Source organism: Ursus maritimus, unplaced genomic scaffold (genome assembly GCF_017311325.1).
Source record: "Ursus maritimus isolate PB19 unplaced genomic scaffold, ASM1731132v1 scaffold_8, whole genome shotgun sequence".
Taxonomy (NCBI): domain Eukaryota; kingdom Metazoa; phylum Chordata; class Mammalia; order Carnivora; family Ursidae; genus Ursus; species Ursus maritimus.
Window position 1 is genome coordinate 67,730,191 of NW_024426996.1, and position 72,089 is coordinate 67,802,279.

Genomic DNA, 72,089 nt, shown 5'->3' on the forward strand with positions numbered 1-72,089 from the left:
TGGCCAAACATTATTCTGGATGTTTCTGTGAGGATGTTTTGGGATGAGATGTACATTTTAATGAATGGATGTTGAATAAAGCCAATTGCCCTCCATATGGTGGGTGGGCCTCATCCAAACAGTTAAAGGCCTGACTAGAACAAAAGTCTGACCTTTCCTGAGAAAGAAGGAATTCTGCCAACAGATTGATATCAGACTTTTTCCGTGACACCAATTCTTCCTGGCTTACCAGCAAATTTGGACTCAAAAAGCAACTCTTTCATGAATGTCCAGCCTGCCCCTCCCACCATCAGATTTTAGATTCACCAAGTCTCTACAATCATGTGAGCCAATTGCTTAAAATAAATCTGTTTCTGTATCTCTTACTGGTTCTGTTTCTCTGGAGAACTCGCTAATATAAGTAAGTTGTATAATTAAGTAAGTCTGTAACTCTACACTCATTTCAGACACTATATGTAATCACACATCATTAATTTTGAGATTCAATGAGGAAAAATAAATAAAAAAGACACATGTTCTAGCTATCTATCATTGTTTAACAACTCATGAGTGGCTTAAAACAAAGCCATCAGTATGTGATCTTTGCTGCAGTCTTGGATTCTATGGATTGAGGAAATAGGGTGTTCTAGTTTGGGCTTTCTTATGGAGTTACAGTGAGACTGGAGCTGGAGCTGGGACATCCAGTGACTGGATGTATGTGGTGGGAGGGGGGTGTTTGTGTGGTCTCAAGGCCTTTATATGTAGTCTCTCTCTATAAAATTCGGGTTACTTTCAGTTTCTTCACAGCTTGACAGCCCCCAAGCTGTTAACGGTGTTTGCATGGCATCTGAAGTCTTTAAGTATGAGTATTCCCGTAATCAAGGCTGAAGCTACATTGTATTTTATGATAAAGCTTCATGTCACATAATATCATTTTCTGTTGAATTTTATTGATTGAAACAGTCACAAAAGTACATGCTGTTTCAAGGGCAGGGAACTTACACAGATCCCTATCTTAATAAGAGGAGGGTCAGGAAAGTTTGCAGACATATTTTAAAACTTCCATGCTGTTCCTTTTATTCCTTCCTTCACTCCTCTCCTAAGAAATGTAGCCAAGTTCTGTCTCTAAAACCAGTAAAGAAACCACAACCCCTTATCCAATCAGTACTGGTTACCCAATTAGTACATACTAGTTATCATATGTACTAGTCAAGAAGCTATTCTGTTCTTAACACCTTGTAGGTAATGTCAATGTAGACAATAGAAAACAGTACAAAACTGGTTCCCTGAGCTTAAAAGCTTAGCATTATTTGTAAAGTATATAGTTTCCCTTTTCTTTCTGAATCCATCTATTTTTGATAGCTGTGGGTGGCCTACAGTTATTTGGTTACTATGTTCATGACTCAACACTAAATCTATTCTCCCCAAACAGAATTCCAAATACTTCCCATGTCTACAGTTTTATTAATTTTTTTCTTCACTGTGAAAGAATGAGGTGGCATTAACTTCAAGATATCAAGCAATTACTTGGCTTCCCACTCAATGGCACATTCTAGAAAGGTAACTTGAGCAATTTTAAAATACCACAGCTTAATGGCAAAACAGATTCTGATGACTTTTTTCTCGTTACAGAAATTTCAGCCTGAAAAAACTACATTTTCGATGATATGAAAAAATTTAGTTATGCAAAGCCTGAAAAGTTATCAGTGCCTTGTCCTCTGTTAATAAAGGAAGTAGTCTGTTCTACTGGTCAACTCCTGGAAATCAATGTGTTAGTACATTTTCCTTCTTCTGCTTTCCATAAACCAGAGATCAGCAAATGCTTACGACATCAATGTCACTTTGTGTTAAAGAATGCATACAAGGTTTTAAGGAATAGGGTGGAGGGGAAAAAAATAACAAACAACTAAAAAAAATAAGTAAATAGATAAACAGTTAAATGGAGTTAACTCGAGAAGACAGAACATAAAGGATAAAGAATCAAAATTATAAAAGGAAGGATCAGGGAAATGAAAGAAGGGAGGCAAGGATTAAGGAGAAAAAAGGAAAAGGACAATGGATGAGTGGATGAGGGCATGAGATAGAGTGAGTAGGACAGGAAGGCCTCTATTCTTTCTCTTTAAGTCTTGAGTTCTTTAAGAGTTATGAGAAATATAAATGGACAAAAAATGTGACACACACACACACACACACACTGGAATATTACACAGTTATAAAAAAAGGATGAGATCTTGCCATTTGCACAACATGGATGGACCCAGAGTGCATTGTACTAAGTGAAATAAGTCAGATGAGGAAGACAAATGTCATGATTTCAGTCATATATGAAATCTAAAAACAAACAAAAAAATGAATAAACAAACAAACCAAAAGCAGAATCAGACCTGTAAATACAGAGAACAAACTAACGGTTGCCAGAGAGAAGGGGATATGGGCAAAATGGGTAAACGGGAATGGGAGATATAAGCTTCCAGTTATGGAATGAATAAGTCATGGGAATACAAGGCATCACATAAGAAACATAGTCAATTATATTACTAAAATGTTGTAATGGTGACAAATGGTGGTGAGTAAAGCATAACATATAGAGATGTTAAATCACTATGTTTTACACCTGAAACTACTGTAATATTGTGTGTCTCAAATTAAAAACAATTTAAGTTGTGCCTGGGTGGCTCAGTCAGTTAAGTGTCCAACTCTTGGTTTTGGCTCAGTTCACTATCTTGAGGTCATGAGATTGAGCCCCGCATCAGGCTCTGTGCTTGAAATTATTCCCTCTCCCTCTGCTCCTCCCTCTTTCACTCTTACTCTCTCTAAAATAAATAAATAAATCTTTAAAAAATACTAAATAAAACCAATTTAAGTTATGAAAGTGTCATAGATTCTGACTTCTTGGTATTTTGTAGTCATTAATCTTTGAAGTAATAAGCATATAAGTAGTATTTTTATAAAAAGAGTTATGAGAAAGACATGATAACATTGCAGGCATGTGTATAAGGCCATAATATGATGCTACTTTCTGGGATTTTTTAGAATTACATTGTTGTGGGTTGTTTTTTTTTTTGTTTTTTTTTTTCAGACCCAATCATTGGATTTGTTCAAAATAAACAAAGGCAAAACTTGTTAAATATTATCTAGCATACCACTAGATGAATGGAACTGAAAATCACATCCAAATAAGGTAAGGTTATTTGGTAAGGCTAAAAGGTAAGGCTCCTCCAAAGGAGTAGACAATAGCTAAACAAGGCACTTCTAGGAAATGCAGTTGAACTCCTTGAAGGGATAATTCATCTACTGTAAGATGTGAGTGTGTTTCACAGAGGTATTTCAGGGAAGAATTTCCCCCTCCCCAAAATGAGAATACAGCATATTTGTGTTTTAGACCGAGGATTCCTAAGACATGAGGATAGGAAGAGTCCCAAGAAGATACTTATCTCAAAGGCCAATCAAAATATTTCTTTACAGTTCTGAAAGGTAAAGAGCTTGAAAGTCATCACTCCCGTCTTTACAACAAGAAAAAACTGAACAAATCTGAAGAGATAGCAGAATCCAGAGAGTCACAACCAAAATTAGCTTCCCTAGAGCAGAATCTGCAAAAGTCACAAACTTAAGAGGAGAGTTCAATGGTAACAGAGCACGGGAGGCTGAGTGTGCACTAGCATGAGAGTGAGAGACTCCTGGGAGCTAGAGTCTTAGAGCTACCCCCACTCTTCAGTGGATTTGGCCTCTACATATCCCACTAAACTGTCAGTGTAAAGAGTTAAGAAATATCCCCTTATGTCTATGGTGGGAGTGAGGGGAAAGTAATACTGTGTAACACCTTCAGTATATTCTCAAAACTGAAGGGGAAAAGAGTTTACCACAACCTTATTACATCTGGGGAAAAAGCATTTCTTCCACTCTAGACCACTCAGGACTTCCTCTATCACCAAAGTGGAGGAAAGATGTGTCAATAGGAAAATGCCTGTGAAAGTCACAGTCCCTTGACACAGGCCCACTAATACCACGTGATTTAATACTAAGATTTTAGAACAATGCTCCTCCCCCACAGTGTACCCTCCACATCAATAGGGTTCTAGTATAATAACAGTGGATTACAAATGAACAAGCCTCAAGACACAGATTCTATTTAAGCAGTAATACTTCAGGGAACTTGAAAACAACAATGGGGAAAAAAAGAAAAAAATAATTATTTTTTAGGACACTAAAAGAAATGGAGCCTCTGTACACAGGTACAGCAAACCTTAAACACAGCCCAGCTGCTACCCAAAGTAACATATATCCACTCACTGAAGACCTATTTACCTCATTTCCTACAATCTTTACATTATGTCCAGCTTTCAACAACAACAACAGCAATAAATCACAAGGCATAACCAGTTTCCCCCTCCCCCAAAAAAGAATACAGAGACAAAGCAAGCATCTCACATATGACAGAGATATTGAAATTATTAGATAAAGAATATAAAGAAGCTATAGTTATTACGTTAAGGACTCTAATAAGAAGTAGATAATCTGTAAGAATAGATGAGTAATATAAGCAGAGAGATGGAAATTAAAAGAAGTGAAAGGAAATAGTAGAAGTCAAGAGCACTAACATAAATGAACAATGTCTTTGGACTTACCAGACAACTGGGTATAGTTGAAGAAAGAATCAGTGGGTTTGAAGTTAGGTCAGTTGAAACTTCATGAACTGAAACGGGGGAGAAAGAAAACAATGAAAAGCGCCCGTGAGCCATAGGACTATTTTGAAAGTTGCAACACACTCATCATTGGAATACTAGAAAGGCAGAACAGAGCAAAAGAAATATTTGAAGCAATAATGGCCAAGAATGATCTAAAAACACTAATAAGGAGCAAAGCAAAATCCAGGGATCTGAGAGAACAGCAGGCAGGATAAGTACCAAAACCATAAAAACACACAAAACAAAACAAAAGCCCCAAAGAAACTTAAACCTAACTACATCATATTCAACTTGCAGAAAACCAAAGGCAAGGAGAAAATAATGAAAGAAATCAGAGGATGGGGAGAAAGCACTTATCTATAGACAAGGTAAAGAATTATGGCAGACTTTTTGTCAGAAATCACACAACAAAGAAAAGAGTGGGGTGAAGTCTGTAAAGTGAGGAAAGAAAAAAATAGCTTTGAAGGACTTATATAAAAATATACGGAGGGCACCGGGATGCCTCAGTTAAGCGTCAGACTCATGATTTCTGCTCAGCTTGTGATCTCGGGATCCTCAGATTGAGCCCCGCCTCAAGATCCATGTTCACTGGGGAGTCTGGCCAAGGATTCTCTCTCTATCCCTCCCCCAACTCGGGCACTCCCTCCCTCTCTTTCTCTCTAAAATAAATAAATCTTTAAAAAAATATGATAGGTTTGGATAAAATTTCATAGTTCGTATTCAAATTACATTATTGCCCTAATACTGTAAAAATGATTATTTATTCCGGAATTCAATGTAGATTCTTTCACAAATTTAGTTGTAATTTTTCTTTAGTCCCCTCTTATATTTTTCTTAATCTTGACAGCTCCTAAGAACACAGACCAGGCATTTTGTAGAATTCCATTGAGTTGGGTGCATATTTACTTAAGCATTTGGGGAGGGATATCAGATGTGATATGTCCTTTTCAGAGCATCACGTCACACGACATTGGTTTTTCCCAATATTGGAGATTTTAACTGTTTTCTACCATAAAAGTTTTTTTTCCTTTGTATCTATTAGGTAATTTGTGGGGAGATATCATGATGTTACATGATATCTTCTAACTCAACAAAAATTTATCCACTATTTTTAGTATCAAGTAATCTTATTACTCCATCAATCTATGTTCTTTTTTATTGATATGCTACTGTAAGGAAGAGATTTTATAGTTGATAGATGATAGATAGGTGATAGATCGGTTGGTCTATAGACTCAAGGATTTTTATTTTATTTAATGTGCTATAATACATTATTGTCATCATTTATCTTGATTCTCAAATTTTCAGTTTTATTTTTTTTAATTTTTTTTTATGTTATGTTAGTCACCATACAGTACATCCTTAGTTTTTGATGTAGTGCTCCATGATTCATTGTTTGCATATAACACCCAGTGTTCCATGCAATATGTGTCCTCCTTAATACCCATCACCGGCCTATCCCAATCCCCCACCCCCCTTCCCTCTGAAACCCTCAATTTGTTTCCCAGAGTTTTAGATAGTAGGAACACCCTCAAGTTGGCTTCTGTGTCCTTTTAATAGGTTTCTGTGTCCTTTTAATAATTCTTAAAATACTTTCTTAATTTCTTATCTATTAATGCTTCAGATACACTGCTCCAATCCTGGATTTATTTTTTCCCTCTAAGTATCCATAGTCCCTGTTAGTAAAGAAGAGGATTTGGAAGCTAAGATGTAAGCACTAAGTTTGCACGTTGTTAATGAATTGCCAATGGTTCTAGCTAGGAAATGCACGTACACACACACACAATTATATGTATATATGCACATATATAAACATATTTGCCTATTTCTATCTCTAGTTCTCTGTGTATGTTTGTGTCTATATGCAGAAATATAAGTATTTTGCCTAATTATATATACATATATATATATTTGTATATGTATATATGTGTGTGTGCTTGTGTATATATACACACACACATATATGTATGTGTGTATATGTGTGTATTCATAAAATATGAATTCATTCTGAGATTTCCAATTCTAATCCAACATTGCAGGGTATAATTAGTCTTACCCTTTTTTATATCAAGAATTTTTTTAGCCAATAGTGAGAAACTTGTCTTCTGTTATCTTTAATATATCTATTCACATCTCAAGCCAAAAATACATAAAAAGTAGTTTCTGAATTTCTCAGCCATATCACTGTAAAAAGAAAACCTACTAACTAGAGTTTAATTTAATTATAGTCTTTTTGTGTGTGTGGGAGGGAATAACATTTACATATAATGATATGCACAAATCTCAAGTATGCAATTAGATGGGTTTTGACAATTGAACACTCCAGTGTAACCTACATTACGGTCAAGGTATAGAATCTTTTCATCCAAGATCCATTCTGCTCCTTAGCAGTCAGCAGGTCACCTGAAGCAAACATTTTCTGATATTTTTTATCCTAGATTATTTTGCCTATTTTAGAATTTATATAAATGGATACAAACAGTATATATTTTTCTGTGTTTTGTTTCTTTTGCTAATCATGATCTTCAAGATTCATCCCTATTGTAGCATATGTCAGTAGTTCACTCCTTTTTATTATTGCTCAATATTATTCTACCGTATGTGTATACTACAACTCATCTGTTCTCCTTGGAATGAAACTTTCGAAGTCCTCTATCTGCAGAGTCAAAGAGAAGACTCTCACAGTCCAATTTATGCCACTACTTGTCTTGTTTTCTCTTGCAGAATTCAAGAATATATGAGGGAGAGGCAAAGAAAGCAGATTTATAGCGTACTCCATATTTCATTCTTATTTGGCAACACCTGTCACTTGGCTTGCCCTCATTCTAGTCCAAAACCCAATACCAGTTAAGTGACAAAATTGTTACCACATACACACACAAAATGGATGTTTCCAGAAAAAGCAATTTACTGTTCAGAAAAATCACAGGAACTCAGTTAGTTCAGTACACGCTTAAACCTTTGAACGTTCTCTTCTAGGCATGCCCTGTCAACATTGCTATTTTCCAACTTCTATCACACTTTCATGGGAGAATAAACTATGTCCCTTGAGAGGGGTTTAACACTGTTAAATAAAAGGAAACAGGATAAAAGTATTTACTCTTTTTTTAAGAGAGAGAGAGCACATGAGCGAGCATGAATGAGTGGGGGCGGGGAGAAGGAAAGGGAGAGAGAGAATCCAAGCAGGCTCCACGCTCAGCACAGAACCCAGCTCGGGTCTCAATCCCACAACCCTGAGATCATTCCCTGAGCCAAAATCAACAGTCTGATGCTTAACTGACTGAGCCACCCTGGTACCCCAAGTATTCACTTTTCCAATGCACAGAGTGTCTGGAATTTTAGTGTGCTAATATGGGTTATGAATCTCCATGGAGGGGTGTGGCGGAGTCGTAAGCACTTTCCTAGTTTATTTGAATACAGAAAATACTTTTCTCCTAATTGGGAGAAGAGCAGATATTCTCATGTGCAAGTGTTCTCACAGAATCCTCTTGTGCAAAGTCTTCCTTAATCCAGGCATGTGATGGCATTTAATTTTTCCCATACCCTCAGGAGTAAGAGGAGTTTTTGACTGTGCCCTGATAAATCCTTTCTTGGCCCCCATTTGTTTTCACTCTTCAGAAATCAAAACGCTTCATTAACTCAACCAAGTGTCAGCATTCTAAACTCTTTGTAGAAAATCATTTGCTCATGTATGTCATAGCCACAGATAATTGTCCCTTTCTTTACCTGGATCTTTCTGTTTTGAGCTTTTACCATTCTCTACCCTCTATCTGGGTTCTCATATATATCTACCTGGCTTCTTCTTTTGTCTCTCAAAGCTTTATTGACTGAGTATCCCCTTCACCTCATGACTTGGTAATCCAGATATCCACTGAAATCATTTTACATTTAGAGATTTAAAAAAAATTAGGTTGCAACATCATCTTAGGAAATGAAAATCTCATTCGCTTCCCCAATATTTCTTTGAATATCTCATGACTCTGAATTTCCTGTTTCTGCTAAGCTCCAGATCTCATTTCTACCTTGTTTTCTAAAATTCTTCTCTCTGTTCTGAAAGACAGATATATGTGATTGATGCTTCTCCTCTGTTTCACCAATCCACTGTTCAAATCAAGTTTGAGTTCTATTCTCCAATATAATGCTTTTTCTAGACTTTATTCTTTTAAGTTCACCATGTATCTTCTGTATTTTCTGAAATTTGGCAATTTTTTAAGACCTATATAATGCAACAAAATGAAACAATTTAGATTAATGGGAAGTTGTCTCCTACAATTCAAGCACATTGGGGCTAGAGTCCATGGTTTTTCATACATTATTAGTATGTTTCTATGATAATTGCTTCTCCTAAAATTGTAATATCCAAAACTTCTTTCAATTTGATTTATGAAATGTAGAGTAACTCTATTTAATCTGTTTTCATTATGAATAAATATTATATAATTTATTAATACATAATTTTAAGGATTATTAAAATTAGAATGATAAACACCATTAAAATAGTTATTTTTATCAATTATATTAACAAGAAGAAAAGTAACAAACCAATTGGTAAATTTTCTTTTTCTCTGCACCTATTTGCTTCATGCATTTTCTTTGTGGTCTCACATTGAAGCATGAAACAGTCATTTGATAGTGTATCATGGTTAAATTATGATTCAGGAAAGCTCTTACTCATGCAGTGGATTTTTATGAGTATCTTAATTGTGGAGCTAATGCAAGCTATAGATTTATGCTGATTAAATCCAGATGGCTTGCTCTCTTGATCCTTAAAAGTTTAAATTGTCAGTTACCGATTCTCCTGTTCCTACTGTGTATTCTTAGTAACAATATCTCTTCCTTATTTTGAAAAGATATTCCACTCTTTGTATTACATTTGGTCTAAATTTCCTTCATAGTGCTGTTTCAGTTAATGGTTTTTAAAACTCATAGAAAAAGGACAGGGAAATATATCTTAAATATTCCATTCTCCCTGAATACCAAAACCTCTCATATTTACAAAAAGTAAGAATGTCTTTCCTTTCTGGTACAAAATCATCATTTAATTTGAAGAATAAGAAAATCAACTTACTGAACAATCCAAATGTATCTGTGTGTGTGTTGACAACATCTAAAAGTTTGTTTGAAAATAAAGTCTCACTGCTTTCACCAAGTTTGATTTTGAAAAGTGCGTATGTTAAAATGGATCCCTGGTCCCCAGTCATGCAATAAAAGGAAAATAAAAAGTTAGAAAATCAGCAGTCTGAAGTGGATTCTCTAAGTAGCTAAGTGGTTGCTGAGTAATGCCGTGATGATATGGTTAACTCTGAGAAGAGCGTGATGATTAGAACAGATTCACCACAGCTGGCTCCAAGACTAGTCACTGGTGTCTTAATTCTCACTCATACGTGAAAGAAATAAAATGTGGGGTTCTCTTGGCAGTTTAAACTAGATACAAAATGGGGGAAAACATCAAAAAAAAATAGAGGTGAATAAGAAATTAGGTAAAAACAAAATGTCATTGCCTTTCTTCAGCTCAGGCCAATGGGGAACCATGATTTTGATGACGTGTCATATGAAGAGCTGTATCCACACAGAGTTTGGTTTTCTTTTACCTGGCTCTGCTTTAATCAGCCAATCTCATCTCCCAAAAATGCTTTCTTTGAGTCAGACTGGCCCAGTCACCTGCTTATTCTGACTTCTGCCTTGGAGCCTTTGGAAGAACTTCGGATTTTCTTTCAAGAGGAATGGGAAATGATTACAGAGATTTCAGCTGGTGAGCAATATAAAAATAGAGATCCCTGTTCTGTCCTTCCTACTTTGAAAAAAAAAAAAAAGTAAATTCAGAAACTATGCTACAATGACAAAAATCAAATGCTGATTACAAATATCCTACAACAATAATATATTCTAATTATGATTTGCTTAGAAAATAGAGAAAAATATGGGAAAAAAGCAAAATTGAAAGCACATAAAAATGCATCAGCTCGGGAAAATGTATCAACATTGTGATGAATTTTCTTTCTTCTACTTTTTTTTCTATGTAATCAGATATAAGATCACACCATATATTGTTTTATATGTTGTATTTTTCACTTAATATTATACTTGGTTATACTTAGGTCTTATGATTAATGCTTGAAAATAGTTTTTGATGCCTACAAATGCTATTTCATAAAATGGATACATTAATTCCATGAATTTAAAATATTTAGAGTTTTACCTTTTACATTTTTAAAACTGTTTAATAGATACTCTATTAAATACTTTTAAAAATTGTATGTATGAATATTTTCTTAGTAATTATATCATCATGGTTAAGTGTGTGGGTTTGTAGTCAAGTCTCTAGGTTCAAATTCTAGCTTCATGACATATGAGTCCTATCACCTTAGTCAAGTTGGTAAGCCATCTATATTGGGAGTTCCTTATTTATAAAATGGGCATAATAGTAATAATACCTCTTTCATAAGGCCATTCATTGGTTTAAAAGAGATAATACATATAAAGAGTTTGGCACACTCCTTGACACAGTGTTGCTGAAATCATCATTGTCATTACCATCAGTCTTTAGATGTCATCATTTATAATATAACTCTCTTGAGAATCACAAAGCAAGCCAATAAAATGAAGGCTCTGAAAGGTGTCGAAACCAAGTAATTTATCATCTACTCAACACATTTCACAGGAGAGTCCTTCTACATATAACAATTCTCGATTAGCATTTAACAGAACAGACATTGAGAAATTTTACCCCAAATAAAAATTTCAAAGCATTTTTTTCCTGGACCTTTGTGTCTGCCATCCAACCAGATGCCAGTTTTAATTTTTGCCACTCCATTGGTATGGTCATATAAGTTCCAAGACAGTACTCTCGTAGCTGGTACACTTCAGTGCGTTTCTAACCAGCAAAATCTATCTTAATAACTATTGACAGATTAATACTCTGAATGTCCAGTTCTAATCACATCAAAGACCTTTGGTAGTCTCCTTCAAAGAAGCTTTCACTCAACGCTTTTAATTCTTTACATGCATCTAAGAATTTCTATGATCCAGTGTAGGAATTCTCCAACCCTACTGCCATGGGTGAGGATGTTTTCTACGACTCTAGAAACTTTGGCTAAAGGTCCTATAATTCCTTGCCTGTCTTTTTTGCCCAAGTTTTTCCTTATATCTAAAATATCCTTTACTTTATCTTCACAAGTTTACCTCCTATTTTTCCATTTAGAACTTGCCATGTTCTTCAAAAAACACCCCCGTTTCCATAGGAGGAAGAAATTTTCTTTTTAGTTTCAATAGCTGCCCTTCTCTAACATAATTCATTATGTTCTGATTTGTATTTTTATATTGGGTTTGTTTAGGGTGGCTTTGTGTTGGTTTTGACTATCATTAGAGGTTTCTATGTACACGTTTCATCTCCATTATCAAACAGTAAGTTTCTAAGCAACGTTTCTGATCCATATGATCTTTGTAGCTGTCACAGCACCAGGATAATGTTTTCCAGATGGCAACTGCTCATGTATTTCTTAAATATATGTTCTAGCCCTTTACAAAGGTCACCATTACTTCTTCTGAAGATCCTACTGGTCACTCTCCTAATTTATATAATTAACAAAGGTGGCAAAGGGTCCTTATCTGGAATTCATAAACTGCCTCCCGAAGAGCAGTGCTCCATTATCTTGCCTTAAAAGGCAAATATCTTTTTAAAATAACAAAATTAAACTGATTGAGGAGCTAAAGAGTTTTTTTAAGTGCTGTATTTTTATGAAAGGAACACCAACTCAGGGAGAGCGGAGGTCAGTGTCTCCTTTATCTGCCAAGAAAACCAGAAATGCAGCTTAGCCTTTATTGGACTCAAACAGCACAAGTGTGTTGCTTCTAATGCAATTAAGAGGCTATACCAGGAATACTGGATATCATAATTGTCAATTAACATGAGGTTCCAATTATTATTCATAATCTCTGTTTACATAAATTGTATCCTGGAGGCTTGGCTTTTCCATGAATTACTGAAGGTGATTCTATTTTTATAGATATCCGATTTCCTGCGTTTAAATATGTTCTACTTTGTTGTGCTAAAATAAGTGTATAAGGAAGATACTTTGAGGGAATAATTGTCACCAGACAAGCAAGACAGAGTGAAGAGTCTTGCCATTTCACACTCGAATGAAGGAATCTGGGAAGGAAATGCTGTCTGTCACTCACGTCCTTATAACTCACTACCAAGTCATAGGAGCCATTTTGTGAACCATAACCCCACCCCCAACCCCCTCTTGTTTCTTCTGGCTGTTTTGCTCCCATCTCTTTAGAGGCTCAGAGCTCAGGAAAGCCAAAAATCGCTCCCTCATTCTTGAAGCAGAGAAAGAGAAGAGTGCCTGGAATTCATCAAGTAGGTCCCAAAATTAATATTATTGTACTTCTTGTTTTCAATCAGTTTAAGCCCTAATTCCAGTTTCCTTTCTAAATCAAAACTTTCCTTTGGAAAATGAAAATCTCTTTGTTATTATCATCAGTGAAAATAATAATAGCAGTAATAAATTACCTCAAGTGAAAAATGTCCTTTCTTCTTTTTCTTCATACTCTAAATCTGGTCTTTGTTCTTAGGATTTCTTATTTTGTATGCAATTGAAAAATTCAAAGGTCCAGATTCTTCAAAGTTAGCATGAAGTGGCCCAGTTACAGTACAGTAACAGTACAGTTGCAGTGACAGTAACACAGGGTACAGAAGGTGGTAGGTTTGGCTCTGGCTCTCTTTATCTGGAAGGTAGGATGTGTTCAGGCATTTGCCAAATCCTCTCTATTCATCCAAAGTCCCCTTTCCTCCTTTGTTCCTCTCTTCCCCCCTCTGCTTATCTCGAGTGACATCTAAGGATGACTTTGTAATGTTTCTTTCTTCAATATTCTAAAATATAAACCAACATTTTTCTGCTTTTGTCCATTACTGAGATGTTCATGTGAATTGTTTGCTAAGCTTGCCTCCTTCACTCTTGCATTCTGTCGCCTTCATTGAGCAACTGTAGGGAAAAAAAAATTGTGAGACTACCCCTAACTTCACTCTTTTAGGATGAGCCCTTCACAAAGAGGGTCCTGCTGGTTTAGGCTATGTTTCTTTCCTTCCTCAGAGACCAGCTCATGCTGGAGGCTCAGTTTGTGTGGAATGCCCTGAAGTATTTGAATTCACAAAAGAGGCCTGGAAATCTCGCAAGAACTGTCTTTCCTTTTAACTTCCCGGTGCTTCCTGTTTTCTCTCAGTTTTCAGGCATGAATCCCTTAAGCAAGAAAAAGTAATTGTGTTTGTTGAAGAGACTTTTTTCTATTCAACTTTCCTCAAGCAGGATAAGAGAAATTGTGATCTGTTTACTCCGCGGGGAGCTTAAAAGTTCCTCTTACTGGCCAGATGATGTTTTATAAGATAACATAATAATTCTTGCTCTCTCTCTGGTCTTTTCTCTAGAAAATGTAATCCTTCCAAGTTAACTTAATTAAACAAGGAAGCCATTAGACCAAGGTGGATCTGATGCCATGGTGGCCAACTTAAGCAAACCAAAACCTAAGATTTTAAATACCTCGAGGTCACAAAATTGAAAGCTAAGGACAACCAATCGCAAACAGCCAACTAGGTTTTAAGCCATAGCCAGCCAATAATTTCCTTTGCTTCTGCTTTGCTCTGTAAATCTTTCCCCAATCCCTGTAGGTAGAGCGTACCTAACCACTTCCTGTTTGGTGCTGCCCTATTTGAATGGATTTTTTCTCAAATAAACTCTTCAATTTTTTAATATGCCTCAGTTTATCTTTTAACACAACCTGTATTCTTCCTCTCCCTGAGCTCTCATAGAGAGCTTTGAGCAACCTGGTATTTTTAATATCCCCTCACCTCACCATACCTCTTTGATCCCACCCAACTTCTTACGGAAACCTGATTAATTCCTCTTTAGATAGATGCATCATTTAGAAGGCATGAGCCTTCAGTGACTCCCCCTCCTGAATTTAACATATGAAGCAAGCAATATTATTTTGTAGGTGAGGTTATTTATTTGTCTGTTGTTGTGATAGGAATATTTGTACTAACCAGAAGCTTCTTGGTATTGACATCTAAATTTCATTCTTAACTATAATATCTATTTCTTAGATATGTATAAAAAGGAAGCTAGGATGTGGTAACATTAGGTTGACCAAAAACCAGTTCCTTTCTCATTCTTCTACTGTTATTTCTCCCTGTTTTTTTCACTTGGCGATGTGAATGATTTTCTTGCACAGTTCTCTGTCTCCTGTCTCCTCCTTTCCTTTTGTAATATGCTCATTAAATACATATTTATCAAGCACTTTCTATGCTATTTGGTCTTTCTCTCATTCCTTCGACAAATAATAATTAACATTTTATAAAGGGCAAACACTGTCATGGGCTGAGTACAGTGACAGACCAAACAGACATAAACCCTGACGTCAGTGAACTTACAGTCTACTGATGGAGACGGTTATTAAACAAATAGATAAAAGCACGTGCAATCACACATAGGATAAGTGCTATGGGATAAAAAGGGTAGTTACTATGAGATAAACAAACACAAAATGCCCAGTGGTAGATTGTTTGATCAGAGAAGATGTCTGTGAAAAGATAAAATTTGAATAGCATCCTGAAGGGTGAAAAGGGGTCAATTAAGTAAAGAAGTAAAGGAGAGAAATATATTCCGGGCCAGTTAGGCCTTTCACCAAGCACAGGGACTGTTAAAAGGAGAAAGATATTCTCCCAGCTTCAAGTTATGCAAAACTCTCACATCTATACAGAGTGCTCAAAGGTCTATATTTCCAAACTTGACTCTTCCCTTGAGTCTGCTACACACGAGGGAACTCTAAATAGAAGGTTTCAAGGTCTACTGACTCAAATCCATCATCTGTACACCAAAGCTGTTCTTTGAAAACTTGCAGGTGAACACAGGGTTGAATTGGTCTTATGTGTCTCCTTGAAAACATGATCATTGACAACAGACCTTTGTATTAGAAACTAGAGAAGAGCATATCTTCAGTATAGAGAGCCTTCGATCAGAATGTTAGTAGACTGAAAAAGCATAATTCTACAAATGCCATATGTTCCAATCTAATGCAGAACAGGATGTTCTCTCAAAGAAATTAGAGAAGTGCTTTGCCTTTTTTCTCCCCATTGGGTCTACTGGAGGAATGTAGTGGGTGTAACTCACCGGAAAATTGAACACCAGTGGAAGGTGCAGGGAGTTCCTAGTATCTCAGTCCTCAGCAGGTTGATAAAATGCATTTGACTTTATTTCAGTCAGGGAACCCAATAGTGAGAGGAAAACACCCTCCCACATGCAAGCAGCTCAAGGATAATCAAGTATTTGTTGGATATCAGTATTTTCATGAAAGCCTGTGCATGTGAGCTTCGGGTTTCTATTTCTGCCCTAGCCACACTGGCCTTCCATTGTCTCTCAAACAGGCCAACCTTGCTGTACCTCAGGGCTTTTGCACAGTCTGTGCACATCTGCCATGCCCACTGTTTGCGCTTCTGCGTCCCTTTCTTCATCCAAGCCTCTATCCAGTCACATTTCCCCTCCACCCTATCACCTCTATCACCCTAACAACTCTCCAGCCCCTTGCAAACCCTGCCTTATTTTTCCCAGTACAAACATTATTTTACATATTCATACATTGTTTACTATCATATGAGTAGTAACCATTTCTGGTCTGTGCTTCACATTCTGCCATCATCTAGAAGAGTGCCTGCAAATTAGTAAGTGCTCAGTGTATATTTTTTTGATAAGTGAATAGATATCTGATAGGGGGGAAAGCCTGGTTATTGGTAGGGCAATGAAGAGTACTAGGGACCCTACTATTCTCTTTGTGAGTAGATAAAGATTGTAAACATATATCACAGGTGAACACAGCTATTTGATTTATTTTTAAGGAAAACTATGAAAAGATTGTGTTGTCCTGAAATTCAGAAAAATAAAATGTCCTAGAAATAATTATTTTCTTTAAAAAAAAGCCCAAACTTTTAGAAAGTGTTGCTTAAGTATCTTAAAATATTTGCATGAAGATGTGTTTTTAATAAATTGGGAGTAAGATATCATAAGAAGATATTATGAAATGACTTCAGAGGCACAAAATAATCAGATTAATATGTGAAAATGATATAATGATATACAAAATGCAATAGCAAAATTGAAATATATTTACAGGCAATAAAAATTAGAACTGGCATTATTGGGGACTGAGGGAGAGCTGTAAAGACTCTCCAGAATACAGATGCAAAATAAAAATAAAGGAATTGAGCACAGCAAAGAGATCTAGAGAACAGAGAAATAATTATTTGAGAAGAAAAAAGCTAGAAATAATAAAAGTTGGCATTTAATAGTGCCAGACAGTGTTGCAGATGCTTTCCTAATTGTTAACCTTTTAGCACCTACAGTAACCCTATAAAGTAGGCACCGTTATAATTTCCATTTTATAATGAGAATGCCGAAGCATGGAGAAATTATGTGACTTGTCCAATCTGGAATGAGAAAGCCAACCATCTGTGTCCAAGTATCCAAGATGTACTAATTCCACTAGTTGGAATTTTAATAACTATGGTTTCCTTTTTCTCTATTATATGATCACTTTGTACGGCCACTTAAAACTGTATGATCTCTATTGTTGTTAATATCCTTTGTCGACTTCACCTGGCAGATGGATGGAAAACACATATTTATACCTCAAAATATTGTTTCTGCCTAAGTCTCCTTGTAGTTTTTATATTGTTTTCTATGTCTTTGCCCATTCTTTAATTTTAAACTTTCTGAATCATATTGTTTCCAGTTTTGTTTGTTTTTCTTTTACATACATAGTAGATACTTTTGTTTTTTTGATTCAATATTTGCTACAAAAGATATGTTTGATCTAGCCCTGCCATCTTGTTTTAAGACACATTTTCTTCATTTCTTTTGGGGCTTTCTGGCAAGAGAATTGAACAAATACATCCTCAGTTATTTCACAAGAATCACTCAGCTCTTCTCTTAACAGAGATTTTTTTTCTATTTTCCTTAGATCTGAATTATTTAAAAGCGAAGAGTTACTCTCAGCTGTCAACCAGTAACAAGAATAAGACATCATTTAATAAGGGAGTGAATGGGCATATTATTTGGTTTGTGGAATGTATCAGAAAGAAACAGAATAATTAAGACATTAGCTATACTGTCATAGGAAAAAATCACTTTCTCTGAAATTAATGGGCACAGAATCTTCTTTCCTGATATTCCTTATTAATCTCAAAATGAACACAACCCCTCCAGAGGTGATCTTTCTGTCTTCTTCTAGAAAATCTGCTACCAGAATGACATCTAGATAATCATTCAGATGTTAAATAGGATTTTTGCACACATTCAGGTAGCTCTCACAAATTGATGGTATTTTAGACACTCACCTGCTAATTGGAATGCTACTGGAATCCAGAGCTTTATTATTAAGTCTGAAGGAAGAATCTCACTACAGTTGCTCAATAATGAATCATGAAAAGAAACAGAACAGTGCTAGATGACTTATTTCTGCATTGTTTTATGGGAAATTCCTATGAAATTGTAATGAGAGAATGTCTTTGAAAATAAAATAAATTAATTCATCTATTTATACCAGTTTTTGAAATTTCAAAAAAAAATAATTTTAAAGATTAGTGAATGCAATTCATGATTCTGTCTTTGCATACATTTTGCAGTATCCAGTGTCAGAAAACAACATGGGTCTTATCCAAATTTTGAAACTGTGAAAAGCTGCCTGGATCATCAGAGTGGTTCACTGACTTACCACATAAATTTTTAAAAGAAAATGCAATTCCCTGCACACCAAGAGCCTGCCGCTGCCTCTGCTGAAGTGTTCACAGTTGCTTCAGACCGTACAAGATGGTAAGACTGTGGGCAGGGCAGTCCACCCTATTCCCTAGTGTGTCCCCACCTTCTAGGGCAGTGCAGGGCACATAACACAAGCTAAACAATTGAGATGGTTCTCTGGTTTCTGGTAGTTGATTGAACAACAATAATGTGTATATGTGTGCTTCCTTTTTTTGTTTTTGTTTTTGTGTTTTTTTTACATTTTATCAAAGGATTTTACCAGAGTAACTATTCAATCACATGTTCATTCAACAGATTGATGCTACCTGAAGAAACAAAGGTATAGAGTATCAATTTAAGCTTCTGATATCCTTAAAGGCAATTTATAAAAATGTAAAAGTCATTTAATACGGAATATTCATGATGTCGAGAGAATTTCTCTTCATTAAATCTAAAACCAACTCTATGAATTGGAGAGGAAAATTATCCTAATTTTATAGCAGAGGAAACCAATGCTCAAGTGATTTGACACTTGACCTTCGTCATATAGCTAGTGAGTGGAAATGGAAGGATTTGAGGCCAGGTCTCCTGACACCAAGCCCAGTAGAATTTGATACACACAGAAATTCAGTTCTGCTTCTTTAATTAATTCAAAGCAAGGACTATTTTGGGGGTGCCGGGTTGGTTCAGTCGAAAAGCATGTGACTCTTGATATTGGGGTGATGAGTTTGAGCCCCATGTTGAGTGTAGAAATTACTTGCTTACAAATAAATAAACACATTTTTTTAAAAAAAGCAAGGACTATTTTTGATTATTGGGAGGTAAATTGGGAGAGAGAGAGATTTCTGGAGCTGCATATAATAAACATAAGTAATTCCCTTGTTCCTGATTCTAAACAATAATTTTTTAGACAACAACAAAACAAAATAAAATCATTGTTTTAAGTATAGCTTTTTAAAGAAAAAAGAAATACCATGGCCTTAAATGTATTCAATTTTTAAGAAATGTGTTATGAAAAAAAGGTATAGGGATATAGTGATTGAAATTAAAGCTACACCTTCAGCTAGCATCTTTTGCTACCTTGGCCCCTCAAAATCTTCTGAGTCCTTTAAGTTCCAGTTTAAATTTGAAGCAATGCCTTTGGAAATTGTATATAACCATAGTGACCTCACACAAAGGTCCTCTAAAGGAAGTTGTGGTGTGGTTTCCTGTGTTGTGTCACTCCTATTATTTACTTTTACATTACTTTTTCATATTCAATCTCATATCACGTTTAGTCACTAAGCTTCAGTTTCCTTATCTGTATACAGACTGAGAAAAATAATACTCACTTGATAGGGTCGTTATGAAGAAAAAAGATGTTCTTATAAAGTATTTGCCCCCTGCTTGATACAAATAAGTTATCAATAAATATAAGGTACTGCTAGCCATGAATAATCACAATAACAATGCTGGGATGGAGTTGCTATCTCATTTTTTAAAAAAATGAACCTTAGGCCCAGATGTGACATTTTTCAAGATTTTATTTATTTATTTGAAAGAAAGAGAGAGAGAGAGAACATGAGAAGGGGAGGGCCAGAAGGAGAGAAACAAGCAGTCTCCCCACCGACCAGAGAACCCGACACGGGCCTCTATCCCAGAACCGTAAGATCATGACCCGAGCTGAAGTCAGACGCTTAACCAGCTGAGCCACCCAGGTGCCCCAGGCCTGGATGGTTAGGAAACTTGCTAAAGGCCACAAAAGCGTGGAAAAGCAAAGCCATAACTCAAGGGCACGGATATCCAAGTTGACAAGCAAACACTCTGCACGTACAGGGAGGAGGCAGGACTCAGCTACAGGGTGTGACACAGGTGAGGGAGAGAGGCAAACACAGGGCAAGCTGGGGACAGAATTGGGGACAGAATGAAGCCTCAGGCCTTTTTCCCCAAGGACGATGCCCAGTCCCCAACCTGTTGCCTTTGCCATAAAATATCTTGAAGGAATACGATGAGTAGTATTAATAGCTAACATTTATGGAGTATTTACAGCAGTCCTCACTTACCCACAGTTTTGCTTTCTTCCGTTTCACTTACCCGTGGTCCACCAGGGTCTGGAAGCAGATGATCTTCCTTCTGATGTATGGTCAGAAGATCAAGAGTAGCCTAACACTACCTCACAATGCCTACCCCTTCCCTCACTTCATTTCATCACATAGGCATTTATCATCTCACATCATCACAAAAAGACGCATGAGTACAGTACAATAAGATATTTTGAGAGAGACCACATTCACATAACTTTTGTTACAGAATATTGTTATACTTGTTGTATTTCAAGATTAGTTATTGTTGTTGATCTCTTACTGTGCTTAATTTAAAAATTAAACTTTGTCATAAGTATGTATGTATAGGAAAATGATAGTATGTATAGGGTTCTGTATCAGCCATGGTTTTGGGAATGCGCTGGGGGTCTGGAGATGTATGCCCCAAGGATAAGGAGGTACTATTGCACTCGTACCAGGCCCAAACAAGTTCCCTGAGCTTACCCATTCTTCAGTCACCTTTGCAGATAAAACAAAAACAAAAACAAAAACCCCAAAAAACAAAAAACAGCAATACAAAAAAACTGAAGTTCGAATAGTGGGTGCCAGGGCCAGGTTTCAACCTCAGGTGGTATTACCATAGAAACTACGCTCAAGCAAGATTTGCTCCTGTTTGTGCCAGAGCATCAATGATTAGCAAATGATGATACGATAAAGAAATTAGGTGGGGTGATTTGAGAATTGCAAAACAGAGATTTATTAAAACCCTAGTTTAGGGGCACCTGGGTGGCTCAGTCAGTTAAGTGTCTGTGTTTGGTTCAGGTCATGATCCCAGGGTCCTGGGATAGAGCCCTGCATCAGGCTCCCTGCTCAGCAGGGAGTTTGCTTCTCCCTCCCCCTCTGCCCCTCCCCGCACGTGTCCCCCCTCAAATAAATAAATAAAATGTTTTTTTAAAAAAACCTATTTAAAAAAAATCACCTTTGCATCCCCTTATGTATAACCAAGTCATTCTTCACATTGTCCCTATGTGCTGATGGGCAGCCTTTTGGAAACTTACTCCTCCAGGCTGGAGTCCTTGACCCTGTGGGTCCCTGACGAAGGCAATGCCTTTTTGGGAAATGAGACGAAAGAATGAAAGAGAGCACAGTATGTTCAGGGACATTTTATTTCCTCTATACCCTGATCTATCATTTCTTCCCTTTTCATTCATTGTCTGATTCCCTTAGTTGGATGTAAGATTCCTGATGACAGGATCTGTTCTGGACTGCTTTATCCCAAGTACCTAGAAGAGTGCACAGTTCACAGTAGGTATTTATTAAATGGTTGCTGAATGAATGAACTAGTACCAGACTTCCAGGCACCTGAGCTTGGAAGCGACCAGTCACCACGCACTCTGTGCTGTCTCAAATGATTTATTGTGTATCTCAGAGGCTTGGTAAGTGAGGATGAGGAAGTTTCTGCTCAGAGCAGTGTAGTGATGAAAGGGATGGAGTGCCAAGTGCCTCACTCTATCCCTGGTGGGGCTCTGGACTGCTGAGCTGCTCTTCACCCTGCATGTGCCTGCCTCTGACCCCTGGTGTACGTGCAAGCAGAGAATTAACATGAAAGTCACAGCCGACTTTGCATAAATGGATCATCTTGTCACTTAGAGAGGGTCTTCTCTAGAGTTTACACTCCTAATTGTTTGGCTACAATCTTGCCTCACCCTAGCCAAGCATTAACTCAATTGCTAATTTTCATGCCTAATGTATTTTTTTTTCAAGTTATTCAAGGAACTAAAGACTGGCCGGGAAAGCTTTCTACTCTCATCCAGGGAGAATTAAGCTAGTCACAATCAAATCTTCCCCCATCAATAACCAATTTAAACCATTATCCCAATTAAATATCATTCTGAAAGCAATCTTAATCAATCCAGACTTGATAGGCTCCCTGAAAGAATTGCCTAATTAAACTCTTTATAGAAGAAAATGATTCTGCCTAGTCAACCCAATAGTGACAGGAAACCAAGAAAGAGAAGAGAATATTTGGAAGTTAATCTTCCGAGAGCATCGAACAGAATTCAGAAGCAATGGGGCTAATGTCCCTCACACAGGGATATTGTGAGGGCACAGAGAAAATTCACGTGAACCCTTTCTGAGAAGGACTGTGAAGTGAAAGTTGTAATCACTATTTTTGGAGTGTGGCCTGCCACCTGCCTTATTTCTGAACTGGTTTTCTTTCTCTTAGATTTTGTTCTGTAAACCCAGAATCTTGTTCTATCTTTCATGCTTAGGACTATCAGGCAGATCGTTCACGCCACAAAGGTAACTTTTGAAGAGCTAAGTGGAGACTCAAATCCAGTCCAGATACTTTCTCTCCAAGCTGGTTGTCTGTGGAATACTCTCTCTTCAGAGAGTAAAATCCTTGCCTAATATGCACAAAGCATGTTCTAACCTTATCTTATTCCTCTTGTGTTACTTTCCCAGGGCTGCCATGACAAATTGCCACAAACTGAGTATCTTAAAACAACATGACTGTGTTCTCTCATACTTCTGGAGGCTGGAAGCCCAAAATCAAGGTGTCAGCAAGGCAGCGCAGCCTCTGGAGGCTTTAGGATAGAATCCATTTCTTCCCTCTTCCAGGTCCTGGCAGCTGTTGGCATTCCTTGGCTCGCGGCTTGCCTTTCTCTCTGTGCCGTCGTCCTATCGCTTTCTCTTCTGGGTGTCTGTGTTCTTTCCTTTTCTCTCTCTCTCTCTCAGAAGGAAATGTGTGATGACATTTAGGGCCCATCTGCATAAATGAGAGTAATTCCCTCCTCTTAAAATCCTTGGTGATATCTGCAAAGGCCCTTTTCCCAAACAAGGGGAGATTTAAAGTTCCAAGGATTAGGACTTGGTATCTTAAGATGGTCATTATTCAGCCTGCTATATCTCCCCAACTACTTCCGGGTAATAGCCTGACCTCAGGGGCAGCATCATGGACTGAACACAGTTTTTTCAGACAGATGAAGGTTTGAGGACACCCAGGTCTTCATGCTATTCAGAATGAGGGATTTAAATGCTGGTCATGCTGTGGTAGAACACTTAGGGAAAATATACAGACTAAGGCTGTCCGACAGAACTTTCTGATCTGATGGAAATGGGACAGATGCTCCCTGATTCAGAACCCCAGACTCTCTGGGACAATCTTTTTGCACCACACTTCTCTGACCTGCTGAGGACACAGTCCTGAGACTCACGCTGAGTTGCTCACTCTTTCCTCTTAATGTGACACGGCACTCCTGTTTGCGGAAATAAAAGCGCCGCAGCCCATTTTTGGGAATACTCTAGCATTTCACACCTTGTGGCACTGACAAGATAGGTTCTTGGGTCTTTTGATTTCCTACTGCTAAGCATGGAAGACTAGATAGATAGACCCACACGACAGAAAGACCATTAAAACTAATGAAGCCCCTTGTCACTATGAAACCCTGAGCTCTTTAGGAAAGAAGGTAGAAAAGAATGTGTAAGTGCCTTAGCTGGCAAAACATATTCTTCGTAGTATTATGTTCACTTAGGAAAATTAGTTGAGCTTTGGGTTTGGGGAGAATATTTGTTTTCTTGGTTCCTTATTAAAAGCACATATTGCAGACATTAAAAGTGAGATATGCTTATTGACTATAATGTAGAAATATATACTAAAATCCCACCACTGGGTATTTACCCAAAGAAAACAAAAACACTAATTTGAAAAGATATATTCACTCCTATGTTTATTGCAGCATTGTTTATAATAGCCAAGATACAGAAACAACCCAAGTGCCCATTGAGAGATAAATAAATAAAGAAGATGTGAGATATATATTTATATATATCCAATATATTTCCAGTTTTATCATAGTGCCTAACACATTAGAGACCCCTATAGATATACTTTAAATAGATAGATAGATAGATCGATAGATATAGATATAGATATCTAGATATAGGTATATATCTAGGTGTAGGTATATATCTATATCTATATCTATATCTATATCTATATCTATAGTGGACTACTACTCACTCATAAAAAGGAATGAACTCACCATTTGCAACAACATGGATGGACCTAGATGATATTACGCTAAATGAAATAAGTCAGACAGAGAAAGACGAAAATCATATGGTTTCGCTTATATGTAGTATCTAAAATAAAAACAAGTGAACAAAAAACAAACAAACAGACTTTTAAATACAGAGAATAAACTGGTGTTTGCCAGAGGAGAGGTGGGTGGGGTATGGGCAAATGGATATAGGAGATTAAGCACAAACCTTCAGTTATAAAATAAGTAAGTCATAGAGGTGAAAAGTACATAGGGAATATAGTCAATAATCTTGCAATAACACCGTACAGTGACAACACTCATCATGGTGAGATTGAGTCATATATAGAATCCTTGAATCAATACGCTGCATCTAAAACTAATGTAACATCGTTATGTCAATTGTACTTCAACAAACACACAAACAAATAAATAAATGTATCTACTTCTGTCCAACCCCAAATCTCACTAACTTGGCTCAAGGCAAAACCACTGTTATCTCTACCTGGATTGTTACAACCCTATTTGGAGGGGATGGGGCTCACCCTTCAGTTAGCCTCTTACAGGCAGCCAGCAAAATGTTTGCATACCGGAGAGCTTTTGTTTTTCAATGACTTCCTACTGCCTAGTCTACAGCCAAGTTCCTTAATAGGTGCCTTTCCAACCTAGGAGCTTTATATCTTCCACCTATACCCTCCCCATAATGGCCTCACAACCTTTGGCTGAATCTGTGGAAACACTTTTTAATTTCTGGCCAGAGTGATGTTCCCTCACCATGGTTCCTCTGAACATTGTTGCTTCCATCTCCTGAAACACTGCTGCTACTTTCTTTCATTTTTCACCCTCTCTCTTCCTCCCTAACCTTCTGGGCCATAACTTACCTGTCACTTTTCCTGGAAATCTCCTTTGACTCTACAATTCTAGATTAAGTGTCCCTTCTCTGGGCTTCCACAGCACCTCACACTTCTTTAGTCATTATCTATATACTCTTTTGTATTTGCTACTCACCAGGGTACATCATATCTCCACTAGATGAGGTACTCTTTGAGGGCAAGGATCATATCTATTCTGTGACAGTATTTCCATTTTGGGGCGCCTGGGTGGCTCATTCAGTTAAGCTTTTGCCTTTGGCTCAGGTCATGATCCTGGAGTCCTGGGATGGAGCCCCACATACAGCTCCCTGCTCAATGGAGAGTCTGCTTTTCCCTCTCCCTCTGCCCCAGGTTCCCCTTCCCTTCCCCCACTCCTGTGCTCACATGCTCTTTCTCTCTCTCAAAAATAAATAAATAAATAAAATCTTAAAAAAATATATATATTTCCAGTTTTATCATAGTGCCTAACACATTAGAGACACCTAATAGATATACTTTGAATGTATATTAAATATTAGAAAAAATAAGATTAAGAGGAAGGACCCTAGATCCATATTGCTTAAGTTCAAATCCAAACTTTTCTATTACTGACTTTTAATCATAAGTAAGCTACTTGATCACGCTGAACCCAGTGTATGGCTGGTGCAACTTAGGGTCACCTTCAATGAGTCATGTTTGTATGATTCTTTCCTGTTTGTTGTTGGCTAAATCTGTGACTTTGCTTCTATTCCATAAAATATGGCAAAATAATTTGATGTCACTGCATTCACGTGTCTACCTTATACGGTGAAGGAGGCGAAATGCCATTCCCAGAACTCCATTACATTATACGAGATTCTGTTTAGCAGACTGCAGCAAAAGAGATTCCCTACAACCTTGTGAATGCAAACAGTCATTTCATGGATGGCCACAGAAAGGATCAAGTAGGGGGGAGTACAGAGGACTTCTAACACCTGAAGGTGGCCTCCAACTGACAGTAAGAAGTTGGGATCTTCAGTCATAAAACCACAGGAAACAAATTCTGCCCTCAATCTGAATGAGCTCCAAAGCAGTTTCTTCCCAAGGTGAGCTTCCAGATGAGAATGCAGCCCTGCCAAAGTAAAATTACAGCTGTAAGGGACCCTGAGCAGCGGACCCAGCTAAACGATGACTAGGGTCCTGACCAAAAGATGCTGTGCCGTAAAAATGAAGCTGCTAAGTTCGTGGTATTATTTACACAGTGGTAGAAAACTAATGCATGGCCCCACTCCCTTATAGTTATTTGCAGGATTAAATGATTCACAACATGCTAAAAACTATCCCTGTCAATCACTAAGTATTACATTAGTATTTGTTAAGTAAAAGGGAAAGTAAATGTTTTTATCACTCAAATGTATTTCGTGTTAACATGTTTTGTTTCTCTTTTTCTTCTATTTTCACTATATTTTATAGTTGAACTTGTACTATTCATGACTATATGTCATATAACAAAATTACATTTTATTGATAACTTCCTAGTGTTAAATTTTATAGGTGTGTCTAAGTTTTAGTAACTTGTCCTTATTTTTGGATATTTAGGATCCTTCAAATTTTCCATGATTATAAACAGTGTTGACTTTACCATGAGTGTTTGAAATCACTTATTTTATTAAGTATTTTTTGAGTATATCATTTTAAAGTTTTGTTTTCTTCATTTCATATATTTGTTTCCTCCCATACACCTGCTTAGCAGGGACGAACTTTATAGTGTTTTTTAATAAATACTATTAATGAAATCATAAGAATTTATTGTTTTAAGTCTTCTAGAATTAAGTCCTTACAGTGTATTGCAATTTACAAAACATGAAAGAGAAGGCATCTCATCCATTCTATCCCAATTAACTCTAAGAATGCAATTCCGATTGAGGTTAACTGATCATGTCCTTAGAAACAGACCAAATTGCTTAATCCCTCTTTAAGCCACTGACCTGAAGATAAATGATGTATTGTATATATTTTGAACTGCGATGTAAAAATTTTATTCCTGTTCCTTAGTAGCATGTGCCTGCCATGGTTTTAAAGCTGTCTAAATGGCTTGATGTGCTGGGATGTCTGGGTGACTCAGCTGGTAGAGCATCGAACTCTTGGTTTCAGCTCAGGTCATGACTTCTACATCCTGGGATTGAGCCACACGTCAGGATCCACACTCAGTGGGAGTTTGCTTGAGAACTCTGTCTCCCTCTCCCTCTGCCCATCCCCCTGCTCATGTTCTTTCTCTCTCCCTTCTTTCTCTCAAATCCGTCAATCAATCGCTCAATGTGCTATGAGAATTATGTTCATCTTGATGTTACAGAAATTTACCCACCAACTCTCAAAGGGTAAAGATCATGACTGTTCATTATTATTATTATTGTTATTGTTATTATTATTACTTTGAATCTAGTCAAAACCCCATGACATAAGGTGGTTCTTAAGAGAATCACAGAAATAAGTATAATTTCTCCTACGAAACAAAAGTAACTCTGGGGCACCTAGCTGACTCAGTCAGAGAAGCGTGCAACTCTTGATCTCAGGGTCATGAGTTCAAGTCCCTTGTTGGATATAGAGAATCCTTAAAAAAATTTTTTTAACTTTAAAAAAAGTAATTGATAGACATGCAGGAAAGGTACTATATTTTGATATATATAAGTGTAACTATCATTTAATAGCTCTGAGCTTCATAAATAGATTGGGATTATAACACCTATATTAATATTCAGTTCTGAGGGTAAATTTAATGTCTGTATGTAATTTTAACAGCTTTACTGAGTTATAATTAATGTACCAATAATTGCACATATTTAATGTAGGTATATGCAAACACTTGTGATACCATCACCACAAAATCAGGTAACCAACATTATACACATCCTACCCCTCCCAGAGTTTCTTTGTGTCCTTTGCTTTGTGCATGTATGTATATGTGAGATAAGATAATTAACATGAGATTTACCCTCTTAAACTCCTAAGGCCATGATACTACAGGTACTGTGTTACATAGCCAATCTCTAGAACTTAGTCATCTAATATAACCAAAACTTTTATTGACATTATAAGAATTTATTGCTTTAAGTTCTTCTAGAATTAAGTCCTTACTGTGTATTGCAATTTACAAAACATGAAAGAGAAGGCATCTCATCCATTCTATCCCAATTAACTCTAAGAATGCAATTCCGAAATTCTTATAATGACAACTTCCCATTTCTCTCACCCTTCAGCATTTTTTTAACTTAATACAGAATCAGGATACTCCTGCCCACCATTAATGAAAGCAAACATTAAAAACATTTTAACTTCATATTCTTTACATGTCTGGTGGTCTAATTAATTTGCAGTGAATTTATGTTTACACAATGTCTTCTATATAAGGTGTCGGAGTAAGATCTGGAAAATTAACCCAGTCAGCTATCAATAGGCTGATATAATTGTTTAGATGACATTTTTTATTTAATCAATATCGATAAGTGGAACTTATAGCCAAGGATATTACACACACACACACACACACACACACACACACACACAGAGCATCAGCTTGAAGAGAAAGCAAGCAGACACCAGAGTGAATTTCATGAAACATTAGAAGTTTTAAAACCAGCTAGATAAGTTCAATTACATGACTGAATTAAAGCAAGGGTGGCCATGCTCACCAAGTGGTTTTCAAAGATTATTTGTGCTTGTCTAGCCAGATGTTATAAGAAGAAATAGGAGTCTTGGTTGAACGTTATGGGTGGGGTAGGAGTGATTAGTCCAAACACCTCAATTATAAAATTCAATACCTTTCAAGGTTCATATCTACTCAGTAAATTCTCAATGAGTAAATGTAACCATATATGGAATTGTGCAAATTTGGAGAGTTGAAAAATTACTTTGTCAGTGATGTTTTTTTTTAAGAGAGAAAGAACACATGTGAGCAGTGGGGAGGGGCAGAGAGAAAGGGAGAGAAAGAGAGTCTTAAGCAGGCTCCACACCAGCCTGACGTGGGGCTCAATCTCACAACCCTCAGATCATGACCTGAGCCGAACACAAGAGTTGGAGCCTTAACTGACTGAGCCACCCAGGCACCACTGTCAGTGATTTTTTAAATTTGTTTTGGACTTGAAGAAAAATATGTACATATGGATTGTGGTAGTTCACCTGCCTCCTTAAAAATACCCAGTATTTTCTCCAATATTCCACTTTAAAATATTGTTTTCAATATGGGTCTTCCCTGTAGGTAAGGCCATACATAGATCGCCTTTTCCTAAGGTCAATTGATCACTCAATTCGTTAAACAGCTTTAGGAAGAGCATGTTATTATGTGCATCTTCTTCTGCAGCTATTGCTTAAGCATTGTGATGCAACGAATATAGACTACGCGATGTAGTGCACTGTGTTATGGGTTCATGACTATTCATTTTTTCCCCACACTTGCCATGTTTTCCAGTAAACAGAATATACTTTCTTGCCTAATTGCCTTTGGGCTTGGGCATATGGTTTCCCTTGGACAATTAAATGTGAAAAAATATACCATACACCACATGTGAGCCAAAGCTTTAAATGCACTTGTGCATGTTTCTGTCTCTCTATTTCTTGACCTCTATTTATAAGAAAATTATGTCTCAGAGGGGGACTACCATTTTAGTCTTATCTCTGAAATAAGAAGACATATGGAACCAAGTCCAGCATAGCCCAGAAGCCTGGAACAACCCAGAGCTGCCTAATCTAAGGGCAGACTGCTGTTCCTGTGTATATGAAAAAGAAATGTAGGGGCACCTGGGTGGCACAGCGGTTAAGCGTCTGCCTTCAGCTCAGGGCGTGATCCCGGCGTTATGGGATCGAGCCCCACATCAGGCTCCTCCGCTATGAGCCTGCTTCTTCCTCTCCAGCTCCCCCTGCTTGTGTTCCCTCTCTCGCTGGCTGTCTCTATCTCTGTCAAATAAATAAATAAAATCTTAAAAAAAAAAAAAAAAGAAAAAGAAATGTATATTTAGGGGCGCCTGGGTGGCTCAGTCGTTAAGCGTCTGCCTTCGGCTCAGGGCTTGATCCTGGGTTCTGGGATCGAGCCCCACATCAGGCTCTTCCTCTGGGAGCCTGCTTCTTCCTCTCCTACTCCCCCTGCTTGTGTTCCCTCTCTCGCTGGCTGTCTCTCTCTCTCTGTTGAATGAATAAATAAAATCTTTAAAAAAAAAAAAAGAAATGTATATTTAAAACAATTGAAATATTAAGGCTGTTCGTTACTGCAGTAAAAGCTGATATAGGTTAGATAGAAGATGATAGATGGATAGATAGATAGATAGATAGATAGATAGATAGATAGATAGATAAGAGATAGATAAGAGATAGATGTTTAGATCCAGCTATCATCTACCTGTGTCTATCATCCATCTATCAATCAGTATAGCTATCTGTATAGCTAGATGAAGATCTAAATCTAGATATATCTAGGTTTTAATACTGATTCTTCCCCAATTTATGTGCTTGGAGAAATATAATTATTACCATAGTATTTGTCATTATTATAAATATCATTTTAGTTAAGATTAAGGAGGAGGGGAGGGGAGAGATTTCAAGGAATTGGCTCAGACAGTTGTGGGGCTGGCAAGTCAGACGTCCGCAGGGCAAGCGAATTGGCTACAAATCCAGGTAAGAGTTGATGGTTGCCATCTTGAGTCCAAATTACACAGGGCAGCCAGCTGGAACTTAGGCAGAGTTTCTGTGTTATAATTTTGAGGAGAATTCCTTCAGGGAACCTCGGCCTTTGCTCCTAAGGTCCTCGACTGATTATCTAGGGTCCACCCACGTTATGGTGGGTAATCTGCTTTCTCAAAGTCTGTTAATTTAAATGTTTTTTTTGTTGTTGTTTTTAAAGATTTTATTTATTTATTTATTTATTTATTTGACAGAGAGAGAAGACAGCCAGCAAGAGAGGGAACACAAGCAGGGGGAGTGGGAGAGGAAGAAGCAGGCTCCCAGCGGAGGAGCCTGATGTGGGACTCGATCCCAGAACGCGGGGATCAGGCCCTGAGCCGAAGGCAGCAGCTTAAGGACTGCTCCACCCAGGTGCCCCTGTTAATTTAAATGTTAATTGCATCTAAAAACACCTTTTCAGCAACACCTAGGCTAATGTTCCACCAAAAACACTGGCCACCAGAGCCAAGCCAAGTTGACACGCAGAATAAGCTATCACTCTTGCTGTCAACTTGACTTTCCGCTAAGTTTCGTCCTCTGTTAAAATGAGACTACTTCATACACTCTGGTGATGGCAGAGGTGTTAATACATACCCAGTAGGTGGTATAGTCATGGCATAGGGCTTATGGCTCCTAAATGTTGACTCTTATTAATTTCTGCACTACTTGGTCCTCCTGGCAGATATTTCCTGTGTGTTCCACTTTCACAGATAACATTGTCAAGTCATTTAATACCTGTGTGTCTCAATGTTTTCAACCAAAAATGCATATAAAAAAGCCATTTGCAGAGTTGTTGTGATGGTTATGAGTTATCCACATGAAATATTTACCTCAGTCTATGGCACATCGTAAGCACTTAATAAACAAATGAATAAAAGATAGCTCTTGATGCTGATGATCTTTGCATGATGATCCAAAGTATTTTTTTCTCTTCTTTTTAGATGTCTATCATCCCAGGAAAAGGGGATAAAGGAAACTCTTCTGACAGGAAGCATTAAATTTAAAGCCCAGGAGAAAGATTCAGTGGGGAATAGAGAGAAGCAGAAGTAGTCTCAAGAATAAAGAAAAACAAAAATATATAAATCCCAGGTCTTAATCATCTGTTCTTAATAGGACTGTGCAATCTATTTTTTTTTTTTTTTCAGTAGGCTCCATGCCCTGCGTGGAGCCCAACACAGGGCAGGACTGTACAATCTAAAGTGGAGTGCTTTGATCTCAGCAGCCAGCCAGCAGAGAATGGAAGGAAGAAGTGAGAAGAGGCACTGGAGGCAGGTAGGAGAAGAGAATCATTTATGCGAATTATGTAACACTCATCCTTCCTAATCTTTCCCCACCTTTGAATCTCTTTGGACCTCTTACCAATTAGTCTTTGAAGAGTTTGCTTCCGCCCCTGTCTCTGAGTCATCTTAGTGTTTATCCAAATCCCCAGCCATGCAGTCTAGAGGGAGCCGTGTTTTGGCTGACTCTCCAGGGCTGCAGGTGGTACAGCCACCTGCAAACACTTCAACCTTCCCTGGACAGAAAGCAGATCTTGACTGTGTTGGGATTTGAGATGGGGAGCAGAAGAAAGATGGTGGCACAGGAGAAGAGGTGACAGCCTTGCAATCCTGTGACTTCTCTGGCTTGTGGCTTTACCATGGCCTTCTTGGGACGATTCACAGCTTGAGAATTTTTGCTCAGCCAACCATGATGTTAATAGTACACCGTGGACTGCAGAGGAGTCTGAAGGGAGTAGTAAGTTCTTGTTTGTTTTGGCCAACTTTTTCTATTGTGAATGTCCCATTTTTGTTATGTTTGGGCCTGACCTGTTGTTGGGTTTCATATACAATTTATATCAAAGTCTGTTTTCTTTGTACAACTCCTGGCTTGTCTCAGTCTTATCTCTAAAAAGCTTGTACAAAGCTAGAGTGCATCTCCAAGAGGAAACAGAAGGAATTTTTGATGAGAACGATAATCCCCATCCTTCAAAATGACTTAGTCTGCTCTGTTCTCTTCTGAATTAGCCAACTAAAGTATGCGTCTAAGAATCCATCATCTTTGAAATTCCACAAGCTTTCTTGATTGTTTTGTGCACTAGAGTGAGAAGTGAAAATTTGGACTTCCTGGGACAATCATTTAGCTGTGAAAGGCAATCTTATTCTCAAAAGCAGAGGTTCGTGAGTTCTCAAGGGTTAATGAGAACACTTTGAAAAGGGAAATTGGATTGTTGAACTGAAATATCTTGAAGCTATGTGTGTATGTGTGTTCTTGTGCTGGGGTAATAGCTTTTATCATATACACACAGGAATAAATACCCCACAAAAATATAAGAGTAGATGCTTTTAAATTTGAATTATTTTACAACCTCAAAGGAAAGTGCCAAATCTAAACATTTTATGAGGAAAATCTTCTCTTGAACTAAAAAATAGCTAAAGCTACTCTTCTCTGTTGCAGTTGTAAAATTGAAAAATTTGTTGAATCTTTTCATTAGATATAAAAGCTTTCTTGATATTTTCTCAAGTGAGCTATGGGCTATTTTGGTCCCTAATCAAACTATTACAATGTTCGCCATAAAACGTACCATGGGCAGATCCCATCTTCGATGTAGCGCATCTATACTTTTTCATTGTAGGGAATTAATCTTTTTTATATTCTTTGGGACTTCCTTATAATCTCGATCCTGGTCTCATCTAAGATATTCTATAAAAAGAAAGAAAGAAATGAGTGCATATGATGCTGTGGCTTAGCTGTTAATTTCCTTTTCAGCTTTTCTTACTGCATGTCTCCCTCCACGTAAGACGCGAGCGGGACCATGTTAAAAGCAGGGTGAGTGAACTAAGTAGCACACTGTCTAAAGGGCTCCAGATGAGGTCGGGTGGCGCAGATCACGAGATTAACTTCTACCTTTAGCAGTGCTGAGTTCCTAGGATCTCTTACTAATTAATCATCAATATGTCATAACAACCAGGAGAATGAGATATGAAATTGAAATGTGGGCATCACATTCCTCTCACATGAGATGTGAGAAAAGAGTGAGAGACAGAGAGAGGGAGAGAGAGAGAGAGAGAACATGTGTATTCCTACCTAGTTCAAAAGTTTTCAGTACACAAGAGCAAAACTCACCCAATATTTCTGTGCAGTTCTGAGGATCTCAGCAACTTGAATGCATAAACATAGCATTAAGTTGCAGAGTTTTATAGATGGGAGAGGGTTTACTATTATCCTTTAATATTGTAGATAATTATAACACATCTGAGAGAATATATGAGACATTAAACTGAGGCATCAATTCTAAGTGTTTATTACATTATGATAATAAAAAACATGATTGATTCCTTCCCATATGTTGGGCACTATGCTAAGCACCTCATATGCATCATCATCTCCATTCTCAGAACTGCTCTAGGAAGTAGGCACTACATTATTATCCCCACTTCACGAATGAAGGAACTTCAGCTATGAGAGATAAAAAAGAGAAAGTCACTGTGAACATTGTTTTAACCATTTGGCTCTGTTTTCTCCATGGACATGTTAAGAGATCTATCAATGAGAGCGGGAGTAAAGAAAGAAGGCAAGGAGGTTAGGGAATGGCTGTATCTTAGAGGGAGAATGAGAAGGACAGAAAGAGAACATCAGGGAACTCCATAGATGTTGCTCAGTGTTGGATCATTATTAGTTCTCAAGGTCATCTAGAATACCATTATGGTCAGGGTGAGATTTCGGATATCCCATTTCTGTCTGGGTTTTCTTTTGTTTCCGCCAGATGATATGCTACATTCTCCTATTTTATTTTAAACTCATTCTGTCACTATTCTTTTGCTTCTAACAAGCCAATATATTTATTCTAAGAAAAATATAGATGCAGAACTCAACATTTTTTCCCTGCGACTTTAAATGTCAAGTATGAGAGGCTTCAATTGTTAATTTATTGTGAAATACCTATTTCATTATCAAAACATTTTAATTCACCATGAAAATGGCCTCCTCATACTCATACCCCTCAATAATTGCTTTGCCTTCACAACACAACTGTGACTATTGGTTGTCCAAATCCTACCAGGGATCTTTCCAGAAATGCTGTGTGGAAGCATACAGGGTTCCATACTCCTTGCTCAGGCTCATCCTGTTCTCCAAAACTGTCATCTCACTTCTGGAATGTTTCAGATCCAGTACAACTGAATCTCTGCTTTTGTTTTCTCATTAGCATTCCTCTTGTTCACATAATTATTCATTCACCACGCACTTGGAATTTCAAATCAAACCAAAAAATCTAGTCCAAAACAGTCCTAAATCACTCGTGAGTCAAAGATACAGTAAAACTGCAGTTGCCATGAATTCTCACATGCTGCAAGAGCTGCCTGTATTTGTCCCCATTACGGTAGTAAGCACAGCATCTTGCCTGCGACTGCCTGGTGACTGCTGTTCCTCTTACCAGACTTTAGGCTCTTTGAGATCAAGGACTATATCTGTCCTTTATGTATTCCAAGCTCCAGGGAATGGAAGAAGTACTCACCAGTAAATGAGAATGAATGCATCCATGGCAACAAAAACTTCAGGGCACACAATACTCTCTTTATGTGATGTGTAAATGATTCTGCTCAGGATGGTATAGACATTCTCCATAAGCTTGATAACAACCACCATCTGGTCTAGTCTATTATGACAGGTTTCTAATTTCACTTTTATCTCTATCCGTTCTCTCTTTTAATTTCCCCATACTCCACTCTCAGATGCATAATCCTAATCCACTGCCTTACTCCTCCAACCCCTGCACAAAAATCTTCAGAGTCTTGCCTATATCTGCAGGATCCTCAAAAGCCTGATAGACCAGAATTTTCCACCTTCTAACCCCAACTATCTCTCAAGTCATATGATCAGCGGTAACAAAATTATAGCTCTAACTGATGTAGCTTTGTCAATTCCCCTATCCATTCTACCTTTATTCTTTCTTTATCCTTCTTTTAAGACCGCTTTTCCATTAAAATCAACTTCAAATTGCCTTTCTCCTACAAAAATTTCTTAGAATACTCTCTGGATCTCATATTTCAAGAACCAAAGCCTCAGACAGACATCATAATATAATCCGAGTTCCATATCAGAACCTCAGTAAAGCACCTTGTACCTGTACACCAGTTGGGAATCAGACCATGTTCAAGCATTAGCTTTTGCTCACGCTAGCTGGGTACCATTGCAAAACTCAGCTCACTTGTCTCAACTCTGGTTTTCCTTATCTGTAAACTGGGTGTAATAATCTTCCCTCATTGAAACACTGTAGGAATGAGGCAAAAAAAAAAAAAAAAGTACTTAAGGTGCCTTGTACATCTGGCTTCCTTTCTCAAAGCTTAGTTACGTTTAATATATATCTGCATCCTCCAATGTTTAAACATCTCTAGCCCAGGAAATTGAAATTAAAGTATTAAGATTCTCTTGTTAGAAAAGGTGGAGATTTTCAATATCTAATGGCACATCAAATTCATCTGTGTAATAAGTAGAATTTTATGATTTAAAAATATTTTAAACTCAAATATTCAAATAATAATTTTCAGCTTATGAGATCAAATACTCATATCATAAAATGATGTGTTCGATGGTTTGCTCCTAAGGGGTTAGAAAACTGGAATGGTAACTCAATATGTTTGGCCCCTTTCCAAGTTTTCTGCTTTAATCCCATGAATCTCCTAATGGTATGACACCACATGCAAAGGGAGAAATAGGAAAAAAAAAAAAAGTCCAATTGCAGAAAGAAAAACAGGATTGAATGTGATCGTGTCTTGGGTTATTTATGTAACCTTTTAAGAATTAGATGTGTTTGAATAAAGCACCATCACTTGCTTTCCTAAGATGATGGTTTCATTAAAAAGTCCTTCTGCTGAAACCTGGAATGCATTGCCTGGATAAGAGGGTCAGAGTTCACGATTGAAACTGCTCATGCTAAGCATGTTCAAAACTACCAGAAAAAAATTAAAAATGATAATATCTTCCTCCACCTGTGTGTGTGGGTGTGTGTGTGTGTGGGGGGGTGTTTATCCTTTACATCAGGGAGGAAAAAAAAAGAAGTGAGCATAAGCATGAGAAGCAGGAGCCAGAGGAAGACGGGGATGCCAGAATGGGATTTAAAAGAGCATTTCACATACTTCTGCACTATCCGCGCAGTGATAAGATGGGACAACTTAACGACATTTATAGCAGTCTGCAGTCTCTGGCAAGAGAGACAGAAACAAACCACATTTATCTCTGATGATTTATCAGATTCCTGACCATGTCTCTTAAACCAGGAGACTCAGGGCATTCCTTTATCTTTTGAAGCAGCAAAACAGACCTTCTCTACCTGTCCTGTGTCTCCTGAGTGAAACTGAGGGTCCCTCACTGGCGGGCTGGAGCACTCCCGGTGATGTGTGGCATCACAGTGGGTCGTGCAGGGGGAGTTGTTTTTCAGCTAGAGCGCCGGCTTCCTCCTCTCACTACATGTGGAATGCTGACCATGAGGAATGGCGCCCTAAGTCCTACGTGCGTTGTTAGCATTGGGCATCTGACAAAGAATTGTCAGAATGTCTGACACAAAGAATTCCAGGGCAACAGATTTCTTCGATGTTTTCTTTCTTTCCTTCCTCCAACTTTTGTTCTGATAACTGACCCTATGTCCAAAGATGAAGCAGAAGTTTATGTTGTTCATTCCTTAAATTATTTATTCAGCCTTTCTTTTATTGAGCAAGCGTCACTTTGGTGAACAAAATGCTTGAAATAACTGCTCCTGGAGCTTACATATTTATAGAAAATAATTTGATGAATTAAAATGTAGTAATTCCCATGCCTTTTTTGAAAATTTTATGAAAAATATATAACTTAGATAAGGGGATAAAGAAAAAAGAGAGCAAGTGAAGGGTGGTCGGTTGTCTTAGGTAGGGCAATCAATATGAACTTATATGGCAAGGACACATTTGAAGCTCTGAACAAGAGGAGAGTGAGTCAAGATGTTTTTTTGGGATAAGAGTGTTCTAGTAGAGGGAACAGCTAATGCAAAGTCCCTAAGTCAAAAGCATATGCTGATAAAGTAAGAAAAAGGTGATTAAAATGTTAAGTGTGATAGCAGGGGGTCGGGTCATTAAAGGAATTTTCCGGTACTATAAATCCTATGCACCATAAGAAGAGTGAGTTGGGAAGTCATAGGTGGGTTTTTGATCAGAGGAATGACCTGACTGTTGTCTGCAGGGAGGAAGGGCAGGAGCCAACGTCCAGAATGGGAGTTAAAGAGAGAGGCTGTTGTAATTGTCCAGGAAAGAACGGATGGGGTTTGAAGCAGGTGATGGTGGAGAAGTCCACAGATTCTGCACACACTTTGACAGCAAATGGGACAAATTTTGATGGATGAATGTGGCCTGTGACAGAAATTAAGGAGTTAAGTCTGACTTCAAGGTTTGGGACCTCAACAACTGGAAGAACAAATGTGACATTTGTTGAATTGCTGATTTTTTTTTTTTTTTTGCTTGTACTAAAACTTATATGCAGAAATAAATACTATCTTTCAAATGACTTTTCTTAGAAGAATATCTACTTGGTACAGTAACGCTGCTCAGCTCGGAGCAGTTAAAATCTTTCTTAGGAATTTCATTCAACGTATGAGACATGCAGGATATTCAGTTTCGCTTTTCATTTCATTTTAACCAAACAGTGGAGTGAGTATATTTACCTTATTTTTCATTCTTTTGAAAACACAACTTCCAATTTATTAGGTATGAGATAGTGCCAGCATTGAAGATAGTAAATATAAAAAGTTGCAAAATTACAAAAATCTGAAAATTCCATTGTAATATTACCAATTCCCAGCAAGAGACATAAACTCTCCAGGCATATTCACCAAGGTGGTACTAGCCAGTTTCTCTAATCCTACCCATAAAACATTTTAACTTTGTATAGTTTGGCCATAATTGTGGCCCAAAGGGAATACTGGAGTTTCTCAAGAAAGGTTGGATAGTTAGTTAGGATTGAATTTGGGTGGACACACACACACACACACACACACACACACACACAAGTGCACGCACAAGAGAAGAAGAAGAAGAAGAAGAAGAAGAAGAAGAAGAGGAGGAGGAAGGAAAAGAAGAAGAAGAAGAAAAAGAAGAAGGAGGAGAAGGAGAAGAAGAAGGAGGAGGGAAGGGGAAGACTCAGCTTGACCATGACTTTGGTCTTTTATCCTTCTCATTTCCCTTTATTTTTGTTCCTGAGACACAGGCATGAACCCAGAGTTAGATCATATCTCTTATAATCATAAGAATAAAAGTTACATGCTAACATAATAAAGGATATGTTTTTCTCAAATAACAAGAAGTCTAGAGGTCATGATCTAGGACAGATGTCCTTGCTCAAGGAAGCCAAGACCCAGGGTCCTTCTAGCTTCTTCCTTTATTATGTTAGCATGTAACTTTTATTCTTATGATTATAAGAGATATGATCTAACTCTGGGTTCATGCCTGTGTCTCAGGAACAAAAATAAAGGGAAATGAGAAGGATAAAAGACCAAAGTCATGGTCAAGCTGAGTCTTCCCCTTCCACCATAAAAGCATTAGTCTTATGACAAGACCCATCTACTTGCATCTTAATATCCAGAACTGGCTCACCTGGACAGCTTTAGCTCTAAGAAGTCTTGGAAATAAGGGATTTTTGTTGTTGTTTTAACTGTTTGGTTCTTTTCTTTCTTTTCTTTTTTCACTTTGCATTAAACAATAATTCACATACCAAGAGATGTTTCTATAAAAGGACACACAGTTCAATAAACTGTTGCAAATAGAACATGCCAGTCCAGTCCTTGCCCAGATCAATACACAGAACATTAGCAGCACCCTATACACTGACCTCAGACTCTCTCCCAGTCACTGCATCCAAAAGTGATAGGTATAATTTTTTAATTTTTTTATAATTTATTTTTTTTTAGTGGGCCCACTGTTGGCCTGCGTACCTTTAAAAATAAAGAGAAGAGTGGATATCAGATATGAAACTAGCAGGATTTGCTCCAGAAACATAAGGTCTAACTTGCAACTGGCGAAGGAGGACATAAGATCATAAGATCCTAGGTATGAAAGGATGGTGTCATGGGAAAGCCTAGATAACTAACCTTTTCAAGCTCATGGCCAGAGACCTAAGCAGCAGGAAAAGAGTGAGTACACAGGGACCTCAGTCACAAGCTGAAATGGCTTCTGGCTGACTTAAGCCTTAAAAACCTATGTACCCCCAGGTGGGACTGCATGAGACTTGGAAATTATTTTTTTTAGTGTAAGTTTTATTTTCTCAAAATATGTATCCTGATATAGAGTAATAACCATTGTATGGAATGGTCCAGTGAGAAAAATACAGACTTCGAAAATTAAACAGACTAGAGTTTAAAATCCAGCTCTATAGTTTCATAAACAGAAAGTTTTGGAGGAACTTCAAACTCCTTATCAACAAAAAAATGGTGATAATAGGTACTCCATAGATGTGTTAAGAGGCTAAGCTAGATGTGACCTCACAAAAAATTGAATGTTGGTGTGTTGCCTCCAGTTGCCAAAGAAGATCGCGTACTTTCCAGGTCAGCTTTCATCCCCTTCCCCACCTGTCACCATTCCTCTTCAAGAAATAGCATTCTTTCCTGAGGTTGAGACACATTTAGAATGGAGGAAAGGGAATGGATATTAAGAGAGAAAAGCAATGTGGAGGTTGGTCTGAGAAGGAATTTGAGGCTACTGGGAAGAAGATGCTTCAGAGTCATGGTGTGTATGAAGGAAGCACGTTAAAAAGGGAAAAATTATATATCTCCTTACACAACATATTTGAATCTCTCTCACATACTTTGGAAATTTTTCAAATAATAATAATAGTAATAATAATGAATAATAGATAACACATATTGAGAGTTTTGCAAAACCTAGGCCTGCTCCTTTATTCCTCATAACAACACTTACAGCAAGAATAATTGTTATTCATATTTTATGAATAAGGAAACTGAGACCCCAAAAAGGTCCAGCAAGTTCTGGTAAAATAATGTGTAATATAAAATAATATCCAGTAAAATAATGTAACTGCTGTTTGAACCTAAATAGTTAGTTTCTAGACTGGACCGCAGTACCATGAGAATACGGCTATCCTTTACAACTGAGAATTGACATGAAAATAAAAGACCTTCAAGGATTAAACATAAGTGGGGAAAACATCTAATTCATGCCATCATTGATTACTTCCCAGGTACCAGAAAGAATCAGCATGCATCTTTTTATTTTAGTGGTGGGAGTACTGAAGCTCCTGGAAATCGATCGTTTTGTCCAAGATCATGCCACTCTTAGACAGGGTTCATGATCTGAACCCAGAACCCAATGGCTCCAAAGCCTGTGATCTTAATCATGCTGTAGTGATAGGGTAACCAATTCAGTACTTTAGTGACACAGGCAACTTCTTACTGTGTCCTGGAAGAGTCATACTATAAACCTTTTTGAGAACTGATAATTAAGAATGTCGAAATGAGGTTAGAGGTCTTGGATTCTGTAAGTCACTGGGCTATATATTACACTTTGTTGGGAAGCATTTACCATTAAGGTCTCTTTTGTAATCATCTATGGGGCTGTAAAATCATTCACATGCATAACCTCATTTCTTCTTTGTGTCTTATTTGGTCTTACCCATGAAACAGAGACACACTATCACTGATAAATATTTCCTAATTTGGAGTAACTTGGAATTTATGGAAAAACCTGTTCTCAAAGGAGGAAATTCTAGGCTCTTTAAAGGATAGGACTTTTTAAAATTTTATTTACCACTGCATTCCTGGGGGAAAAAAATAGTAAATGTGAATGATTTTTTTTTTTTGAATGAAAACTAAAATGAGAAAGAAATTGTCCTTAAAATAGATATTTTTAGAGTGCTTGGGTAGCTCAGTCTGTTAAGCATCCGACTCTTGTTTTCAGCTCAGGTCATGAGCTCAGGGTCCTGAGATCAAGAACCATCCCCCTCCCCCGGTTTGCATGTGCACTCTCTCTCTCTCTCTCTCTCTCTAAATATATATATATATATATATATATTTATTTAAAAACAGCTATTTTCCTCTAAATTTTCAATTTAATTTTTAGATGCCAATATCTAATGAAAAACATGTCGTCAAGTTGCTTAGGGTTTCAAGCTCCATAGGAGGGATGGATAATTTCTGCAATTCCAGACACAGCAGGGAGGTAGGCAGTAACTCATGCCACACACTTCTGAAAGTATAGAACAATGCCAGGACAAATGCTAGTGTTAAAGTTCTCAGTTCAACCTGGAAATCCTTCCAGGTCGATATCTGTTCTACTTTATTAGGTGTGGTCACTTAATAAAATGTAGAGCTCTTTTTTCTTTTCTTTTCTTTTTTCTTTTCTTTTTTTCTCTTCTCTTCTCTTCTTTTCTTTTCTTTTTCTTTCTTTTCTTCCTTCCTTTCTTTCTTTCTCTCTCTCTCTCTTTTTTCTTCTTCCTTCCTTCCTTCCTTCCTTCCTTCCTTCCTTCCTTCCTTCCTCTTTCTTTCTTTCTTTCTTTCTTTCTTTCTTTCTTTCTTTCTTTCTTTCTTTCTTTCTTTCTTTCTTTCTTTCTTTCTTTCTTTCTTCTTTCTCCATGCACTGTGTTTATCCTAGCAAACATGCCCCTAACTTCTGGCCTGGACCTTTGAGGACCCAGAGAGCTTTATCCTTGGGTGGCAGCTTTATGATCAGGAATCTAATGGTTCTGTGGGCTACTCAATCTGCCCCAACTATTCAGAAATCCTGATCATCAGCAGAACGCAGTTTCTTCCAGTCAACTCCAGAACTTCCCCCTTCCCGAAAAATATAGTGACATTTGATTGATTATTCCCCTGAGAAAACACCAGTACTCAATACTGCTTTCCAAAATGTCTACAAGGCATCCACCTATAAGTATAGTTTTCTAAAAACCAGTTCTACTAAGTGTTCTAAGAAAAATTAAAGTAGAAGGGGGCAGTGAGGTGGAGGGGTAGTTCTGTGATCTGTAATTAGAGAATTCTGCAGACTAAGGTCTTCCTTAGTCTAGAATTTAAAATACATATTAACATCTGAGATGCTTAGAGAGGATCACAGAATAAAGGAATCTGTTTACTTTATTTAAATGTAGGTGTTTTTCCAACTTCCTTTCACATAGCAAAGATTAGTCTCAGGAATTATGGGTTGGGCAATATTGCTCTAAAGCTGTGGTTCTCAAAGTGTGTTCTAGGGTCCCTTGTGAGGATCCTCATGATGTTTCAAGGAATCTGCGAATTCAGTACTATTTTTATAGAAACATGACCCTATTCACTCATTTCCTCACAAGTGTAAGTAGGGTTTTCCAGAGGCTATGTGACAGGATACTGTGACGGAGTGAATGCAGAATCAGATGTGAGAATCCTGTTATGCCCTATTAGGTAGATGTTGAGAGATTTCAAAAACATGTAAAATGCTACTCTTCTCACTCTATTTTTCATTTGGGAGAATGTAGTTATTTTTATTTTTTTATTTTTTAAAGATTTTATTTATTTGACAGAGAGAGAGAACGAGTGAGAGAGAGCACAAGCAAGGGGAACTGCTGGCAGAGGGAGAAGGAGAAGCAGACCCTGCTGAGCAGAGAACCCAATGCGGGGCTCAATCCCAGGACCCTGAGATCATGGCAGACACTTAACGGACTGAGCCACCCAGGCACCCCAAATGTAGGAATTTTTAATAAAAATTTCTTATTTTTGTTAATTTATAATGGGTTTATCATTGTTATTTTAACTGAACTAGTACATCCTCAAAATTTATCAGTTTTAATAACTGGTATGATGTACATACAGTTACAACCGACATAGGCAACCTCTGCAGGGGGGGTCAGCAACAGTTTCTAACAGAACCGAGGGTCCTGAGTCCCCCATATTTGAGAACTGCTGCACTCTACTACTTTGAGAGTAAGTACCAGAATTAGCTTACATCCGGGGAGTGGTCCAAGAAGTATGAAATAGCCCAAAACTGACCTGCAGGAGTGTAAGGTGGGGATATAGAGCATAAAAATACACTCATGGCTCAGTAAAACAACCAAATGATTAGGAATAAAATTCTCAGTTCAGTTTCCAGTTCTGTTTTTTTTTTTTTATTTACTATTTTTTTTTTTAATTTTGAGCTACCCATTGATTTTTCTATGCCTTATGTTTTCTTATCTTGGAGAAAAAGGTATTAATCATCACTAAAACAAAACAAAATAATAACAAAGATAATTGTTGTGAGGAATAATGAAACAAATGTAAAAAGATTTTAGCGTAAAATAATTTGAGTTCATGGCTCACTCCTATTATTTAATAATCTCATGAATTCAGGCCACAAACCACACCTTCCAACTCCTCAGGTTTCCCGTCTAAAGATTGTTAACTGTTGTTTCCATCACAAAATTTATTGATGATTAGACAGTACTTGACACAGAACAACCCCCAATAGTTGATTGATCTTATTTATTCTGTGAATTATTAACAACGACAATAATAAGTATTGTTCTGATTAGGTATCGCTGAGTAAATAACCACCCCAAAACATAAAGGCTTAAAACAGTAACTGTTTTAGCATACCTCACAATTCCATGGGTTGAGTAGTGCTCAGCTGGGTCATTTCTCTGCTGGCCTCACTGAGGGTGTCCTATGTGTTTAAGTCAGATGCGACAACTAGGGCAGGATGCCTTGCTCCACTGTGCTTTTCCATTTGGCCTCTCTGTCCCCACGGAGAGTTATCCTCCGTGGTGTTTCCATGTGGCCATTCTCTCTGGGAGACTAGTTTGGGCTGCTTCTATGGTAGCTCAGGGTTTTAAGAGGAAAGAGCAGAGGACAGAGCTCAGAAGTCCCAGAACATCACATACTCCATATTTTCTTGGTTAAATTAGTCACAGGTTCAGAGGAAGAAGATGCAAGTTCCTTCTCTTAAAGGAGAATGGCTACCTCAGGTAGGATTCATTTAAACTACGAATGCTATAGATAATTGGCTGTTAATGATGTATTATATCAGTGTCAGCTTCTTCATGGAGATTTGCCATATAGATAACAGGTTTGTAACTGTTAGCACCGACAGGAATCTGTTAGTGATTTATTTAGACTGCACTGTGGTAGACACCACAGTGGGGAAATGGGATATCATGAGTCCGCAGCTGAAATAAAACATATTGGTCCATGTAGTAAAATGAAAAGGCAGCAGCTTTGGTGCAAAGAAAACTGGGGTTCAGCACCTGGCTCTGGTGCTCACTAGCTCTATGACAGCGAATTTTCTGAGACTCGGTTGAGTCACCTGTGTTTGTGTCGCAGTTGCTGTGGATCTCTAACAAACTAGCCCAAACCGAGCGGCTTACAACAGAACAACGTGACTAGCTTATGGGTCTGCAATCTGGACAGGGCTCAGTAAGGAAAGCTCTTCTGGCATCCGCTGGGGTGGCTCAAAAGCTGGGGCTGGAATATCTGAAGTCTCACTCACACGCTAGCACTTGGACTTGAACAGCTGTGGAATGGAACAGCTGGGGCTCCTTGGGCTAGTCCCTCTACCTCCATATGGTTTTGAAGTATGCTGAGTTTACCAGTGCAGAACTTCCTAATGGAGGTTCAAGGCTCCAAAGCCCAGAGAGAGAGAACGAAGGAGAGAGAGAGAGAGAGAGACTTTATAGAATTTATACAGCATTCTATTCATTAGGAGTGAGTCATTTAATGTTGATGCAAATTCAAGGGGTAGGGAATTAGATCCTACTTGTTGGGAAAGAGTGTCAAAGAATTTGCAGACATGTTTTAAAACTTAACAGCCAGGATAGGGTGATATCTCCTTAAATAGCTGCCGATTCAATCCAAGTCAGTAGACGCTCACTATACATTCATTTCCTTTTTCTTCCTACCTGGTCCACATTCTCCTGCTATACCCACACTTCAATTCACCAAGATAGTAATTTCAAAAGAATCAGATAAGAGCATCATTTCAAAGTCCTCTGTATCAGAGGTCTCTCTGGCATTTTCCAGTGGGGCTCAAGCAGATTCTTCTGTGCTGGTTTTGATATCTGCCTAATATCCATCTTCTTAGAAGATTCAAGTAATCACCTAGAAGGTTGAGTTTGAGGCAGGATGAACCAGGCACTGGCTTTCCTACTGGGAAGTCCTTCTCTTCCCTGCTACCTGACAGTACCTCAACATGCTCTAGGGAAGTGCGTTGGCTCTGGGTGGCTCCAACATTGAAATGAAGCCCAGAAAGGTATAAGGACTGCCTCATGACACCTAGCTTGAATGTGTGTGTCTGAAAAGAATGTACAGACTATCTCTGAGGTCTAGAGGAAGCTCAGGATGAGTCTACAGTGGACTCTGATTTTAACGCCACCACTAGTTTTAATCATGCAGGTGTCTACTGCATGATTTAGTGATATTAATCTATAGCAGGTGTCTCCTGCTATTTAATGAAAGCAGGTGTCTCCACCTCTCTGAGACTGCATGTTTTTATCTTGCTCCCAACTCTACTACCTTGGTTTCCTGATCAGCAGCACCTTTCAAGAATTAGCTCTATTTTAATTGGATTCTCTCAAAGTAAAATAATCTGTCTCTCTTTATGTCCCCACAAAAATATATACAGATTTCTATTACAAAGTTGATAATACTTTAATGATGCTTCCTTATTTTCTTGTCTGTTTTCCTCTGCAGGCCTCTAAGCCTTCTATGGAGAGAGGAGACATCTTGGTCATCATGCTTCCTCTAGTGCTCAGCTCATCACTTCCCACAGAGTATATGCTACATGAATAGTTACTGAATGGATAGATAAAAAATGGTTATGCTAGTATACCCATCTTTTCTATCCCTTATGCTTGCTCTAATAAAACCAATAATACTGATAAGGAAAGCATGAATCAATATGCTTTTAAAAGATTAATTCATCTCTCAATGCCATGTGATTGTACTATAAGTAATCTTATGAAGGAAATGTCAAGCAAGAATAGTGAAATCATCAGGTGCAAATATAGCAAAATAAAAAGGATTGTGTGTTTCTGCTCTTCTCTGGGGAAAAAAAACCAACGTGCAACAGTTAGCTTCTTGAGTTACCTATTTTCAGTGCAGTTTAGATAAAAATGGTCATGGCTGTTAAGGGAAGAGTGAGCAGTATAATGACTAGATTTGAAATGTTATCATAGATGGAGGTCCTGAAGGACCTAATGAGTTTTGTTAATTTGTATTAGCCTGGAGAAACAAAGACTTAAGACTCAACCATCCGATGACAATTGATTTGAATTGTTTAGAGGAACTTTGAATGGAAGGGACTTTCAAGACTTTTGTTTAGACCTAAAGGGAGAATCCTGGCCAATGGATGGAAGCTGAAAGAAGACATTATTGTTTAAAGAAAATGACTCAACCTGGCCTTGGCATCAGACAGAAGAAGTCAAACTCTCAGCTCTGCTATTTACTAGCTATGTTGTTTGTGGCATGTGAGTGACCTCTCTGAACCTCATTTTCCTGATTTCCTAAGTGAAGGTGGTAATAATAACTACCTCCTAAGAATAGCTTGAGGATTAAATAAAGCAAGGTAAGTATAATGCTTAACAAAGTATTAGTAAAAGCTCAACCAATCGGTGTAAGACTGGACTTTTATTACATGTGTAGTTGCTTCTAAGTTTAATTTTCTGAGCCTGAGAATTAAAAGTCTGCAGAGACTAGAGCACAGACCTCTCAGATTAGCTAGCTATTATGTGTAAGAGAGCAAGGTTTGGATGGAATTGTGCAGAAGACAGACTACTCTCAAAATAGCAAAGAGTATGGCCAGGAAATGCTGGAGACTGGTAACCATATCTTAGAAAGCAGGCATAACACTCAGGCCAGAGGAAAGAAGAATATCTTTGAAGGAATATAAACCATGTATCAGAATCTTTGCTCACAATTTTGTCATCATTTATTTTCACAGCAACCCTGCCAGTGGTGATGACTTTTTTTTTTTAATTTTAAAAAATAAAAAAGCTGAGGTTATGTATTTGATGCAAAAGATATAAGGACCAATGAAACTTTAGCAAGTCACTTGAAAGAATTCATGTTGTGGTTGAAAAGAAAAAAAATAGTATGCCCAAATATGTCTCTGCTCTTTATAAAGTCTTATTATATATACAAAACTGAAGCTAACAGTGCACTGATTGTCCAGAAAGGAGTAGACTAGCAGTTCCCCTATCCAGACACATCTCTCCATTAATGTGTTCATCATTACACTAGCCTTGTTTGGCAAAAATTCCATACTAGAGAATCACGTTGAGTTTATTAATGATCATAGGTGCTTATTATAAGTGCATCAAGCACTGATTATGAGTTGCATCTAGACATGATTTTGAGAGTTTGGTACATTCCCTTTGCAGAGATGTGGATATTCCCCCCAAGAAAAGCTATTTCATTTCATTTTCTTTTCTTTCCTTTCCTTTTCTATTTTTATATTTCATTTTCTCTAAATCACATAACTCTGACTTGGGGGATGGTGGAATTGGAGTGAAAAATGAGATCTACTCAACTTTAAACTTCATATTTTCTCCTATGCAAGGGGATTAGTTGCCTCCATGAAGTCCTGGGCAAGCCCAGAGAGCCACAGAATTTTCTTAAGAGGGTCTAAGGTAAAGAAGCCTGAGCTAGAACTAGTAGAAAGATAGCCCCTCGGATCTGGCAGGATAATTTCATGGTGAGGTGTCAGAACACCAGCTATCCACATGAAAGCACCTGTATTCTGACCCAGAAAGACACAGTAATGGAAAGAGTTTAAAACTAGCAGGCAGAAGATCTGAATGTGAACCCTATTACTGTGCAATATGTGAGAAAAAGTGAATGTCTCTGGGCCTCGTTTTCCCCATCTTTAAAAATAATAATAAAAAAAACCCTCAAAACACAGAAAACAAAACAAAACACAGAAGAGTAAATTTTGAATATATTTTTCAGCTGGAAAATGATATTGTTCTGTTTCTCCATTACCAAAACCCAGTCAAATGTGTGGCATTTGAATTATGTATTTTCCTACAACTGTGGGTGCTGCAGAATCTCAGACAATGGAAATATCATCCACAAACAGAAACATTTGCAATTCTCCTGTGGATGCACTTAAAACTCTTTCAGTCTATAAATGGTGGTAGTTTTATCTAATTATTATATTTTCCTTTTGACTGAATATTTTGGCAAGAAATTTTAAATAAAATAGAGCTTGGACTGTTTTGGAATTAGAAGCAGGTGACACAATATTTTTACACCTCAAAATAATTTTGATAGGTATTTTGGCACAACTTCCTCAAGAAATTGGCTTTAACATTAGAGCAAGGAAATGTGTTCAATTGCTACCAGGAAGTGTCCCACGGGGGTTATGTAAAATAAATCCACGCTTAACAATGTTCGAAGAGAAAATTACTGTAGAGTGTGCTTCTTTTAAATGCAAATAGAATTTGAAGTTGTACATTGGCACTTTCTATCCCAGCGGAATTATATAACTACATATTATTTTATCACTCCTCTTCTCTGCCACGTATCCAGAGTACCCAGGCAACCAAATGGCTAGAATTATTGCTCTTTATTTTTCAACGTCTAAAGCATGGCAATCTTTTTGTAGGAGATAAGGCAAATCACTACTGCAAAGCATTTTTGAAATCCATTCTGGGTTCTTGATGTTTAAATGTGAAAAGGTTTTAGACACTAAAATACCATGATTGTTTACTAAAATGCACCCGTGTGACTTGGAAAAAGAATTGCCATGCTATCTCTTCTTAGGAGCAGTTCATCAAGAATTTTTTTAGTTGCATTTACACACACATATATGACACTCTCATACACACAATGTCATGTTAATTTTATAGCTACATACATAATTGATAATCTAAAAGGGAAATGGGCTAAAATGCTTGATTTGTGACCCCCCTTCAAAAGAAAAGACATTGATGAACAAATTAATTACATGATAATATTTTATTTTAGGAGACACATTTAACCTTAGGTGAACAAATGTCTTCGATTTCCTTAGATATCCTCATCTTTTATCGTTATTTTTACATCAATTATAACTCAACTGCAACTAGTCATTAAACAATTTCTTCTCACGTAAGTGTGCTAATATTTTATTAATTTAATAAAGGTACTGAAGAGACCATTATAATCAATCGATGATGGAATAATTGTGTTTTCTATTTTGTAAAAGCTTTGTGTTGGTTCTGTGGATATAACGCGTAGCATTTTTATTCTGACTTTAGACATTTTGTCATTCAATGTGGGGCTAAAAGGTGGAGGGCAGGGATTGTGTCTAAAGCTACATGGTGGTCACTCAGTAATTATTTCCTGAATGAAAGGAAATGGATAGATGAAACATAACCTTAGAATAATTAAGCACTAATGCCATGGAGTATTAAGCCATTAAAACTGAGACAAGGAAAGCTCGGTGTGTGCATTTTGAAAAGTAAAAAGTTCTTGAAAGAGATGAACCTTAAACTGCAGTCTTTTAAGAAAGAGTGGGGTAGAAATTAGCCAAAGAAAGGGGAGCCATCATTGTATGAAAAAAGCCAGAAACAGGGGCATTGATAAGAACAGAGATTTGTGGAGAGTGACGGTAGCTTAACCAGATATATATTTTCAAAATCCTACCCTTATTTGGTTCAGAAACAGTGTCAATAATGGCCATATTATTTATTTCCCTATCTCGTTCCTAAAGGTTTATACATCATAATATTAAGAATGATATCAGTACATTTAATCTATGCTACCTGTATTCTCCATTGAATAGGCACACACAAACACTCACACACAAACACACTTACACACACACACACACACACACACACACACACACACCAACCCACCTAACATACACACAAACGAATTACCCTGGTGTCTGGTATTCCTTAAAGTTCTTCTCTCCTGGATTTTTAGACTTGGTATTTTATACTAACATTGATATTTATGGCAGATGAATCTTTTAGATCCTCAAGTAGTAGAGTGGAAAGAGATCTTTCATGAAATGAATTTTAGCCAAAACTTTACTTTTCTTCATAACCTGTGTACATCACTTAAACTCCCTGAATTCAAACTATCTTTAAAAACAGAGATAGAAAATCTCTTATATCTTACAACACTTTTGAGGTTCAAATGGAATAATGTCCATGAAGGAGTCTGTATAAATGCTAAAGTAGGAATAAGAACAAAAGAATTGCAATTATTATCCAAACATGTAGATCCTTCTGAGTTAACTCACCGATTATACAGAGATACAAGGTAAATAGTGAGGTAACTACCTTAAGATCTTTGACATGTCCTCTTTGTTTCATGTAGAATCAAGTCAGATCTATGGCATGTAAAAAAAATCAAGGTGTCAATAAAAAGAGGAAATAGAAGATGTACAAGATGAGTCTATAACATCACATATCAAGTGTCTAATTCCACAGGCGCAATAAACATTTTTGTCCTGACTTAGATTGACCTCTTCTATAACTCACCACTGAAAATTGTTCACAGCATTTCCCAACTCATCCTACACTGAATGTCACCCGTGGTAGAAATCGCCACCACTTGAAGGTGGGTTTGACTTTTGCAAACTGCTGCACATCCATCAGAGTGAGTCCTTGTAAAAGAGTGGAGTGATTAAATTGAACAATAGCATTTTTCATTTAAAAATAAACTTAAAACTATATATATACATATATGTTGGTTCATTGAGTGGCTTAGAAGGAGCTTTGAATGTAGCCATCCAATTTTCCCAGCACCATTTATTAAAGAGACTGTCTTTTCTCCACTGGATGTTTTTTTCCTGCAGAGAAAGACAATTATCATATGGTTTCTCTCATCTATGGAACATAAGAACTAGGAAGATTGGTAGGAGAAGAAAGGGATAAAGAAAGGGGGAGGTAATCAGAAGGAGGAATGAAGCATGAGAGACTATGGACTCTGAGAAACAAACTGAGGGCTTCAGAGGGGAGGGGGGTGGGGGAATGGGATAGGCTGGTGATGGGTAGTAAGGAGGGCATGTATTGCATAGTGCATTGGGTGTTATACGCAACTAATGAATCATTGAACCTTACATCGAAAACCAGGGATGTACTGTATGGTGACTAACTTAATATAATAAAAAAATATTATTATAATAAAAAAAAAGAAGGAGCTTTGAAATCATTTTGGGGAACAAATATGACTGAACTAATTGCATTACTTTCACGGTTGTGGATAGAGAACGTCTTTGGATACAGAAGAAAGGTCAAGATTGTTTTTCAAAATCAAGCCTAATGTTATCATCATACCTTATCCACTGCCTCACATGAAGAACCCAGCTGGGTGCAAGTGTCTACAAAGGCCCTGAGATGAGACCAAGTTCTGACACAGGCACAGATTCTTGTTCTCACACTTTGTCTGTTTTTTCTTGAATTTACTCAAATAATATACCCAAATAAGACACATCTATTGATGGTGGGGACACTGAGGAGGTGATATTAAGGGAGATGAAAGACAAGAAACAGCCAGCATGAGCCATTTGGGCTCATGGAATGATACGAATCAGTTTGGACAATCTCTGTTTACAATAAATCTTTAAACTAGTTACTCTCTGATGCTCCAGACTCCCCTTCTCAGACACTCAGCCTGCAGAGCACAGACCCAGCCTGGATGCTGTCACCTTGGATTATGCAATTGGATTTTCTTCTGTCTCTTTGGCCAGACTTTTCTAACCGTTATCGCTTCCATGTTCCATCCCTCTTTATCTGTTTATCACACGTGAGCTGATTCTCTTCCAGACTCTTCCACGCCAGCCTCTGGCCTGTCTCCAGACAGTCCTCTAAGAGGGTCTGGACATTCTCTACAGGATGATTTCAATTTTTCAGACTACCTATTTACAATGTGGCTACAATTTTGGCCTCCATCTCTACCCTCCTGTCTTTCAGGATTAAGATTTTATCCCAACATAGATCACATCTGCCCAAGTCCAGTACCTTCCCATCTCATCTGTTCCTGTTAGTGATTTGAATCCTAATAAATATTTCCCCTACCACTCCCAACATCCACAACTTCTTATCATGTTGTATGTTAGGTAACTAAGAAAGAGCTATATACTAAATATTATATACTATTTTATACTAAATTCCTACAGAGATTTATAAAGGCTCCACAGTTGAATGATGATAAATTAGAGCCAGCATCTTATAATTAAGGATGTCTGCTATGCATTCTGGGCACTGTACTAGGCATTCTAACTATTTAGTCACTTTGATTTACAAATGGAGTAATTATTTGGTGAATGAACGGATGTGAGTTTGTAGTATTTGGAGTCTCCTTATCAGGTCACCCACCTGCTGCATCTACATTAAATGGGAGATTTAGGAGCAAGATTCCAGGAGAAGGAATGAGTTTGGCAGAACCATAAAATACAGGGTTGACCTTCACTCAGGCCATGAAATTCAGTGGCAAGCACAAAAATCAGATGGCAACACAATTTCTGTTCTGTGTTAATACTTCAAGAGAGGACAAATAATGTCCAATAAGGGGAGAAGAGAAGGTGAGGTTGGGGAAGGCTGTCATCTTTTGGTGAAAGGTTACCCAGGATTTATCCTAAACTCATTAGACATGGTACCAGAAGCAACCTGGCTAATTTTATACATCTTTTTTTTTATTATGTTATGTTAGTCACCATACAGTACATCATTAGCTTTTGATGTAGTGCTCCATGATTCATTATTTGCATATAACACCCAGTGCTCCATACAATGCATGCCCTCCTTAATACCCATCACCAGGCTAGCCCATTCCCTCATCCCACTCCCCTCTAAAACCTTCAGTTTGTTTCCTGGAGTCCTTAGTCTCTCACGGTTCATCTCCCCCTCTGTTTTCCACCCCCTTCATTTTTCCCTTCCTTCTCCTAACAGTCTAACGCTAGGTGGTATAGTTCACTTCTGGGTGGTGCTTTGCCTACAGAAGATAGAATCAAAGGGTTCATCTACTACCATGGGGACCGGTTTGGGTTTCTCCCCTCCAAGTCAGACTAGAAAACTGTCCTAAGAAAGTAATGTTTCCCTAAATATTCCACCTTTGCTTATTACCTATTATAGAGATGTTTCTCCTGAGATGATCTACAGTCAAATCATTTTAGATAGGAATAATTCTGCACTTATGTTATTAGCCACAAAACGTGTCCATTATTTGTCTTATTTAATTACATGTGGAATGCATGGGGTTGATGGCCTCAAGAAGTGTTTAAGAGTTTAGAAGGGAAAGGGTAAATCAAGTTCATTACATACCTCCTTCCTGAGACCACAAGCTAAATACCTTATATTAAATATCAGTCTGTAAGGCTATTATTACTTCTACTTTCTAAATGAGGATACTAAGTTTTTACAAACCTAAGAAAATTTCCCAAAGTCACCCACTTAGTAATCGGTAGATCATACGTTTTAAAGCTGTGTTTTTAATACTTGAATAATATGGTTGGTAGTTTTTTAAAGGAAAATGAAAATCCAGACTCTCCACACTCCATGCACCCAATTTTTCAGAAATACATACTGCAATCATATTTAAATACTGTTATTTAATTTTTGTGCTACTGTACTTGTAAATATAAATGTACATTTTGATACTAAAATATTGAGATATTTTACTTTTATATTATCATTTAAATGGCATGGACTATTCTCATATTGTTTTAAACATTATCATGGAAGTAAAGTAGATTTTTTAAAAATCTTTGAAACACATAGGGTCTAGAAAATTTGTTCCAGTTTTTCTAAGGAATGGTTCTTTTGATTGGGGTTGGAATTTTGCCCACCATTGGGCTTGATGATTATGAGGTCCCCTTCCAAGCATAAAATTTGGTGGTTCTAAATCATTTAATTTGTTCTTAATTTGTTCTTACTCCAATTTCAGAACGTTTTCTCTAGTTCTAGTAATTTTCTTACTGCTGTACAGAGCCAGTCTCTGGAAATTCAATCAATACAATAAGGTGAAATGTTATATTTGAAAAATTTACAGTGGAATGCCTAAAGTTCTCAATGTGGGGCTTCTGAGTCTGGTTTCTCCTCTCTCAGGTGAAAGTTAAGTAGTATTTACTCTTTTGTAGTTACTTTTGACACTAACATTTTGCATGTCCTTCCCCAGTGACATGTTCAGTGGGGAAGACATCTTCCCCTTGAGTCCAGAATTAAAGGGATCATCATAAATATGACCGCAAGTTGAACAGAAGCCAAACAGCTATTGGTGATCATAGACATGATAATGGAAGTCAAAGACTGACATGGTTCATGTCACTGAAGGGGATTACTAAGCAGTTCAAAGCACGCAGTTGCAAGGAATGCTGTCTGTGGACTGCTCTCAAGGAAAACAAGCCCCACCAGGAGACGGAATGCTGGATTTTAAAGTTATGAATCCCCAAGAATTAAGGAAAAGGAAAAGAGAACATGGCCAGTATTCACTTAACACTTATTATTAAGCTGCTTAGTTGTATAATCTATGTAATCTTTGGAACAATCTTGTGAAGTAGGTATCAACCCATGTTACAGATGGGGAAACTGAGGTTCCAGGAATTCCACAAATAGTCAGTGATGAGACCAGATACGTAATCCAGGTTTCTCTGGCATTAAAACCCAGGCTCGCTCTTATATGTCCTATTTCCTTTCTACTGAGGGACACGGATGTTGGTACAGGTGATTCATTTGGGACGTGGTAGGTAGGAATTCTGAACTCAGGCTTTTTTTTCTCTCCTGAATTGCTTTGAAATTGGTATCAGTCCTAGCTTTTTTCTGTGTTCATGTCCTTCTTGGTAGGTAGAGGATGACAGTGCCATCACACAGCATGCTCCTGATCCTAGATTCAGAGTGCGAATGAACAACTCTCATGACAGTTCTTCAAAAGGAGGGTGTATGTATGAATTAAATGTGTAATTATTTGTGGGACCCAATTACAGTCTGTATTTAATGTTTAAGAAAACAGAAATATATGAAGTTAGCCTGATCCAATGGAAAAGTCTTGGTAGAAACCCAAATTTTAGTTTCAACTCCTCCCCCAATCTGTATGGAGTGTTGTCTGTTCTGTCTCCTCATGTGAAAACAAAGAGAAGAGGTATTCTCTTTTCCCCTGTATATAACCATAGATCTAAGATAGTAATACAATCTCTGGCAGGTGATAATATGTTTTTCTTTTATAATTAGGCATTATGGAAAGAGGAGATTAATGTAGCACTCACACATTGTCTTCAGAATGACCCAGGACGGTGGATACATGACAGATCCCATCAAGTAACCCTATTTCTTTATTGGCGTTTGTGTGTGACTTGGTCACAATCCCTGAGCCATCTACAATGATGCCTTAGCCTGTTGGTGTTAATGTAGGGCATGAAATCAGCCGTAATACCTGGCTCGCTACAATGTAACACAGAGGCCGCTGACGGCAGGGAAGGTTTGGAATGCCGAGGCCTATGTGACCACTCTGGGGTTGGAATGCCATGGGGAGTTGCCTTCCGGAAGCTTTCGTAGCCCAAACAGTCGCCCTGTGAGCTAAGAGGTAACAGGCATTGTCCCTTAGGCTATGTTTTGCAGACCTCGTAGACTACGCCCAAATTAGCATATCGTATCTTCCCCATAAACAGATCCTCCCAGATTCAGTAAGACCCCTCTTCACACATCATGTGCTCGAGAAACAGTAATAAAGGATTTGTGATGATCCTGAAGGACCAATAAAAGTGGGAGCAAAGAAGAGCAAAGGGTCTTCACCTCTGAGTGTTGACCCCCTTGCCTTCTCCTCTCTTTCACGGCAAAGTTTGGATTCATCTTTCATCTGTCAGTACAGGGAGTGCTGGCCATTCCCGGCATTAGCCCTCTCTCCATTAACTAGCTTCCTTACAGAAGAACATAAATGGTGCTGGAAAGTGAAAAAAGCAGAGCCAGAGAGTGAAACTTTTCTCCAAGTCACCCTTTTCCCCTATACCACCCAATCTCAAGGTGCCATGTCTGCACAGCTACAACGTGAGTAATAACAATGAGGCTAATAATCATAGCTATCACCATCTGAGCCAGAAGTACTAAGTTTGCACATGGCTAACTAACTTAAGACTCATAACACTTACTTACTAAGTGCTCACCCCCCCCCCATTTTCTTAATAATAAGGAAAGTTTGGCATCACTAGGTCACTTACTCAGTGTTCAAATAGCTGACAACGGAGAGAACCAGGAAAGTAGATCTTTATAACTTGAAAGTTCACTCTGTGAATCCCCAAAATCTATGAATCCCCAAACTCTGTTGCCTACATGGGTACTGTCCCAGAGTTTTAGTTTTGCCCTTTTTAATAATGATCATAAATGAACATTTTTTAAATCTACTATTGACCGTCCCAGATACATGTGTGTGTGTGTATATATGTATATATTTTATGATTTTATAGACAATAACAATCGCTTCAGTTCTTCAAGATCATTAAAATTATCTTATGCTGGAAGGAACAGAGACACAAAGAAGTTCCTAAGTCCCTCCATGTTCTCATGATTTATAAGGAGCAGAGGCAAGCTTAGAACACAGGTATGTTTAAAGCCCAATCTCTTGCCCATCCCATGGCTTCTCACTACCTCGTGACAGACTCATTAGTTAACCACACAGTAATCGTTTAATAGCTACCATGCCAGGCAACTTTTAAGACTTGCCTGAGTTGAGCTAAATGCAGCTTTGCCAAATATGGTAAGTAAAACACGCCAGTTAAGATAATTCATTAGAATGGCCACTCAGATTTTTGGTTTCTCACCTAACTCATGTTATTTACCCTTTTACTTGAACCATAAACATGGATATTGAAGAATGAGCCAGATGAGGAATTTGAGCTCGCTGACCACTCCTTGCTCCGCCTCAGGCCAAACCACCTTGGATCACCGTGCTTAAAAATGTAGCTGGGATAGACTGATGATGGGTAGTGAGGAGGGCACGTATTGCATGGTGCACTGGGTGTTATATGCTACTAATGAATCATCGAACTTTACATCAAAAACCAGGGATGTACTGTATGGTGAATAACATAATATAATAAAAATATTATTATAAAAAAAATGAAATAAATCTCTATTTTCACTAAAAAAAAAAAAAATGTAGCTGGGACTCCACTGCTGTGAGGAGACATTTTCACTAAGAATCAAGAGCCCAGGAATCTGTCACTGGCTCTGCTGTGAAACAACAAAGTGACCTTAACAAGTCGCTTGCCTTCTCTAAACTTCAGTTGCCTTGTCTGTGGGATGAAAGTTTTGAAATAGATGATCTTTAAATGCCCTTCTGCTGAAGCTCTACAAACTCTCTTCCCTCCAGCCCCTCCCAGAATTCTGCCGCCATTCCGAAATTGTTACTAGAAGAGAGAGGAGGAAACAATAGTAAATAATTCCATTGCGTGGCTGCCTCTGAGCTCCTAATGAAAATCACAGTGACTTGCTCACAAACAAAGGAGCTGCCTTTCCAGTATTTGGTTTCTTGAAGCAGAGAGTTCAAGATTTACATAAATAGTTCCTTTCCTCTGATTACTTATTCAGGACAAGTACTCAGTTTCCAAGATTCCCCTTGTAATCCTCAGGGCTTCTCCCTTGCCTTCCATTCCCTTCCTAGTGACTGGTCTCTTGGTGACAGCACTCCCTGGGTCCCCACGTCCCTACAGTTTTCCTTCACTTTACCACCATCACCCATACTATTCAGGATGAAGCCCTTATCATGCTGACATTTCCACAAAGCCTGTCAGGCAAATTCCCAGTGTCTGTGAGGTCCATTTATGTCACCCAGGCTCCAGATAAACTGGCAGACTGATGTAATCTCTTACCTGGAACACCATGATAGCTTTTTCTACACTTACCATGAGAACCCATGGTCTCTCACCGCAGCACTTCAGTAACTGTAGGAACTGATTTATGCTCGGAAAAATGAAGATGACAAACTCTCTGTCATTTCATGGAATGAGCTGTGTTTGAAAGCAAATAGGAACACGGAGCGGGAGGTGCTTTGTTCCTAGAGGAGACGGAGTCTATCCCAGGGATCTACCATCTTTGCTCTCCATGGACTTGCTTCCATAGACACACACCGAGCATCTACTATGCGCCAGGCACGGTGTTAGAGAATGTCCCTGTCCCCACAGGGTTAACAGGGTAGTCTGCCTCTACTACAGCAGAGATGACATTCTGCTGTAAATGCATAGTTTTTATATGTGTCTCTGATAGATTTATGAGGTTTTAGAGCCTAAGAGCCTCGTCTAAATCATGTTTGATTGCAATGGTTACAGGCAGTTGCTGACTTCATACAGGAGATGCTTAATAAATATTTATAAGTGTATAAAAACATTGGTTTGTCTACATGTATACAAGTATATAGCAACCTCCAATAGCTTTTCATTCAATTTGAAATAAGACCCACATGCCTTGCCACAGTCCCAAGGCCTTCTTGGGTCACTCCTCTATCTCACCTTTTGCTACTTTCACTCTCACCTACAGTGATCCAACCTCCCTGACTTTCTCTTTGTTCCTTAAGTAGTTCAAATCCGTATCAACCTCAGGACTATTGCATATGTTATATCTCTCTGCCTGAACACTTTTGCCCTGGAGAAAGACACAGCGAGCTCTTCTTTGTAACTCTGCTCTCAATTCAAAGGGCCTTCACCAACCACCTGCTCTGCAGGGTTTTTTGTTTTTTTGTTTGTTTGTTTTGGTTTTTTGGTTTTTGGGTTTTTTTTTTTTTTTTTTTGGCCTCACTGAACAATCGTCTATCTCATTACTCTGGTGCATTTTCTTCAGAATACTTCTCATTACGCAGGGGCGCTTGGCTGTCTCAGTGCGTGGAGCATGCAACTCCATCTTGGCGTTGTGAGTTCAAGCCTACGTTGGGTGTGAAGATTACTTAAAAATAAAATCTGATAAAGAAAGAAAGAGAGAAAGAAAGAAAGAGAGAAAGAAAAAGAATACTTATCATTATGTAAAATAATTTAATTTTCTCTGACTTGACTAATCACGACTTCTCCAGGTATTTATTCTAAATTATAAACCTAGAAAATTAGACTCAATAGTTTCTTCAGCTCCCATCACCTTAAAGTTCTGACATACCATCACCTCTTAGCAAAGAAAAGAAGAGAACAGGATCATGCTCGATTTCTAACTTTTTAGTCAACAACATTTCCTGTACACTTATTAGTTGAGAGTATAATAGTTCCTGTGGTGAGTTAGAGATGACTTAGTCACTTTATTTACAGGAGGAAGTAGCTTATTTGTTTGTTTGTTTGTTTGTTTGTTTAAAATATCACTTGATCTAGTATTAAGCTTTTTCTAATCACTTCCATAAGAATATAGCACTCATTCTTCTGGGTTTTCATGGTAATTTATTCTTGTTGCTCTTGAAATTATTTTCTTTTTTTTTTCACATTTGTCTTTCTTTCTTCTTTGTATTTCTTTTTTTTAGACACATAATGCATACGACAAAACAGAACACATCTCCTGCATGACAAATATAATAAAGGGACACCTGGGTGGCTCGGTTGAGCATCCGACTCTTGATGTTAGCTCGGGTCATGATCTCAGGGTCCTGGGATCGAACCCCACCTCTGGCTCCATGCTTAGTGAGGGGTCTGCTGCAGATTCTTTCTTCATCTCCCCCTGACCCCTCCCCCCCGTCCTGGCTTGAGCTTTTCTCTCTCGCTCTCTCTCAAATAAATAAATAAATAAATCTTTTAAAAATGTTTTTAAAAATAAAAATATAATAAGATATTCTGAATTCATAGATGTAAGAATCCGCTTTGGCTTGGACCATCCGTGAAGATGAGTGGAAGAAGAAGCTCTGTGAACTAGGGCTTAATTTACAGCAATATTTCAACAGTTGTTCTAAAATCAATCTAAGCAAAGGGATCCTCATTTTAAGTAAAATTTAGGAGGCTGAGGTTTGCCGGCTGTTTGGAGAAGAATATTGTGCAAATCATAGTTCATTCGAAATTCATTCAGCTGTATATCTTCCTGAGTGCCCACTCTGGAGATACAAATCCACCTCTTCCCTCAATAGGAGCTTTTAGGAGAGGAAGATACTAATCATGTGAATAAATATGTAGTTCAAACGGGTGAAGCTTAACCTGAGGGCATAGAACCATGGACCTTATGTAGCCTAAGGTCAAGGATGGCTTTGCCAAAGAAACCAAAGGTCAAAGTGGTCAAGTTTCTTTACGAATACAATTTTCTTTCCATTCCCTCAGCAGCAGTAAATGTTGACCATATTTCACTTCAGGGTCAGGCATTAATAGGGCTCAGCTATTCTCTCCTCCGTGTCAGATTCTCTGAGAAAGGATCTAATTAACCCAACTCGTTTGTTAGAACCTCTGGAAAGCACTCATACAGATATGTGTCTTAGGCCAGCCCACAGACTGGCCGTCATCACTGGGAGATCTCTTCATGTAAATCGACTATGGGTGGGTTGTTGTTCACTTCATAGCAAAATAACCTCTTCTGTGTGAGAAACTTCCATGCAGAGGTTAATGGGATAGACAGTCATCCAGAGAAGGGGTCATGGGTGGGACAAGTCCCTGGCAGGGGGTAGGGGGGAGCTCTGGAGCACAGGCACCCAAGGCTTGTGGAGCTCACAGACCTAGCAGCAGGAAAGAAATGACTACCACAATGTGGAGGGAAGCAGGGAGCTTTGAGGAAGAACACATGAGCACCTCCCAAACCAGCTGAAGTGGGTTTGGAAGGTCACCTAGAGGGGATGGTGCTTGAACTGCATCCCAGAGGGTAAAGGGAAGTGTTATAAAGAGGGGCAGAGGGAACAGCATGATGGAAAGCCTAGAAGTATAAGACAACTCCAAGGGGTTTAAAATTAAATGAGATACAGCATGAAGTCTCATATCATTGATAAGCACATAACATAGTTTATGATATATACTCTCAAATATTCATTTCTTAATCCATTTATTTATCTGGATATAAGTAAGACAAAGACCTGACCATTAGCTTATTCCCTGAATGCATGCCAATGATAATAGTGTCATTTTTACCTGCAGGAGGTTGAGCAGAAAATACAGTTTGGACGATGTACTAGGAAAAAAGGGAATTTTCCAAGGAGTTTACATGAAAGTATGAAAAGCAGCAGTATTATAGTCATTCAAGTACCTTTGCCTTTTACATCCTTGAAATGAAGACTGACATTCTGGATGACTGTGTTCAGAACACTGTGCCTTCCAGATTGAGTCAGAATAAGGAAGGATGCCCTGGCTCCTTCCTGGAATGGGTGGATAGGGGTGCAGATCTGGGTCTGAGGATAAAACTTCTCTAGAGCCTTAAACATTTGTTTGCAAGAATAGAAGAAAAGTGAAAGTATGACAGGTTCTTATCTATTTGTTATCTGTTCTCCATTTATCAGAGCTCAACTGTAAGACAGCAAGAGCTAGCTTGTGGAGAGTAAGGACAAATGTCCCAGCTCTGTGAGCAGTCATTCCAAGACAGACTTTCCAGATAAAATAGAGTGCGCAGGTACATTTAGAGTTAAAATACACAGTTAATACATTTTTTTTTTAGTATAACTATGTCCCATGCAAAATTTGGACTTTGTGTACACTAAAAATGCCTTTTTTGTTTATTCTGGAATTCAAATTTAACTGGGTATTCCCATTTATATTTGCTAAATCTGGCATCTTTTCCAGGATTATTCTTGATAGACTAAAAAAATTATCCAAATTGGCCCCAACAAGCATGGATGATCTTGTTCATTTAAAAAATATTTTTTGGATGATTTAAGCTTTAACTAGCACAAACCAACTGCTTGAGATCTTCTTTGTTTGGTAATGCATGAATTATATCTCTATAACAAAGAAGATGTACTTGAATGGACAAATAAATCCTTCTGCAATATCAAGGAGTCTCTCTCTCTCCCTTCCTCCTATTCTCTCTTCTTTCTCTTTCTCTCTCTCTCTCTCTCTCCAGCTGAGCACTTGGAAAAGGAAGTGGAGGAAGAATATGAAGAATGGAATTACACGTATATTTGAGAAAATCACTTGACAACATGGGTAACATTTGAAATGACTTACTTTACACCAATGAATGAACTTTAGAGATAATCTAATCATGACAGTAAGTATACGCGGTGATAATAAAAGTCTCTACTTGTCACTATTCCTACAATATTGTCAGAAAATGTTGGTTTCTTAAAGAAAAAAAGAAACACACAAGCATAATTTTCTATGCTAGTATGGATCATACAGTGACAAAAATATGTCCATTTGCCCAGCAGAAAACAATTCAAACTAATTTAACTATTTAACTATTAAACATACAAAACTGTAAATTATTTATGTCAATTAAGGGAATGTGGGTTCTTCAAGAGAAAATGTGAAGTGATGGACAGTGAGAATAGCAGCATAAACAAAATGGCATTCACGTTAAAACATTTTTCAGTGAAATGCGGACTCTGAAAACATTGTTTTAATAACCTGCAAGATATTGAAAGAAATGAAACTATGTCGCAGTTGAGCAAGGATTGATCTATTCGTGTTCAAGTCAGAGCTAATAGCCTTAATCTTTTGAATAGTGTTGTCACCTACTCTTATAGATTTAATTGTCACCTCTATGTGCGCAAGACACAGATCTAATTGTCTGACCCTTGAGATGGCAAAATCAGTTCACTTCCATTCATGATATATCTCCTTTTCTTTTTCTTGAGGAAATAGTCTTCAATCTTAAAGGATCTTTTGAACGTTTCAAATCAAATCAAATCAAAGCTCTATAGAGTTTTGCCTTCTACACCAAGTATTCCAGAATCAGTTAGGAGATTTTACCCAGTTCCCAAGGTGATACAAGACCATGATTGTGGAAAATTTCAGTTACTTCAGCTTTCACATTTCATCTGCAGAAGGGAATAAAAGTTCCTTGTTACATGGTTTAAAAAGTCACTCCTAGTTATCCACTGATCAAAATGAAAGTAAAAGACTCCCTTTCTTTTTTTTTTTTCAGATTTTATTTATTTATTTGAGAGAGAGAGCATGTGCAGGGAGGAGGGACAGAGGGAGGGGGAGAAGCAGACTCCCCGCTGAGCAGGGAACCCAATGTGGGGCTCAATCCCAGGACCCTGGGATCATGACCTTAGCCCAAGAAGGACACTTAAGCAACTGAGCCACCCAGGTGTCCCAGACTCCATTCCTTTTTTAGTGTTATGTATATATTTTCGACTGAATAGAGATTCCATGAGCAATATATGAGATACACACACACACACACATTGATATACATATATTTACACACTATATTGATATTACACATGCACATATATACATATATTATATATATTTAAAGGATAAGAATGGAAGGAGTTTCATTTCACTTCTTGTGTGAGTGTGCCTACATACCTGTTGTATATAAACACACACTAGCCAATACTAGAAAGCCGCAAAAGTCCATCACCAGGTCAGATGTGGGCAGTGTTAACTCTTTTAAAGCTCTAGCTTTCTGCTGCACAAATGGAAAATATTGTTCAAAGTTTGTATATATATATATATATATACCTCCACATGAAACATACTTTCCTAAGTAATAGTTGTGTCATAAGAAATGGATCCCAAGACAGTGCATTATATTTGACAGAAATAAATCAACTAGAGAAATTCCAAAGTGCATGAATTAAAAAGGGACGGGGATTTGGAGAAAGCATCAAGACTAGATAAGTACTAAAAATACCGAGGTTAACTGAATAAACATTATGAAAACAAAATTTAGCCAAGGGAATAGAAGGGAAGTGGCAAAAATACTTCAAAGCACGCCTTATTTTCATGAAAAACAATGATAGGATTAGCATGAGTTTTTCTACTCTAGAGATTTTTTTTTTTCAGAATTCTTTTGTACATTATTCATATTCTAAACAAAAAGAGCTAAACTGGCTTCAAGCTGATTGGTAATTGTGTGGCAACCATGTTGTTTTGACGCTGCTTTCATGTTCATTTCAATAAAGTTGCCTAAAAGGAGCATGAGTAGCCAGTGCACAAAAGAAACACAAATAAAACATACAGACATGAACAACTCTCCATGCTTCCTGGAAATCAGATGTGGGAATTAAAACAATGGAATACTATTTTTTACACACCAAATTGATTAAGATTTTCAAAATAAAAAGAAATACTACAAATTGCTGAGTGTGTGTTATGACAGTTTAATAAGCTCTCAGTAGAAATAAAAATAAGAGCACATTTTTTGGAAAGCAATTTGGCATGTATACAAAGAATCTTAAAACAAAGACTGTAACAAGAGACAGAGAAGTACAGTATATAAAATAATAAAATATTCACACCTTATGATCCAGTATCTTCACCTCTAGGAATCTACCTGAAAGAAATAATCATAAAAACACCTAAAATGTATGTATAAAATTGTTACCACAATTATATATTACAAATTATAATAGAAATTAACCTAAGTGTTCATCAATATGGGAATGTTGAAATATATTTTGTTAAGTGAATACAATAATATGTAGTTTTTCAATGGATACCGATAGCCAAGGGTACATGAGTACAAATTAATGTTAAGTTTAAAAAAGACAACAAAAACTTAAGTTTTATATTCAGTGTTATTTCAATTTTGAGACATATGGGTGTGCATGTAATATATCTATGTTTGTGTTTATGTGTCTATGCATCTGTGTTTTTTCACATTCATAGTTAATGCATCAAGAAAACACTGGAAAAAAATGTACTAAATAGGAATAATGCTATCTGTGGATTGGGAACAGCATGTATATTTTAATAACATTTTGTTTTCCATATTTTTCAAAATTTTCTACACTGAGTATGCAACAATTCATGATAAAATATATTTTTAAATTGGTCTGACTAACAGATTGATGTTATAATTTCACGTGAAGTGATCTATTTTTATCTGCCAAATTAAGACAAAACTTTGATATATGTAAATGATAAGTCAGCTGGGATATGGAAAATGTTTAATTAAATAACTGAATGGAGTTGCTTTCTTCCCTCTCTATCTTCTGCTCCAAAAAAGAAATGTTGACAGTTAACAATTTTTTCATAATCTTATAAGGATTTCAGTTTAGTATTAGTTTCCCTAATTTAGCAACTATTAACATAATTACATAAAAGTATACAATTGAGCTGTGAAATTGTCTCATTTTAAAATGAAAATATCATTGTTTTGGAGTTAAGGCTCAAAATACGTATTTCATAAAGTTTAGGTGTTACAATTTATAACATGACTCTTAAACATTGAAAATATGAAAGCTATGAACTTTTCTGTAATTTACATAGAATCTAAATCATGCATTATAAACTTGTTATCTACATTAAAAAATACACTGATTTTTTCCATTTTCTTTTTTCTTGAATCTCATCAATTTTTGACTTTTTAGGATAATAAAAAATGGAATCTGTTTCCTCTGTAGTATGTTACAGTTTCATTTACACAAATAAGTGATTGAGTCAGTCTAATACAGCAATTAAGACAACTGCAAAACAAAATGATTAATTTTAATTGACTTTCCCAATATAACAAAGTCAAAAGAGTCAAATATTTTCTCTAGCTATTAAGATCCCAACATTTTCAATATTTTTTTTTCTGTTAAGTAATTTGGTTCCTATTTGTAGGTCAAACCATTTCTAAGTTACTTTCAACTTTGCTTGATGCTATCACTGTCCCAAAAATGTGTATTTTATGGACATTAAGTAGTTAAAAATCTGTGATTTAAATATATATACAACAAAATGGCTAAAATTTCAGTTGATATTCAGAATGACATGGATTTGAACTTTGAAACTCAACTCCCTCATTTATAAGTGTAACTTTTCACAAGTTCTCAAAACTTTTAAAACTCCATTTACTCACCTACAAAACTGGACCAAAAATGTACCTACCTCATTAGGCTATAAAAAATTATAATGAGGTGATACCTGCATTTTAACCCCTTACTTGGGACTTCCCTAAACCCTTATTTCATTATATCCATTGTTACATATTAAAAAAAATAGCACAACTGCTTCTGGAATCATTAGTACCTCAATGCCAGGTATGGCATTTAGAATGAGTTTCTTCCGGAAATTACTTTTTCTCAGCGAACATCTGTACATTGTCAATCTTTAATCACTCTGTTAGGAATAGGTCAGCAAGTCAAACACTCATCTGAGCACTCGGGAGGAGAGTGTTTCAAAGACTCCTATGTGTAAAGCAAGAGAGATACATTTAGTACCTTCTTGCCTCTTTTTCCATGTGACTGTTCAAACTTTATCTTTGAAATAGTACCAACCAATGAGCAAAAAATGAACAAACAACCAAAGGAAAAAACCAAGTTACTGTTGTGAAGAAGAGGTCTGCGATATTCAAGGAGGCTCAGCAACTTACTTCAATTTAATTTTTCATAAATGCCGCCATCTAGTGTTCACTAATCCAACTTTGATTACTGACCTTAAAAATGTATCCTCGATGTGGAAAATGTTCCCCCGTTTCGCAGAGGCAAATTACATCAAGTCAATGTATTGCATGTATCCAAATCTTTTAAAAAGACGTCTGGTACCTGAAATGAAGTTATGTTCAAGTAAGAACCATCACTGTAGCGAAAGTCCAGCATCGTAGATGTGGCATGTAACTTTGTGAAATACAAATGCACTGTAATTGTAATTCTTGTTCCTCTCTCTCTCCCTCCTTCCCTCTTCCCCCGCCCCCACCACCCCGCCCCCTCAAGCATCTTTTAGAAGTGCTTTGCTCTCCATTGTATCTCTGGCTCCTAGCATAGTTCTTGGCACATGGTGTTTAGCGAAATGCATCATGCCTATTATAAAATAACAGTGTCTATATACCAGGGACTGTTTTAAGCAGTTCTTACATATTAAGCTCTTATATATAGTCTTGTTTAATCCCTACAACCTTTGGGGAGGGGTTTATTATTGTTTCCTTTTACTGATGAGGAAACAGAAGCCTGGAGCAGTTGAGTGACTTTCCATGAACATGTAACTGGTTAAGTGGCCAGGCCAAGATTTGAAGTCACTAGTGTGACTAAAGAGTTTTCACTTTCAGCCCATTAGTGGCCAGCGACTATCACACCTGAAACCATTGGTAGGCTGTCAGAACACCTACAGCTATGGGCACATTGACTGATAAATGATAACTGAGAGGTAAACGTTTGAAATCATCTATGAATTCTTTCTTTTTTTTTTAAGATTTTATTTATTTATTTGACAGAGAGAGAGACAGCCAGTGAGAGAGGGAACATAAGCAGGGGGAGTGGGAGAGGAAGAAGTGGGCTCCTAGTGGAGAAGCCTGATGTGGGACTTGATCCCAGCGGTCTGGGATCACGCCCTGAGCTGAAGGCAGACGCTTAATGACTGCACCAATCAGGCGCCCCCAAATCATCTATGAATTCTTTAAAGGTACCACCACTTCTAAAGAATTTAAAACATATTATGAAACAAAACTGAAACTATTAAGGGTAATTGAAACACAAAATGGAAACATACATCTTGTTCTATCTCAAATAATAAACGCACACAAAAAGGTTAGATGTTTGATATCATTCTTTTTTGAATGAGTTGATGTCTCTCCAGTAAAAATTGCATGAAAAATATGACATCTTAACGACAGAAGTGTTTAGCTTATTTAAGTTAATAATTTATTAGTGCAATTTTAATTACATTATGCAGTTTGTTCTATGATGTTAGCATGTGGTGTGGCAAGCAGTTTTTGTTTTTTTGTTTTAATCAGTATCTCCTTTTTTGCTCTATACAAAATGACTTCTTCTAAGCTTGGGTGACTATTTCAGGTCAGAAACCTGACATGAGGTTATTGTTGTCCGTGAAAAAAGTGACGCATCGATCAGTTTCATACCATGAACATCTGTACTAATGACAAAGAACAAATTATATTTATTTTGTCTTAGAATTCAACCATTGTTAGGTTACTTAACTCATTTCGAAAATAAAAGAAGACTCAAAGAAAGGTGAAATGATACCAATGTCTTCTCAACAGGATATTGTAAACAATTGACTCAGTTCCCCACAGAAATAGGAATATCCATGATGTCCCTGTCTAATATAAATGTAAGTGATTGCACGATTGAGGATAGATCAAGGTTAAGTCTATTTTTCTTTTCTTTTTTTTTTTAGAGGGGGAAGGGCAGAGGGAGAGAGAGCAAGAGAGAGAATCTTAAGCAGGCTCCACTCCCAGTGCGGAGCCCTACATGGAGCTTGATCTCATAACCCTGAGATCATGACCTGAGCCGAAATCAAGAGTGGGATGCTTAACCAACTGCGCTACCCAGGCACCCCTACTTTTATTTTAAAGGAGAGCATTCCTCTTAAAATTCATCTGTGAAAATATTTATAAAAGTTATAGTAAAAAATAAATTTAAATACCAGGCCTGAAAATTATGTTAATAATTAAGAATATTCAAAAGCATTCAAAGGGTAATCTTATATTTTGTTATTGTTGAATTTATAGAAATTATAGAAGCACCAAGACTTGTAGAGAATATCCATATAAATCTTTATTTATCAAATAAGACAATGGTAGCTATAAAATGTTAGTTTTACCCAAGTACAAGTGCTATTTATAATCCAAGACTAAAACCTAGAAATCTATTTCCCAATATAATGCACATTCACTACATGGAAAAGGAACATCTTTTTTTAAATTTCTCAAAACAAAATCTTGCTAAAAACGAGTATTAAAGGGGCAATAATGATGGAGTTATAGACCCAATAATCAATCATAAGACAGCAAGTAAATAAATAATCATAACTCTTCTATCCATTCGTTTATACAGTTATTCATTCAACAAACACCTATGGAGCATGACTCACAATCTTATAAAAATAGACCAGTTTCCAAATATTGATCCCCTTTGTACTTTTTCAAACATGACTGGCAACTTTCTGTAGCCAAACATACCAGATCTTAAAGCACTATCTATATAATAAAGCTTTGAGATATCAGGGCTCTTTTCTGTCTTTCTTTCTTTCTTTTTTTTTAATGTTTTTCCTGAATTTGTTTCTAGATGCTTTACAGCAATTTGTTACTCTATTATTGGTTCCATGTATACTTGCCTCACTTCATGGAGCACAGTTTAGCCAGTGTAAGTCCTGAGAAGTGCTTTTTACAAAATGAAGACTTAATTCTCTGGGGGAAGTCCTTTTTTCTTCACTTCCATACCCCCACCATCCATTCCAATAGACATTTATTATCTCCAATTTCTCCTATATTGCTTATAGGAAAGAAAATAAATATAAATAAAATTGTATAAAAGCAAACCAATGGAAGTATTTCTCTATTAAAGCAACAATGCACTTCTCAGCGTGGATTTAGTTATGGCTTCAGCCAAGTCAACTCAGTTGCTACAACCTTGTTAACTGTGCTTCACAAGAGTCTGTTTTTACTTCACTCTCTCCACCTTGAGGCCTGAGTTACCCACATGGATCATCTGCATCCCCTACACTGCCCGTATAATGGGCATTTTGTGTTTTTGTTGACCAGATCTAAAATGATCTCACCATGCTCTATGCTGTGTATAATTCGTAGTTGAATGGATTGGGAGATCTTATAGTGTTACTAATCAAATATTAAAAATCAAATGGGAATTCATAATTTAAACATTTTTTCCAAGGCAAATTCCAGGACCAAAGCAAAGATTATGTTTAGTAGTATTCTCGGGCCAATTTGCCACTTAAAACCTACTATGGAAGCTAGCATTTTTTTTAATGTCTATGGTTCTAATCTTCTATTTTATAATTTGGAGGGAACAATACAAATAAGAGTTGCTGAGTAGAATTTAGCATTCTCTTTAGGTGTATAGAGATAAAGAGGCATCTGAAATTACACTTTTATCTCATGTTGTTCCTTTCACATTCTGAAAGTAAGGTATTTTCAGCGTCTACGTTGGATTCCATGTTGGTGTGATTTATTCATATGAAGTGAATTGCCGAGGCATGACTGGACTAAGAAAATCTACCTGGGGAGAGAAGCAAATATAATGCAAGTAGGACTTTCTATGGAATTACGGGTATGGCATTGTTTAGATTGAGTTTTACCAGCCAAAAGATTTTCAACTTTACATAATGGTAGAACAAATATGTCCATACTTAATATTTCTATATATATATATATATATATATATATATATACGCACACACATATACTTATAGATACATCCATGCATACATATGTGTGCATACTTACATTAGTTTTTGATTCCATTTTATCATGGGATGGCCTATTACATTTTCTACAATAACTCCCCACCACCACCCCTGTAATATTCCGATAGCATCAAATGGACACAATGAGATTCTGGAAGGAGTTAGTTCTATGCCAGCTCTATCCGGGGTTAAAGAATAAAGGCTAATGCTGCAGGGGGTGGGATATACTCCCTCCTAACCCTGCTATATTCATGCTTTACTTGGGGACTCAGTAAGTTGATTAGAGACTTAACTATTTTCTATAGTACAAGTTGTAGATTATGAATTCATGGTAAGAATGTTTTGGCTTTTATTCTAAGTGCCAAGAGATGCCTTTGGAGGATTTTGAACAAAAGATTGACATAATTTGACTTGTGTTTTGAAAGGGTCACCGGCTCATATGTAGAAAACAGAATGTAGGCTCTCAAGGGTGGGTATAAGGACACTGGTTAGGAGACTAAAACAGTACAAGCAAAATGTGATGGTGTCCCACGATAAGACAGTGAGGACTATAACTGCCTTATTTCTAAGAAAGAATAATTTTAACTAACCCACGGATTATTAATTTAATTAAAAGAGAAGAGAGAGTCTGCCGATTTCCAAATCATAGGACTGAGCCAATCAGTCAACCCTGAAGTCACAACACGACAAAGAAGTCTCAATAGAAAAAAAACAAGTGAGGAAACATTTATGACTATAGCTGTTAATATTTGTCCTTCATTTCCTTGAAAGAATAAGAAAACCATAAAACTGTAGACTACTATTCATATATGCCAAGTGTTTCAATATTGGGGAATCAGTTCATGTCATTAATTTCTTTAATTATTAAAAAAATTACATCTAGTTGAATACACAAAACATTTGACAGACTGCCTCATCTATGCCTAAAAAATTAGTTTCATGAATTAAGAATAAAATAATATTTCCTTATG